Source organism: Pelecanus crispus, chromosome 2 (genome assembly GCF_030463565.1).
Source record: "Pelecanus crispus isolate bPelCri1 chromosome 2, bPelCri1.pri, whole genome shotgun sequence".
In the NCBI taxonomy this organism is placed as follows: domain Eukaryota; kingdom Metazoa; phylum Chordata; class Aves; order Pelecaniformes; family Pelecanidae; genus Pelecanus; species Pelecanus crispus.
This window is the reverse complement of record NC_134644.1, coordinates 155,180,911-155,252,999: the sequence shown is the minus strand read 5'-3', so window position 1 is coordinate 155,252,999 and position 72,089 is coordinate 155,180,911. Positions and strand designations below refer to the sequence as shown.

General features: G+C 39.7%; 1 protein-coding gene across 1 annotated transcript; it reads right to left on the bottom strand.

Annotated features, from left to right (window-relative positions):
• Positions 1–18,672: 18,672 nt before the first annotated feature.
• On the bottom strand, positions 18,673–66,406 carry EMC2 (ER membrane protein complex subunit 2). Its single transcript, XM_075705500.1, has 11 exons — positions 66,351–66,406; positions 59,401–59,514; positions 55,881–55,945; positions 51,462–51,547; positions 43,444–43,501; positions 31,694–31,779; positions 31,471–31,530; positions 28,871–28,952; positions 27,630–27,740; positions 25,115–25,219; positions 18,673–19,034 (listed from the first exon to the last, which is right to left on the bottom strand). Exons 1-11 carry the CDS (start codon positions 66,388–66,390, stop codon positions 18,948–18,950), a joined length of 894 nt encoding a protein of 297 aa, XP_075561615.1. The 5' UTR covers positions 66,391–66,406; the 3' UTR covers positions 18,673–18,947.
• Between the last annotated feature and the right edge of the window lie 5,683 nt (positions 66,407–72,089).

Below are 72,089 nucleotides of genomic sequence, written 5' to 3'. Positions count from 1 at the left end.
TCTAAATCAAAAAGGAGAAAAGTGTGAAGCAAGGGGTCTAATTAACCTAAGTTAAAAGAAATCTATAAAAAAGAATACATCAGCTGGAAATATTTCTTATTACTGATGTTATTCCTATTTAAAAAATCTTAAAGGAAAACAGCTATTCACAGAGTAAGCCAGAAATATCTATTTCCTCCATTAAACAGTTTTATCTGATTTAGGTTTACCCTGCAGTACCACTATTTGAAATGTAATGCATCATTCAGGGAAATTACCGCCAACCCGTAGATTGCTCATAAAAGGAATGCGGTTAATACTTAATATCCAAAATCAAACTTGTTTGTTCATTCTAATTTGATACATGGGTCTTAAACTTGCTCTTGTGTGCTGATCAAATGAATCCATAACAAAGTGGCTTCTGCTTCCATCGATTACACATTTTGAGCATCAGTCATCGCTTCTTACAAATGCTCACTAATTTTTTCCTCAATTTGCTGTTTCCCTGAACACTTTTCTGCTCCAAAACCAAAGGAACAGTTTTGTAATGCAAATAAAAAATTTCATCAAAGACAAGTGAGACAATTTCGTCACAGCCAATATATGCAGAAAACTCATATACCAGTAAAGGGAAATAGTAAGACAATCAGCAATGACTACAAAATAAACAAACTATTAAAATGTTTTTCTGATTTTTTATATTAAAATACAGATGTAATACAAGATAATAATGGACATGCTGAAAGTGCTGTCTAAATAAAGTGGGGATCTCCACATAACTTCAGTGTATTTCTAATCCTTACGTTTTCAGGGTAAGGGCTCACGCCCACAAAGCTATTCAAGGAGGGCTAGAAACCTAAATACCTCTTCAGAGCCAGGTTACAGTCAGAACCAGGTCTCTGACAGAGAGAGAGGCACCAAGTGCACTGATTTAAAACCATCTCTGGGTTACTGACATCTTCAGGGAAGTACCTAAGCATTCACTTGACCATAAGCAAATGCTTAAATGCTGCTGACTGAAAAAACATGTTTTCTTGAGAGGGTACAATCAGAACTACTGGTTGCTTAGCAGCTCTCTAAATCATATTTTTCCTGGAGGTGACCCTATTTAAAATTAAAGGCATGAGATTTTAAAATATCAAGTCCAAGTCACACACACATACCCCACCCATCTGTACATAAAGCTAAATCATATAAATTCATGGAGTGCTTTGCCCAATAAGGCCATATAAACACACTCCATTATTCACAATTTATGAAAAAAAAACGCTCTCTAGATAGTTATATTAATCATTGATTGGAACTTTGCAGACTTCAGAGCTAGTAATCCAAAACCTGCCTCAAATTAGAAAAAAATGGATGCGGTAGTAGTTAACGTTAAGGTGGAATTCTTCTGATTGAACTATTTATCTGGTAGTGTTTCAGATAATTAAACTGAGCTCTGAGTAATATGAAAGGGTATAGTTATGGTCAGTTTTTATCTTCTAGCACTGCAGGGCTGTTGGGACTTGAAAATTATATGCAGGCAGGTTTGGAATGGGTCCAAGGTAGACCACACCAGACTAAGTAACATCTGGTGTATAGGGCTTAGGGTTTTTAAAAGTGTGTCTGGACAGCTGTAAAATAGAAATGACATACATCTCTGACTAAAGGCTGTATGTAAAGTTGGCAGCAAGTTAATTGTATGTTATTTGGAAAGGCACTGTTCTCGTCCCAAAGCTGGGTACAACCTTCCTGGAATATGTGCAAAGACATTCCAGTTACGCTGTAAAGAATTTATTTTACATCAAGTGAATGAGAAATACTTGTAAAACCTTCATCTTTGATTAGCATTTCTCCTGCCTCTCTTTCATGTTTAACAAGTTGAAAAAAAAAACCCAAACCAGTTCTAAGACCTTGGTCCGGCCCCAGGATGTTACCGACACAGACAATATATAGATGTCTTCAGAAACTGTTAACGTGGTATAAAGTGCTGATATATATCAATCTAGTCTTTGCTGAATTGAAACAGTTATATTTTTTATTCTAAGTTTTCAGATAAGAAAGACTCATCTGTAAATTCTAATGTACAAGCAACATCTGCCGTAAGTTGTCTCCATACTTTTCTCCGTACCAGTGTTTAAACACGACAGGGCTTTCTCCTGTGAATCCATAAAATCACCTTCCGGTAGATTACAGCAAAAGCCAGGGGAAAAGAGATGCTCTCCCAACCCCACCCCTGCCCTGGGCACGTATTGTACAGCAGGGATGGCTGTCAATGGTGGAAGGAAGGCAGCGGAGGCTAAAGTTTATCACCATCTCTTTCTGGGCAACTCCAGCACCAAAATGTGTATTTGAGCATTTTCTAAAAACAAAAGCAAAACAGCTCCCAAGTTATTATAACCACTTTTGGAAACAACGCCAATGCCCACTTGTGTGTTTATCACCATCAACCTGCTCTCCTTTCCTCTCTCCAAATGTTTGTTGCATTTCCCTGTTGCATGCTGTCTTAAATAGAAATGCCCCTGGGACAGGTCACATATCACAACATATGGCCACAGAGCACCTTTGCGATCCAGTGCCTCTGATCTTTACTGCAATGATAGTGTGTAGGCAGGAAAAAGCATCTGACCTCGAATAAGGAAAATTCCCTAATAAGGTTTCTCCATTTGGAAAGAGGTGGAAGGAAGAAAAAAGATGGATCTAAAAAATTAAAGAACTAATGTATTTGACCACAAGTCAGAAATTTTTGGGGAAAAAAAAAAAAAACCAAACTAAATTACATTTTCATTATTTCAACAAAAATATCTACAATAATCTTCTATTGTTTCAAATGCAAATTTCTGGTGAGAAAAAAAATGGTGAAAAAAAAGATTTGGGCAGAAAAAAAATGTATCTTGAAAAGACCCTATCTTATCTTTTCCTAAAGAAATAAAATGCAAAAAAGCAATCATGTCTTTAAAAGAAGTTATTTACTTGGGTCACTTCACATGTGCGTATGGTCAGTTTTACCATTCCTCAAGGAGAGTCAGTTGTTCCTGGGAGTGACTACAAAACGAGGGCAGTGGCAAGAGGTAGCCTAGACCTCAGCTTCCCAAGATAGCTTCCACCTCGCAGCTACGTGTGCTGAAACTTCACAGCACATGACCGAGTGGTGGGTTCTGGGGTTTTTTTAATAGAGGCAGTTGAAATGTCTATTAATCAAATGAAAATGAAATTTGCCTTCTCCATACCAAGATGGAGTGGAGTGACAGGAAAATCATCAGTGGTCTCTGACAGAGGAGCTCGCACTCCACTGCATTTCTGTGTTTCAGTCATTTTCAGCGCAGCTCACACCGAGAGCTCTGCCTCTTCATTCGGAGAGAGAGAGAAAGGGAAGGAGGAGAGAGTTTCCTCTTAATTAGAATCACCATGAAAAGGATGCTTTTTCTTTTTAATGAAGCTCATAGCTGACCTAAATGCATGCCTGAGACAGCAACAATAATATATGGTGGTTTATATGTAAAAAATAAAAAATGTCTGAGGCAGTAACAAACTTTTTTTTTTTTTTTAAATCCTACGATATGTAAATCATTCTCTCTTTCTCATCACCTGAGAGGCCAACAGGCTGCTGCTGAGAGCAAACCTCTCCCAGCTAACCACTGGTTTGGGTGCCCAGCTAAGTTCCAGTTGTGGTAATTAAGACCAGTCAATACCTCAGTTAAGATTGGGCTGCATGTGTGCAATGTGCCGAGGATTTATCCTTGAGACCGCAAGACCTGAGTTCTTTTTCTTCTGTTTTGCATGAAATACAACACAATTTTTTCCAAAGGAATTGCTGCATATGCTGTCACCTGCTGCAGCCATGCACCCAGCAAGGCAAAACGCGGGGCTGGGCAGGCTGGTGGCGCCCCGTGAGGGCAGCTGTACACACGGACACCAGCAACCACGGCTGCTCGCTCCCAGCTGGCTGGAAGCCAATTTATGAAGGTTTGTGACCTGCTGCTTTCACAAACAGTCATACTGTAAAACTCCAAGAGACACCCTGAACAAAGCACCTGCAAAATACTCTTACTCCAGAAATATTCTTCTCATTTAACAGCATCTGAAACTATTAAGTCAGCAAATAATAGTGTTCCTGAAAGTGGAAAAAAATAAGCCAAACCATTTTCCTTCCAAAGTCTGAGACATAATTCCTAGGCTGCAAACATCGCCAATTTTTATCCCGCAATTACATTTTTGCGGGTTTTAAATCTAAATCTATTGCAAACTGCGACTGAGATTTTACAGTGTATCAATTCCATATTTAAAACTCAGTCACTAATTCCAATACGGCACATTTCTTACAATAGGCAAAATGGACCTTTAACAGCAATGTTTTATATCAAAAAAGGGTTTAAAAAGGGTTAAGGAACTCTTTAACAAGAGGAATGCTCATTGCAAAGGTAAAGCAGGGGTAAGTTAAAATGCAGGAGCTAGAAACAGTATGATTTTGTCTTCAGAGCAGATTTCCTATGGAAATACGCCAATGTTCAGCAAAACCTTTCAAGCGACCAGGGTAAAGGATGAGCAAAAATGTCGTTATCTAGACTATATGAGACTTGGTAGCAGGCCTGGCAGATGCTGAAATGACAGCCGAGCAGCGCTGCCTTATACCCACTGTCTGTCTCAGAGATGAAGACATGCAGAGAGGCGAAGGACTGAAAAGGTGAAAGACTGGGCACACAAAACTTTCTGTGCAACAGTGTCACTTCAGGTTTTCTCTTCAAAACTCTGTCTCGCTTGCTTGAAGCAATGCTCCTGCTTTATGAAATGTTTGCAGCCATTTCGGTGTAGGAGATACTAACACCACAGCCGTGTAGCAGTGTGTAGTGGCATGCTGAGCTGCAGGTTATTTACTAACATGATGCACTTGTTTCACCATCCTGTACTGTGCGCTTACGCTTGGATACTCTAAATTCAGTCTCAGATCAAAATGTTCCTTAAGCAGACAGCTACATCCACCGTGCCTCAGAGCTGCCCACCTGCCTGTTTCTGCGGTGCCAGCACCATAAGCTGCTTCCCTCCACGCCTCCTCTGCGATGGGATCTTGCCTGGGGGTGAAAATTCATACCCTCCTTTGAGCTCCCCATATGTACCATCTAAAAGACGGTCATGCTTTAAAATACTAACGGCTTATTATTTCACTACTTTTTCACTTTTACATGGAAAATACTATTACTTGCAAAGTATTCACAGCTTTTCTTCTCCATCTGAAAATATTCTTCCTGATTTGAAATATAGGGAGCATGGAAGAGGTCCAGCTACAACCTGAAATTCAGACCAGCTTCTAAGTAACACCACAGCCAGGGGTGGCTTCACACTGACCTGTAATTCAAGAAAAGCTTGATCAATTTTCATAAGGCCCAAATACCTGGAAGGTCAAGAAAAAGGAAAACATACTTTCTATAATACATTTTGGAAGGAGTAAAAATAATGACATAAAACCACATCCCGGGGTGACCTGTAAGTGGATTCACTCAGGAGCTGTAAGCTGCGGCTGTGGGCTACTGGAGGGAAAAATGCAAAGTCTATTTCTACAGGGCTATGTCCGAGGCATGTCCGAATCCATTCACAAACCAGAACTTGCCTCACATCAACGCTGGGTGGACACAAGTAAGCCCTTGCTCAAAGATAGAAGCCAACTCTTTGTTGAGATTGAACGTCAGGAGCGAAAGCTTGGGCTCTCAGTAGCATGGGTCAACGCGTACACCAGCGTGTACCTGCTGCCCGTGGACACTGTTACAGACCAGCAGTCATCCTGTGCTTCCCGGATCCCTTCATTTGTTGTCCGTGGTTAGAGATGTTTTAGAGATAACCAGCTCGCATGGAGTAAATGTTTCCATGTCTTGGTGTCTTTTCTAACTACCTTCCCGACAGTGCTTCTCATCCCAGTGCTGTCCTTGCTCCACCTGGCCACACCTTGGCTCCTCTCACCGTCCTACAGAGGAGAAGGCCAAACCCATCCCTCCTATCTGGTCACCTGGCCACAGCAGTACATCGTTACGAATTCGCCCCTTCCCAAAACACAGGAGTGGCTTTTGCTACTCCCTACAAGAAGGATTATAACTTTCACCTGTAGAAAGCTACACTCACGTGTAACAACTCATAGCTGAACCACAGCTACCGCTCCAGTGCATACCTCCAGCCACACTATACGCTTAACCAAAACCTGTTTCAAGTCAACATAAACTGAACTGAAATCCATGCGGTAGTTTACCCAATGTAATTACAGCAGATTAGGTTTAATTTCCCATTTAGCTTACTGTGGCGAGCGCTCAGAACCACCGCGACAGCCTCCACCCACGAACGAAGCACTTTGCTGTTGATTCTTTTCCCAGTGTAGTTCTCTGTGTGCGCAGCTGTGGTTGGTGATTTCCTTGGCTGACTTGGCTACTATATGAACAATTTGACCAGATTACCAGGGTAATTAATGTCCTAGCTTCATCTCTCTCAACATCCATACGCACAGTGGTTAGTAACTATATTTAAATAGAAGCCTTGCATGTGAGTTTTCAAAAAGCTTTTACTCTCTGCAAACCTGCATACCATGTTTTCAATCTAGTCGCATGGAAAAACCACGCAGCAGGTGACACAATGAGAACCCAGCAACATCTCTGAATGACTTTTGCAGAAAGACTCTCTCCTTAGACCTGAAGCCTGCTATTCAGTTCCTGCTAAAGCAATATTCCCAATAAAAAAAGCATAGGATATGAGGAAGAAGGTAATACAGCACCAGAAATATCGCGCTGTAGAAGTTTATGGTTGCAACCGTAACGGTACAACCCTCGTAAACAGGTGATGAGGCTTAGCCCATTTCTTAGCCGAAAAAGCATTAGGCCTTCGCTACACTCCCACTGAACCCTTCCCGTTCCCAGTGAATCCTCTGGGATACCACGAGCAGGCACAGAGAAACACCTCCAGCCCAGCCGTGCAGCGTATGGGCCACCACGCATTCCACGTTCTCCGCCGGACACCTCTGGGGCACGTTCCTCCTTGGGTTTGCTTCTGAATGTAGCAGAAGGTTGGCATTCAAAAGCATCCGGGGCCTCCGAGCTTCAGGAGCGCATGTGGGATTTGTCCCCCAGACAAAAATCTTCTGTACAGCTTAGCTCTGGGGAGGGCTCTCTCACAATGAACAAGCACAGCCAGTGCGGATATACTATACCTCATCAAGTAGATGGTTTATCAGGACTTAAACCTCACTCTACCTCATAAACATGTCCTTTCAAAGGGCCACTCATAAACTGGAAACAACACATCCTGCAAAGGGGAAAGTGTGGCCTACAGTTAACTTATTTATTCCTATCTAACATACTACAGACGTCCTGATTTTTACAGCATTACATGTTTTGAACTTTTTCAGTAAAGTGGAGGTTTCTCATTTCAGCCTAACTGCTGTTAATCTGTTCCAAATGTTAACATTGCAAATAAGGTCTGGTTACCATCTCTGCCCCAAGTCGATAATAGGAACAGAGCTGATCAGCATCTGGTTTAGTTCAGAGTACAACTTGCTGCCTAATACTGCAGAATTTGGGTTGGAAGATCGTTGCATTTCATGAACACCACAAAAAAAATTAAACTAACAACACTCACATACAGTCATGTGTCATTATTTATTGCTCTATAGGCTTGCTAAAGATGGAATATCGCATTACTAATTTTGGCAAATTCCAGCACACATAAACAGGCCAAAACCTCTTAACATAAATTATACCAGAGCTGCCTAATGATAATTAAAAAAATTCAGTTGCTTACTTTCCAGACTTGTGATGGAAAAATAGTTTAAAAATAAGAGAAAATTTTAAATCAGTTTCTTATTTTGTCTTGCACTTTGAACACTTGAATTGTTATGTGTCTGATTCATTGCAAGGTACTTGGCAATATAGCACTTTCAATATATAGAAAACCATGGTTATAAATGAAAATGGTCTAAAATAGATTTATAAAATACAAATTTGTATTTGAATGGAATATAATCATTGACCTAAAACTCACAACACCAAGTTCACGTTCAGATGAAAATAAAACCTCCTGCTGAGTTAAATCAGAGCTGAATCCAGCTCCCAGTATACAGAATAATCCATCTCAGGATTAGCTGTGACCCTTCTAACATTCAGAAACACTTCTCCTTTTTTCCTTCAAGCACTTTTTATACTTTATTCCAAATTCATTTACTGTGTGATCTATCATTTTGCAGTTGATCATATAAAAATTCTGCATGCAACATATTTCAATTACATTTATTTTCTTTAATCTAGATGGCAGATTATCCTTTATAAACTCAATGAAGACTACACGATCAAAAGCCCTTGACATGTGAAGACAATAAACCATGAATAATTAATGAAAGTTTTCGGTTAGCAAGACATGCTAACTTATATCCATTAACTATTCATAATGTGGAGCATAAAAATTAATAACCTCCTCAAATATTAAAAGACCTTTTTTTCAAACAAATGCATAGAATGCTTACAATGTCTGGAGCCTGTGTAAAATGTACATGAGGTCTGCCAAATTTACCATACACTTTCCTGTCACCTGAAGCACTGACTGGGGTGACCCAGATGACATAAATTTCTTGTTACCTGTGAGAAATGACTGGACACAGAAATTACTTCTTTCCCCAGCCAGATATAGCTTGTTGATCAGCCAACTAGTAATATAATATTTATGAAGTTAAGCAGGATAAAACTGATAAGTGCTGTATTAATTTCACAGTGACACCTATGAGCACTGATTTTTTGGGCACAACAGATTCCATTGATCCTATTCTACATTTGAGAAATCCGAAGCAGAAAAAGCCTAAATTACTGAATTGCATCACGTTGCAGAGCCAAGTCAATAACAAAACTCGTAAAAGCGGCAGGCTGCTTCATGCTAGTCACAAAACTATACCATTGCCCAAGTTTTGGCAAGATTTCTCTCATTGTAACAGACTGAGTAACTTCCACTCCACAAGGGGAAAAATAATTACTCAAAGATAATTTCCAGCAAACTCACCTATTTTCTGCATAGAGATTTCAACAGAGAGATTTTAAACTACTTAAGGGGGGAAGAACAGCAATAACCCCACAGACTGAGTGACTTGGGACGTTACTACTAACATGAGGATCAGCATAATAAGGAGAACTCAACCCAGCTATAATTGTATACAAAACACCAAATCCAGCAACCTCAAGCATGTAAGAAAAATAAACAAATATTTTAAGATCTGTCGTTGCTGAAATCGCATGCATCTTCCCCACCAGCACAAGCTACATGCATTTGTCCTCTGAGCCAAGAGACAATACTAGAAGCAAGGTGCTAAGTTAACTGATTGTAAACAAGCGAATATGCATCCATATGCCTAAAAGAAGGTAACTGAGTTTATTCAAGCTCAGTTACACTTCAGTATTTTGCTGATATATGAAGTTTTCCATGCAAGAAAGGCAAAGTGTCTAAGCAACGTTTCTTCTCCTTTCAAACTGCCAAGAGAAGGAAGACTTACTAGGCTGGCCCATGTCTCCAGCTCCCACTGACTCGTACAGAAGCAAGGACCTTTCTTTTCACCTTTCTTGTCCTTCACACCCCTTGGAAGTAATTTTTCCATATACTGTTTACACAATACAGAACTTAATTTAAATTATCAGAAGCACCAAAATAATTTCTTTTAAGTTTTTTCTCTATGTTCTTCCTTAAAAAGAAATCTCTGCCAGGCCAATGTGTTTCCTGGCTTGTCCCTTTTTTCATGGCTATTACCTGAGCTGCAGCCTGCCCCTGCAAATGTCCCCGTGTGCAGTGACTTTCTTGGGTGACCATCAGCGGATAAAGCTGGGAACCGGGCTCTGCAGAAACAGCAAGGATTTCAGAAGTTTCTTCACCTGGTTTATCTGCACTTGAGGAGACCAGGATGATTTTGGTCCCTGTAGGTAACTCAGTCTGTACTGCCTTCTCTCAGATTTTCACCTGGGGCTCTCTTCACTTGGCCTTTAGGACGGAACCAGTTGTGCATGAGCTTCCTCTCACCAGCCACCACTCACTCCTGCCTCCACCTTGACTCTGCTCTGAAAAAAGAAGTGATGCTTCCCCTCATGCCTCCTCCCAGGAGCAGCCACAACTCAGGAGGTGTCTCTTCCTCCAGAGAGGAAAAGAAGATGGCCAGGAGGAGCAGCTGGGTGCTGCTCTTACAGTGAGCTAGAAAGGAGAAGGGGGAAGGCTACAGGGAACAGAGCTGCCCAAAGCTGCCCAGAGCTGCGAGGGGAACCTCGCTAGATTCTGTTTGAATGGAAAGCTGTGCACAGAGAAGGCAGACAGGCTGCTCAAACAGCCCACCTTTGCCTTTTCAGACACAGGCAAAGCTCCATAAAGTTGCCTGTTCCATGCAGCTGCCGGCATTGCCTGCTGTCCTGAGCTGCCTCGAAGCTCAGAGAAACCATTCACACCCATACAACACAAAGTGCATTAGCAAGCAAGGAAAGGGAGCAAGCACCAAGAGCAGATTCATGTTTTCCTTTCCCTGTAAAGTTTCAGATTTGTTAGCTGAAGAAGATGCAAGTTACTTGATTATTTTTAATGCCTCTGAGCCACTGTATATTAAATAAATGGTAAATTCCATGTCCTGGTTTTGAAAGATCACAATTAATAGTGTAGTCATTAGGACCCATAAAAGCCAGATGCTTTCCACAAAAAAAGCATTTGTTTCACTGGAGCTTTCTTGGAGTTGGGTTATTTTAGGGAATTCTAGTGAGAGAGAAACCCAACCTATCAAAGCTAATTGGCCAATATCTCCTGTTGAGTCCTCTCATTTTCCAACCATCTGTGGGCCAGAGACTGACTCAGCAACATGATGGTTAGGTCACTTGCTGGGAATACAACAAACTCAAGTTCAAAGTCTCTCTCCTAATCAGGTAGACAACTTAACTTAAACCTCCATCTCCTACAGCTCAGGGAAATGACTCAGTCATTAGGTTACTGGTAATACAATGTGTTTTCAACCTTGTGGGCATGGCTGTTTCAGCACTGAAAAGGCTTCTGTTTTTTTCTAACATGGAACAAAACCAGAAGTCAAACCTCAATTTTATTGTAAGACAAAATTCTTGCATTCTGGCCAGTCCTCAGTAATATCGCTTCCCATTTAAAGAGTCGTCTTCATTCAGGGTGTTTGTGCTCCCCTTCCTCCCACCCCCGAGCGGCACTGAAGAGTTCGTTCCACAGCTTTCCTCAGATCACTGGGGACCTGACAGCAGGCGGACATCCTCCTGCCACCTTCTGCTCTTCTGTTTCATTTACCTGAAGTGATTGGAAATAGATGAACATAGCCAATATCTGGCAGCCTTCTGGTATTTTTTGTTCACTGCCAAAGAACATACCCGCAGTTTTCACCCACCACTGAAAAGGAAACAGGACAAAACAACAGAAAAACCACCACCCTGGCGTGACCAGACGTCATCCCTCAGTTCTCATGCATGTCATGGTTGGCCACAGCATACAGACAGAAACTCTGCCCCAAAGAACCACCACAAAAGATGTAACTGGTGGGAGGTAACAGGCGAGAGACTGCAGGAACAGACGGAGCATGAAGAGAAAAGACCACTTGGTCCAGAGCCCAGCAGAACACAGGCTTTCTTACATCTTCTCTATTTCAAGTAGACCTTTTACCTCACTAAGTTCTACCATTTCCAGCCTCTGCAGCCTTTCTTGCATTACTTTTGTTTAAAATGTTGTTCTTAGTGCATTAGTCATCAGTCACTTTTGTTGCTTTCTCCCTATGATTTTACACATAGATGGCCATATATGCACTTTTCAATTGCTTACAAATACACAGCCAGGGTGATTTAGACAACTATCTATTCTGCTTCCACTTAGGAGTCTGGCAAATGAAGGACTTGGGGGGGGGGGAGACAAAAAGTTGGTCCTAAATTTAAGAATCAGATCCACGTCTAAGCACTTAAGCACTTAAATATGCGGTCTGATTTTCAAAAAAATTTGGAATCAAAAAAGTGCCACTAAGGCCAAATGGGAGCCAATGACTTGGAGAATTCCATCCCTTATTTTGTTGCCTAAATAGCAATCCAGGAATAGGGCCCAGGCGTTCATTTTAAACAAAATATTTGTGTGCATGCTGGCTAGAGCTGGAGGGAGTAAATCGGATCATTGATCCCCCCTGAACTGGCAAATCACTGGCATTTTTTTAAAAAGCACTACTCATATTATACTGGCATTCGAAAGATGGAATATGACAGTTGGGCATTGAAAGGACACGAGAAAGGCTGTTCTTGCCCTAAAGAGAGATGTTAGAGCTGAGTAACAGGCCCTACCGCCTTGGTGGAGAAGGCCCAGCTGCTCCCAACCTGCGACCCACGTAAGACACCGCTCCTTGCGCTAACCTCAGCCACCCACCAGCCTGTTCGGCTCCTACCCCTAAAAACTCACTTTCTGTTATGCAGTTAGACAGCTGAAACACAGATATCAGCCAGCCTAAATGAATTTTCTTCACAGAGGGCTTTTTCTTCAGCAAACTTTACATAAAAAAAAAAAGGGCCTAAGGAAAACCAGACATAAATCTCTTGCTAGGCTTCTTCATCCAATTCCCTCCCAAAGCGATGGTATCACGTATCGATTTGCTCTCAAAGTTTGCTCCCAAATGGCTGCCTCTACGTCTCTGCTTTACTGAGAAGATGGTTTGTACGTGGAAAAGCCTTGATGTTTCTTAAAACTACTCTGATAATAGGTGTAGCTGTTTCTTTCATACAGCTAATCAAGGTCAAAATTACCTGAATATGGGAGCTTCCCAAGAGGAGTAAACGATCTTTATTAGCAAAGGCTCCTTTCTCGGTCTGGGTGGTGCCTACACTTAACTAAATCAAAGTTTACTTAAAAGCTTATTAGAGCTTTTGGCTCCATACAGACATCACATTTCTGGGAAGTTTTGATCAAAAAGCTTGGCATGGCTACAATTACAATATTATTACATGGCACTAAATGTTATTGATATGTTTAAAACAGAAATTCTGTGTTCATTTTATATACAGTTTACCTCAATTGCAGTCAGAAAGACCAAGATATTTATGGGTTTTTCAGAATTTTCATCCTCCTTTTGAATCTTTCAAACATATGTCCAGCTTACAATAAAGCCTGCTAATCATGCCCAGGCAGTCCATACAATAATAAGTCAATTACAAACCTAAAGGAATAACAACATTGATTACAAAATTAAAAGGACACAGCAGCTATTGACTTTTAATAGACCTATTAATAATTTTTCATGTTTTTTGTTCTTGATTGTAACTTAAACAGGACAAACTGCAACAGCTGTCAAGGGAAAGAGATACTGGTTTACCAGGCAGTTTTCTTACGCTGCTGCCCACATCGTGATCTATCCACATTTACACGATTTCCAAAGTCTAAACTGAAACAAATATTCTCCAATGGCCAGTGACAGCATTGAGTGTCATATCTGTATTTAATGGAACAAAAACCATAAACCAACTTGTCAGACACACCACTGTGTCAAGCTCAATTACCTAAATAAACAGAAGTAATGGTTAATTTTACTTGCTGCTCACTTTTTTGAAACTGCCTCAGTGTTGATTTTTGCAGTCTCTTCCCAGGAGAATTGCATCTGCCTGGTTTAAAGTTTCACTTCCAAGCCCCATATCCAAAACCTAAAAGCTTGCTACAGAAAAACTGCATAAATTTGGGAACAGATCCTTCACTCTTTAGGGAAAATTAGCCTTGATCCCAAGAGGAATCTTAAGCCAGCACTGTCTGTGGGACAAGTAGTGCTTCTATGGCTGATGCTAACAGGTCATGAAGTGCCACGATGGAAGCCCATCAGGAATTTTTCCCGTGAGCAGTCATTCTAAATGTGTCTTTCTTCGCTAGCAGCCCTGAGGCAGATGTCTACATGCTAGCCAAACAGCATGAGGAACCCTAGCATCAACAAGGTCACACTGAAAACAGTTAAAATACACAGGGATGAGGAGAAAAATATTTTTGCACTGCAATTTCATTTTTTTTTTTTTTTAACACAGCCTCACACCTCTCATTATTTATGCAATGCAAAACACAGCATATTTTATCATCATCCACAGCGAAGAAAACTACTTCTATGCTGACTCAGACAAGCTGAAAAGGTGGCTCTTCCTCCCTCCAGCCATCCCTTTAACCTTGGATAAAGGACCTCCCATCTGGAAGTGTTTTCCCTAAGTTATTCACTCCCTGCTCCTTCACACACACACACACACAGAGAAAGGCCCAGTGACTGGGAGAACTAAATAGCAGTGACACCATGAGCAACAGATCTTTCTATACATTTGCATGCCATTCAGCATGGATAAAATCCACCCTCTTACGTCCTTTGTCAAGCACCCACCCACAAGCGAGCTAAGCAGACTGCAGATGTTTAACAGGACAGGTCTGTGGTCTGATGTCCTTTCAGTCCAAGGCGAAGGCTTATATGCTGACCTTGAGGTGTGCACAAGGAATTGAGTGCCCTGAAGGTAAAAACCTGCAAAACCTTCACACATCCAGGATCAGGCCAGCAAACCGTCCACCTGCACCCTCACCTCCACGCCTAGCCCCATTGAAACTGCTAGGATATGACACTGGCACAAATCTTCTGCAAGATTCCTGCTGCACAGAGGCCAAGGGGAGAACCGTAAAATACAGAGGACAGTCCCCAGGAGGGGCAAAAACCTGCAGGCAGATTCGTGTCGATGTACAGCCCTACCAACAGCTGGGTGGACACTTCATGCGCTGTGTTGGGTCTCTCAGCACACGTACCTGAGCACCTACTCCGGCGGCTCTGAGCTATGCTGGTCTGCTCTTATTTAGCCCTTTTCAGTTGCAATGGTGCCTGCTCACCAGGAATGCTCACCTCTGGGATCCCAAGTGCAGATGAATGCCATTTTCTTTGCAACTTGCCATAGGAATTCCTACTATGGCATATGGGTTGAACAGGCCTTTGTGCTGCTCTCCAGCCTTTCTTCCTTCTAGACAAGCATTAAAAGAATTGCACTGCTTTAGACAGGGGATTTCCTCATCACAGAACAAAATAAATTCACCTATGAAGTGCACTGATAAAGATTTTACATTTCACATCCAGCAACTGAAAAACAACTTTCTCTACCCAGGGGAGGTTTTGGAGCGGGGGGGGTGGGGGGGTGGTTTTGGGTTTGTTTTGGTTTAGGTATTTTTTTTGTGGGGTTGTGCTTCGGGTTTTTTGGGGGTGGGGGTTTTTTGTTGGGTTTTTGTTTGGTTTTGTGTTTTGGGGTTTTTTGGCTGTTTTTTTTTAAGAGGCAGGTAGATTAACAACCATTTAACAAACGATTCTATTCTATTTTAGTCATTTCTGAAAACTAGTCTCTGGGTTGAATCCAACTTCCAGCTGGTGCCTATCAAGAGGACACAGATCTGTAAGGGCGCAGAGTCATTTCAGATAAAACTAATGACTAATTTCAAGTACTTTATTCTCCATGTAGACTCAAGTATCTGTAGTTAAGCAATAGTTGGTCCTAAAATTCTATTCATGCACTGAGCAATGCAAGTAATAACGCTCCTTCACTCTGCACCAGCTTGAGTGAGGGTGGGAAAAATGTCCTTTCCCTGCATACCAGGGTACGTGCACATTGCATAGCACTGTTTCACTGGAATCTGTATGGTTTAGATTTTAATGGAGTGTTGGTCTTAGAGCTGAATATATGGAAGCTCTTGAGTTACAAGAAGAAGAATTGTTATTGCAAACCTGACTACAGCTACAGTTGGTGTTCTTGGAAGATGAGGATGCGAGTAACAAGAAGCTAACAAATTCATGCCAGTTAAGTTTAATTTGCTTTCCTTTTCCCCTCCCTTCTAAAGCTGGCTGAAATACAAGTTCCACTGTAAATGCAGCGACTAGCAGACATGGATGCCATCACAAATACAGCACTGCCAAGAGGAAGTCCTCCGTTGACTAATAACAGAGTTTCCAATAGCAACTGCAAGATATTCTGGGCACTGAACTGAAGAGATTTAGGGATATATTCTAAACAAGATGTGCTTTTTGCAACTACAGAATATGAATTGTATAACATTTGGACAAGAGGTTTTTAAGAAGTCACCAGTAACTTGTATTACAAAGGCAGAACCAGAGGTTTTGCTGGCTCTTCAATGACCTTTACTTCAACAGATAACACTAAGCTCTCCCTATCAAACCTATTATCAAAGTATGGCTGCAAAAAATAAAGACGCAAGTCATCACTAGACAGTTTGGCATTTTAAAGGTCTCAAGTTTTTGCTGTTGACTGAAACAATATGAAAACATAGCCTTTTATTTTGGAAAGAGGAGACTGCATGCTTAATATTATTATTTTTGTGTAACATTTGTCACTGTCAGAGCACAATACAGAACATAATCAAGTTCATTTGTTAACTAAGTAACCCATTCTTTCAAAACCTATTCTTTAATGCAAGACAGGGTCAGTGACATATTACACAATCATTTACTAGAACTGGAAAATTACTTTTATAAAGATCACATTATATCACCGCTTCTCTTCTGTATCCTTTGCTTGCTGAGACTGCAGGGCATTTCATAGAGTTACTTCCCCTGCAGACACAGGATTTTTTAATTTTTTTTTCATTTGAATATGGAAAAAACCTGAATTTCCACTGCTGCAATTCAATATCTGCAATCAAAGACTGCCCATGCATTTTCATAGCAGTAATTTATTTTATCTTTGAAGTAAATACAAATTTGTCAGAAATATTTGCTAGGTCAATTTGTAAGCTCTACTATGTGGGAATTATGCCAAAATACAAGCACAAATCAGAGTGCTAAATAGTGATTTCAAAAATATGCTAAGCAGTAGTGAAAAACAGAAGGTTCTAAGCAGCCAGATGAGATGAAATTTGTTATCAAGTCACTGAAAACAAGGAACAGAACGAACTTCCTTACAGAGAAACTGATGCCCAAGTCTGATGTTGTTATGTTAAAAGTTGCCTCTGAATAAAACATTATATACAACACTTTCCAGCAACATAGATGCCTGCTGCACAAGAATACTGCACTGCTGTTTTTTAATACCTTGGAGGTAAAATGTTATGCACCGCTAAGTAATTTTAGTCTATAGTTCAGCTTCCCACCATTTTTAATTTTAGAATGCAACCAAGTTATTTGAGATGTAGCTAAAGAAACACCAATGAGGATTTAAAACTCTAGATGGCACACTCATACAGTAAAAGACTATAAATCTGAACAGAAATACGTAACTTCACCTACGATATTTTCTTGATTTTCCACCTGAAACATAATCTATCTGCAAATACTGTTCTGAGGCCAGTTTGTGAATGACTATTATAAAAGGATCTGCACTATTTCCACAAGTTAGAATTTGGTGATTAATACAATACTATGCATTTGCAGTTTTATATTTCAACAGTAGTGAATTAAGCTAATTTAAGATTCCACATACAATTAATTCTCATGGCATAGCACCCATCCCGTCGCTCTATCATACTCTAACCTACTTCATGGATATTTGGAATGAGCTCTTACATCTGGAAAGTTTCTTAAAGGCAGTCTCATGCAACAACCAGTTCAGTTATACACATTTTCAAGCTTTGAAATCACAAGGGAAGTTTTTGTTGCTGGTTTGTTTTTAAGCAGGAGCTCAGCTTTGGTTTATTACATTAAGTCTAGGGTCATAAAAAGGATACTTTAATACATAGCCTTTAACCTATCCATCTATATAGTGTAGGCAGTATAAAATCTGAAACTCAAATCAGCGTGGATGGTGGTAACAGTCATGAAAACGACATCACAACATTTTTATTAGAATTTGTCAAGGGTATGTTACTGCTGTTATGCAATCTTCCTGAAGCTGTAATAAATGAAGTGATAGCTGTGCAACTGAATTGCCACAATACACATCTGAACAACATCCAGAATGATCAGAACTGCAAAATTTGTTAATTAGGGTGTTTGACCAATTATCTGAGTAAATGAACAAGTGCCTAAAGACAAATAAATACAGATCTACAGTGTGCTAGATGCTTCATGCTAATGGTGTAAGACCACTTTTATCCTCCAGTAAGTACACGGCAGTCAAACAAGTTATCTCATCCTTACAGTGCCGTAACACTTGCTAACTGTGGAGAAACTAATATACCATAGCTTACACCACAGTGAAGGGGTACCCATAGCATGGGTACAAAATGAGTACAGACCAGCATGCAGCCCTGCATTCAGATGGTTTTGAAATTCATGATGTGGAGCAACACAAAGGACACACAGAAGGAATAGAAAAAGTGCATACGCACATACTGGTTGGAGAACTACATGGACATGGAAGTATTTGCCCACAAAGCCACAGAGAAGAATGACTTTGGCCTTAAGCCAGGACAAAAGCCCAGCCCCTCTGAAGCAAAGTACACACACAAGTAAGTTTTCTCTGTTTCTACAGTACTGGATATCAACTCATTAATAAAACCATTAACATAAACTTTTTTCTCTAATAAAGTGTATTAATAATCACTCCTTGCTGAATGGTAAATATTTATCTGAAAGTGTACATCTGTAGCATGCTTTTACTCTTAAAAATGCAAACAAGATAAAAATTTCTAACATACATTATTCATCTACATATATAAATTCATAATTTCCATTTGCAAGTCAAATAAACCACTGTTTTTTTAATCATTTAACAAGTTTATTTCTACAAATTATGGCTTAAAAGCAGGTACTGTAGATACAAAAATCTAAAGAGACAATGTGCAGCATATCATTTCTTTATGTTGTCCTCGTGGATAAGTTATTCATTTCAGTGGGTATTCATCACATTTCTCATAGCAGCAATAAATAGGCATTTTACTTTTCATAAAACATTATTTTAGATAGCACGTTAATCCATACAAAATTAACTTTTAACAGCACTAGAGTAACATAACCCATAGGACGTTACAGGTTGATCATGGAATTGGAAAATTTAATACTGGATCTCTATGCAAACCTAAGATTGAGTGATTTGCAGGGTCTCCAACATGTCTTCCACTGCCTTCAAAGAGTATTTAGTTTCTTTCTTACTGCGACCTGCAAACTAAACAACAACAAAAAAGGATTGTTACTTGTCATATATCAGAAATTCTGTGCACAGATCCTATACAAATAACAGTTCTAAACATTAAGTACCAAAAATTTACTCTTAATTACTATAAACCTAAAAGCACAGCCTTTGTTTCACTAAAACTCAGCATTTTTACTAAATACAAGCTATAGCACCCTTCCTCTAATAAGTAATGAAAAGTACAGCAGAACTCCTTCATTTCACTCATTTGCTCAGAATTTGAATATTCAGAACTAACAAATATTCCACTTTGAAATTCAACATTTATCTGAATAGAGATCTTCCTGTTGTGTTGTTTGCTCTGTAGTTTAGCATCATTTGTATTTCAGACTTGAATTTTGTATGTGATCCAAATGTGATCTATTTTCTATTTTTTTATAGCGAGACAGAGAAAATCAACTATAAAATAATCCAGACATCATATAATTGTATTTTATGGTTCAAAGTAACTGTGAGTAATGACCTTGTATTTCATTGTAACCTACTATTACAACCACGATTTCAAAGAGCATTTGAAACAAAGTCTGTCTTGATAACAAAGAAATATACAGCTTAATAAATACTCCTTATGGCTTTAGATTCCCTAAGACACGTGCAGCCAAGTTTGGGAAAGGAAGGAGTAGGAGGGTAGGAGACGTTCATCACCCCATGCTGACCTCAGAAGGGTTTTTCTAACTGTACGGACGATTCCCATCACTCATCAGCCATATCTAACACAGTGGATTTATTGACTAGGTTGGTCTTCAGTCAAATGAAACCATTTTTAATATACCTGCATTAAAAAGTTTTGCATTTGAGGTTGGGAGGGGTGGTAAAGAAATTACAGAAGCAGTAACTATAACTTGCTGCTAATAATAGCCTATTTTTACTTGCTGTAAAATAGCCTATTCTCTACCTGAATGTTAACATCTAAACACTCAATAAATTTTCAATTTAGTGGTTTTTATTTCAAATACCACTGGTGTCTCGCATAATCAGTCCTTGATTTATAATGTGTCCCTTCTCTCTTGTAATTAACTTAATTTAGCAAACTCTTCATGACCTGTTAAGAAAGATTAAGTCATCAAACCCAGGTAATATCACACCAGCAACAAGCTGCAGGACCTGTTAACCTGCTTTTGACCCCCAGGCTACAATCTAACATTGGGATTCCCAACCAGTACTGAGATCTTAAAAAAAAATTAGTTTTGGCACAGTAAATGAAACACTATTTCAAATTAAATACTTAGGAGAATGAAATGTTGTTATTGTGACAACATTTTATAGTTAAGAGACATACTGAAAACACCACATATTCGTATTTCATATTTCCAGATGATCAACTGATGTGCCATGTTTTGAGTCTAATAGTATGTATAAACCCATTCTTCAGCTTGTGCAGTTTCCATAGTGACCTGCAACAGTCAACTTCAGAGGAAAATCAAAGATTTCTTAACACCATCCCAGGTGAGAAAAGTTACTTTTGCTTAGATCTGACTTAATACAATACCCTCTTTCTGTACACACTAAACAAGAATAGTCCCAAGCAGATACTTGGGGAGTCCAAATCCTTTCATAAAACCAAGCAAACGAAAAAACAGAACTCAAAATCCTCAACTGAAAAATTATTTAAATTTAAAGCATTCAGAGATTTCAATAAAAAGCACAGAAGCCTGAATGGTGGTCAAAAAGCACACTTGGTGAGACACACAGAAAGCACACAGAGGGAAGTTTCAAAATAAGAATTTTACTTATTTTACTTCTCTTCAGGGACACTGAAAGCAAAACGGACATAAGACATTAGTTTAAAAAAAATGTTACTTGCTAATTTCAAGAGTGGTTGCCTTCATGATACTGACGTGTACTTTAAGCTGAACAAATAAAACCAAACTCTGCGTCATAACAAACAGAAGTATAGTTGGAAATGTAATCACTTCAAATTTGCCCTGACGAACAATTATTTTGTCTATTCTGCCATTACACAGCAATTTGACTGATTGAGCCGGAATCCATTTCTTAAAATCATGATTTAATTTTCTGTTTCCCAAATGGTTTGTAACAAAATCACCTCTCCAACCATAAATAACATGTGGATTGCTAACACAGAAGAATTTAGCAATGTACCCAAGAAGCATGTATCTGGAAAATTACTATGAGTAGGATCACATTAAAGATTTTTGTGAGCATTAATCAAACTTGCCTGGCTCTGTTGAAACGCTTCTACCAGAGGACATGCTAAACCAATTAGCTAATTGAAGAGCACTAGGTAGCCATATTTTGTTTCGATGTTAAAGTAACTGTGACTCTTGTCCTCAGACAGAACAGATACGCGTTCTTCACAGGGTCTGCACAGAGAGAATAATCCAGTTCCTCAGTGATAAGGCAAAACTAAGCTTATAATAGTAATAAAATTGTAATAATTCTTTGAATAATGAGTACTTCTCTAACATCTGGAATAAAAGATTAAAATTAAATTTTATTTCAGTTTTTCTTCACCCAGTCAAATTTAAGTGGCCTAGAGAATAATGACCTTTTTTTTCAGAGCATGTGTTAGCAGCCAGGAGTTCCAGCTCCACGCAGCAGCCCTACCTTTTACAAAACCTTTCTGTCTTCCTTTGAAAGTTTACATTTCTCCTGATTAGGCACAGATGAGAAGTACTAATCAGCACGGAGGGTTACATATTTAACATCAAAATAAGTATATTAACCAGATGGAACATCAAATATCTGTGCTTTTCAGAAAATTATTTAATTCAACTATTCTTTATCACCATATTTTCCTGTAAAGAAACTGCTGTACAGTCTAACCAACATTGGTGAAAGTAAGGTTTTCTCTTTACACCTAAAAATTGTTTTCTTTAAATGACAATAAACTAAAAAGTTCCTCTGATATCATACAGGAATGCACAGGAAAAGCAAAAATCAAGTGCCAAAGCAAACTGCCTGAATGAGAATAAATTGAAAGAAGGGGACCAGTAAGAACATTTCAAGCAAACTGCATATGAAATAAAATGATCTAGTTAAAGCTGTCCCTGCTCACTGCAGGGGGGTTGGGCTAGATGACCTCTAAAGGTCCCTTCCAACACAAAGCATTCTATGATTCTATGAAAAAAATGCAACTATAGCCAGTGCTAAATGTGAAAAAATAAAGACGGTTTTCCAAAATTACTGAGCACACTGCTGATAACTGAAGTTCAAATCCAGACTGAAAATGAGGAAAGATCTCACTGCAAGACAATAGCTCAAAAGTAACTTTTTGAATTAATAACTTCATATATTAGTCACAAATTCATATAATTTGTCTAGGCACCCAAGTCAGGATTCTAAATGCATCTTATTCTCTAGAACATGACTGCAGGAAAAATTGAATTTAACAGTATGAGAAGGTCCAGCTAATAAAACAAGTCAATGCCAAACTCAACAAGCTCTTAAGGCTCTTATTACACTTTACAAAGCGCTTTAGATAATGCAAGGAAAGTGGGGGGGATTTATATAGATAACACAAGTATCTAGCTTAAAACCTCGCTAGACGACCCTCCACTAATGGAGGAACGCTGTAAGGCCTTCCGCTGGCACAAGTGACCAAGGTTTCATCCTTAGGTCCAAAAGATGACAATTTCCAACTGCTCAACACACTAAAGGAGCAACAAATCAATACTGACTCATAGGGGAAACTGCCACCTACTACATCACCAAACACCATTTATTCTAGCAGTTGGATGTTGTAAGTCTCTGACATACACAGTGGAGTAGCCAAACCCTTCTGCAGTCATGTAACATGCTCAATAGGGTTGGGCTGGGGCAGTCCTGTCCAGCTGTAGTCACTAGAGCTTCTCGTGGTACTTCTGTGAAGAGGAAGGGGGTGTTCACACCATTTGCTTGCAAATCCTAGCTTGAGCACTTACATTTTCTGTATAGCTAAATTCTTCCTATGATTCCAGGCAGATATGGTGTTCGTCACTTTATGTCCCAAATGGCCAAAAAGACCAGCTGAAGTATGCAACATATCACAAAAGTATGAAGTCACAAAGAAGTTATGACATGTGTTTTAAATGTTAGTTGTGTTAATGTGATCTGTTCTGGTAAGCATCAACCAGAAATACTTAACGTAGGATCCAAAAGAGCTTCACAGCAACAGTGGAATTACACTTTCCAGTATGTACTGGGCTTGTGCGGCAAGGTAGCAGGGGGGCCTACAGGGGTGGCTTCTGTGAGAAGCTGCTAGAAGCTTCCCCTATGTCCAATAGAGCCAATGCCAGCCAGCTCCAAGATGGACCCGCAACGATGGTGGTAGCACCTCTGTGATAACATGTTTAAGAAGGTGGAAAAAAACTGCACAACTGCAGCCGGAGTGAGGAGTTGAGAATATGTGAGAGGAATGACTCTGCAGACACCAAGGTCAGTGAAGAAGGAGGGGGAGGAGGGGCTCCAGGCACCGGAGCAGAAATTCCCCTTCAGTTGTAATATTCACTTAAAATATGTGTTCAAAACCCCTGTAATCTAAGCAGTTCATTTTATTAAGATGTAAAACATGGAATAATAGTTTTCACTCAAAATTCACACATCTTTTAAAAGCTGTTTTGTTCTCTCAATGGTGAATCCGCTGTGTATTCTGTTCTTCAAGGGTTTTTCTGAGGTTTTTTGTGTTTTTTTTTTTTTTTTTAAATCCTGCAATACTTGGGTTTTCCATCAATACTGTGCTTACAGAAATGTCAGACATAATGAATGTCAGTCAGAAGTCGTCCTGCTTATTTATGGGAAATCAGACAAAGTTGGTAATTCATACACACCTTACTATCATGAGTGCGTAAATGGTTTATTAATGAAAAGCAGAGAGTCATTTAAACAGCAAAACAAAGAAACTTTAGGCACACAAGTATAAAATGCTTAATCTGTCCTCAGGAATACAACATTCTTCACTGTAAAGTACAGTCAGAAGCTACAGGGCCAATCAGGGGAAATGGAAAATACTTCAGAGTTCTAATACATCAAAAACACGTGAGCCATAAGAAGCTGCACTCTGGGCAACAAATTGACATAGACTGTATTAATGAAAACTGCATTGGCCATAAAAGAAAATCCTAACTTAATGTCATAATAGATAGAGCTGGTCAAAAGGCCATTTGGTAGTACTAACTGTGAAACACCAGCAGCAAGAGAAAAATTAAATATTCGATTCTGACACTGAAATATTACAGAGATAAAGGAGTATTACATGTATATAAAGCATTTGCATTTAATACCAACATTTTTGCTCAGAAAAGTCCTGGGGAGAACTGGACAGTATGATGTTCATGTTCAGGATTTCTTATACACAAACTTTGATTGGTAGATCATTAAAAATAGCTATAAGGGAGTCAAACAGACATACTATGTTTGGGATGCATAGACAGCAGAACTTATGACCTAAAACCTGTTTTCATTCATAGTTATAAAAAAAAATATAGAGGCTTATAATACAAAAGCAAATATAGATATTTATGCATAGCTTTTCAAATAGCTGAAAAGACTCCTAATGACTTCAGTAAGCATTGATTGTGGCCTACAAAGTCTACATTTTCACAATTCAACAGGCATTTTACTGTAAAACTACACAAAACCTACTTTAGTTACAATTACTAAGGTAATTATTAGGAACACCATTAAATATGATTTTGAAAGGTCAGAATAAACTGAAGGAAAATAAATTTCTAGAATTTTCATTTGTTTTCTAGCAAAATAGAAGCAGATGACCAAGCCACTCTAAGAATTAAGACATACCAAGTTTTATTAAAATACTTAGCTGTAGAACTGAGTCTTGGAGGTCAATATTATACTAGTGCACGTTCAGTTAATGTTAGTAGAAAAAAATCTGTTTAAAACTAATAAGTAAATAATAGTAATTAATAACTGTAAAATATCAATCTGATATTAATTAAGGCTTCTGGGAAATCAAACAAAAGTAGAACGCAAAAAATCCAAGCAAACTATGCTGATTTACACATCATATTTAACCCTTTGAACAGCAGTTGATGAAAATGCAGAAAAGAACTACAGAACATGTTAAGAGTATCATAAAACAATGATGTACTAACCTGGTATGCTCGGTTTATTTGGTTAGCTGCCCAGCTGGCATATTTCATATTATCTTTTTTCATTTTTGCACTTGCTTTTGGATTGGAAGCAATATGGCTGGCAGACTAGGAATACAAAAATAAAACCAGTGTAACTGTAAAATACATGTGCATGAAATAAACTGAGAGCATTCAGCACCTTTGCATTCAGAGCCCCACACACAGTGATAGCAGAAAAAGAGAAAAAGCAAAAACAGTTATGGGTAAACAGCATCCAAATAAGAATTAGCTGAACTTTTTAAACAATTGTTTGTTCTAACTAAAGCTAAACTAGAGTTCAGTTCAGTTGTGTACCATGTTAGGAACCAAACCTGGACATGATCAGTTAATCCAGTTTGCTTTTCGTTAAGTGAGAGTTATGAATTAGTTTTCCCCATTCAACTTGTTATCAGAGATGATATAAAATACATCACTTGTGTGTCCAAACTGCCATTAAAAACATGGCATTTTTCCCTGTGGCATCAGAAAACACATTTTAAAAGCAGGTAAGACTATACATACACTATGTCCATCTTCACCTGAAAAAATAAAAAAGATTACTTAAGAACTGAATTAATCTCAGAGACTTTTCCACTTACATAAATAAATCCTGTCCACAAGGAATCATTGCTACTCCCTCCCAGAACATCCTTCTGCATGCAAAAGTACTTGCATGCATAGAATCACAGAACCCTACTCTCACCCATCAATGAAGAACCTCCAGAGAAGATTTTAAAAAGGAGCATGGAAGCAAATGTCCACATGAATGCTACATTTCAAACTCAAAGAACGTTCCCTTACAGCTATTTCCCTGAAACTACCTCCAGAAATGGGAGAGGAGTGGGACTGTCAAAGAAGCAGCCTCCACAAACTCAGGAACACATCCTCTGAAGCCATGCCCCCATGAATTTAATTTGTGATCTAGTACAGGGTCAGAGTCCTAAGATGAGGCATCATTCTGTCTGGTTTCCTGAATTTCATGAAGTACTGACCAGTTTACTCAAGAGATACAGCTGAAAGCCTTTGTGGAGAATCTACCAGGGTTACGGACATTCTTTGGGGACTACAAACACTGGGCATGTCTGTCAAGTACAAAAGCAGCAGCCACAGCAAAACTAGATCCTAAATCCTGGAAACACCGTTACAAATAAATTAGGAGCCAAAGGGTAGACACAGAAGCAGCGATGGCAAGCTGTGCTTGCAAAAACTGCCTAGTGAAATATGACAGCAGCCAGCTGAGCAAAACTGAAGGACTGACACAGAACGTATACACGTTTTTTGCAGTAATGAACTTGCATTATGCAAATCAGGGTTTACGTGTATGACTTTCAGGGACTGCCAAAACAAAAGTTCCTCAAATGCCTGGGTAATATTAGCTCAAGGTTGCCATCCAGACCATCACAGATAACAGGCTCTAAATCTACTTCACAGACTGAAAATATCAGGCAGGACGTAAGATCTGCGAGAGGACAAGCCAAGATTGGCCACAATAAACCCCCAGGCCTGTTCTACAATCAATACAGAAATCTGTACGTGTACACACCTTAAAAATCAGTTTAGGCCAATAAACAGACTTGCTACAAAGCTTACTCTTAAAAAGCTAAATGACCTAAGGAACGGCAAGGAGCCAATCTTTTCTCCTTCTTGAACATACAATCACCAACCAAAGAATCTCTCCAGAGGCGCTAAGAAGATTAGGTCCAAGTCTCTTTGAGTCTTAAAGGTGATGCCCTTGGAAGGAAGCTCCTATTGCCTTGTATTTATAGGAAGCCTCAAATTTATCTGCCTGATGCATCTCTGTAAACTGCCCTACTCCTCCCAAGAGACAAAAGGGTGGCCTAGAATTTAAAAAAAAAAAAAAAAAAAAAGGAACCTTTCTGGTTTTGTCCCTAAAAAGATCTTTTGAAAGATCTAGGATCTAAAGGAAGATCTTCAATAGAGGCCTCAGTATCTTTGGAGAAAACGAAGAACTAGTGCCAGTATATGCTACCTGTAGTTACTGTAGTCATGGCCACACTCAAGCCAACAATGCTACGAGCTAAAGACTCGTCTTGAAATTGAAAGTAGAAAGTTGTATTTAGAAATTGGAGTGAGAAAAAACAAAGGAAAAAAGCCAGGCTGGTTAAAAAGAAAAAAAAAAAAAAAAAAAAAAAGAAAAGAAAAGAAAGCAGCCATCATACGGTGCTGGTACTCTTCAGCAGTTCACCATCCTGTAGAGAGGAGTATGACTTTAAATCCTTTTTCAAGAAGTCACCCTCATGTGCCAATAATTATAACACTTTGGAAAACATGCGCAAGACGTAAAGGTTAAGAGCACTTCGAGTAAGGAGTACTTACTGGTATAAAATTGTCCATACTCTATTTAAAAACAGTTAATAATCTGAGTTATTGAGTTCAACCAAGAGAAAAAAAAAGCCCCAGCAAATAGTAAAGGATAATATATATGCATAAAAACATATTCAAAATAATAACATGGAAAATATATAAGTATGCTTACCATGTAAAGTCCAAACAAAGCTCTCATATTTCTGTTGTTAAGCTTCAGTGCTTGTGCAAAATACTTTCTCGATAGCTCAAGGTTTTCAAGCCCCCCTTGAGTGTATTTAACCTGTAAAAATTATAAGCTCCTGAAACTTGCACATGTCACCCATACTTCAGGCATTCACTCTTGAAGCAAAGATATTAAGAAACTTCACTTCAGGTTTGTTTCACATGATATTTCAAATCAGGTGAGTCCTACCAAAAGCCAAATACTGGCTTGGGAGAAATCTGAGCCCTTTTCAATATACAAATTTTAAATATTTAACTATAGGAGAAAAAAAGCCAGCATTAATTTAATTAATTTATTGCTACAAGAATAAAAAGTGTTTATTTTGCACCTATACATACAACCTTGGGATAGTCTCTTATAAAAAGTAACACAAACTTTAAATCTAAAGCTAAATTCTGACTGCTATAAATCCATACTAACTCTGTAGTCCTTCAGCACACATTACACCAGTACACAACACAATGCCTTTCATTATATATTCAACTGCAAAATAGCACATAAAGTTTAGAAGATTACTCCATTGTTTTTCTATTCATTTTGCTTGTTATTAGATCAATAAAAAGAGGCATAAATACTAGACCACATGCTTCACAGTCTTTCTACCAGAAAGCTTTCAAGTTTTAACATTAACCCAATTTTATCCACATTAACAAAACAAATTAAATCTATTCTAAGCAGTTAACAGCATAATTTAGGAAAAAAATAATATACATCTGAAAAAAAGGGTGCAAATGGCTAAAAACCTTGAGCTAAAACTTCTAACGGCCCTCTCTTCCCCCACAGCACTCTTTCAGGCAAAATTTCCTATGTGAATTCCAAGATCTGGCTCCACAATAACGGACAATATATCATAACCTCCTAGGCAGCATTGTTGTGGAAAAGTTTAACTTCTCATGCACTTAATTTGAAAAGTGCATAAACACTTCAACAAGAATAGCTCACTTGTAACAAATTTTTATCCTCAATAATTCCTGCCATTACTCTTATATTTAGTTTAGTAACACTGAGTAAGAAAACACAGTTTTCTTAACATGCTAAATTCTATGCGATGTTAACATTCTCTGTGTACTGTCTTAAATCTCCTAGGGAAAAATTAAAGAAGCCATTTTTATTCCATTTTCACCACTTCAGTAACATAAAAATAGAATATGTATTCAAACATAATTGATTTTTCTGAAAATACTTACTTCAGCATATTGCTGACAGTATAAGTGGTTGTGTGGATTAGTCATCATAAGCTCCTCTAAGCAGAAGGCTGCCTTTGCATAGCTGAGGAATATCAAAAACAGTGACAAAATGAAACAGAGTATACAGTTCTTTGCTTCAGTTTCTTTCCAGCACAATAAAAGAAGTCTTACTCTTCCCCCTATAACTTCACGATTCACAATTAAGAAAAATTTTTTACTTTTAAATGTTTGGAACCTCAAGTTACTATTTTTATATCCTAGATAGTGAAAAACATACAAAATTTAATAGTCTCTATATATGTTGAACAGCTCATGGAAAGCATTTAATATACTCATTTCTTGTTAAGAAGTGCCATTTCTGATCAACAAGAGTGGTGAGCAGAAACAGGCATTAGGTACTATAAGACATTTGAACTCAGACTACAAAATAGTTAATTTTTTTCTAAAAGGAAATTCAGCTACGTGGGGATTCACAAACCAAGCTACAGACCAGAGCACTTACACCGTCAGTTAACTTTACCTGCTCACAGTCAACCACAGAAGATCAAAAAACCATACTAAGAACAGTTCTAAAAATCAAACAGTTCAAATCTATATATGAAAATATCATCATACCAGTCCAAATGGGAAACAACTTATCATTGCAAAAGAAAAGGCTAGTACTTGTTCTTTAAATTAAAGCTTTCAGAAAGAATTAAGAAGTCATGCTTAAAATGTAGGTTTATTTAATTATAAAAATCTTAAGTTTCACAATCGTTCAACTAATAGAGTTTCCTGCAGAATTTACATCTTCTACAGATATGTAATAGCACTGTTGCACAGAGTATACATGGCAGGATTCCAAAATTCAGAGACGCAATGTTTATAATGACAGTGTGGGTAGATATTTAATATCAGATTAAAAGCAATTTAGCAATTATGAGACAATATTAAACCATATAATCTGTAAAATCATGTTTCTTAAAATGAATATATTATCGTTTTCTCCTGTGCACATTATGACAGTCAGGTATGTATTTCAAATATTAATTTGGAGATAAAAGGAGAGCCACCTCATTCTCCAAAAGCAGAAGCCACAGGGCTCATAACGGAACAGAGCACAGAATTGAGAACTATATAAACCTTGTACATCTAAGTGTGCTTTTGAACAATGGTAACAGCATGATGATTTCACAAGCAAGACTAAATTTGTGACACTGATAAAACAAGTAAGCTGATGAATTGCTTCCCTTTTTTCAATATCAACTTTTAGTTGCTTTTTAGCCAACATTCTAATTTTTTCCACATTTAATCATCAAAATAACAACAACAATGATGCTCATAAAATTACAGTGAGGACAGTCAATTTTTTCAATGAACTGGAGAAAGTTCTATATATTATTTTTTATTGGAACTACAGACCAAGACAAATACAAGAAAAAGCAATTTCTTTCTCAGGTTTTATTACACAATTTTGTAATAAAGATTATAGCACACACAAAAAAAAGTAGTGGAATACGTATGTTTGCACCACTGTCATCTACTTTTGTACCAACAGATGTGACAAGCTTAAATAGCTTTCTAACTTTTTTTCCTTTTTTTTTTTTTTTTTTTTTTTTTTTTAAGAAAAAACCCCCTATTTTCTTGGAAAAGTGGCTGGTGAATTTCCCAGAACAAATGGAAATCTGGATATCAAAATTCTAGACTATTCCTTAAGTCAGCATTTGAAAGAGTTTAATAATTATTTTCTTTGAGAATGGGATGGAAGGAGAGGTGATGGGGGAACAATTTTTTCCATCACAGTGATAATGGCTATTTCTTCCTTGAGAATTCAAATCTTTTACTACTCTCTAGAAAGGAAGGAAGGAAACAATGTGATATAATTCAGGCTGGGCTGAAGAACTAAAAAATGGGGCGGGGGGGGTGGGGGAAGATATGCCTTTAGGTGGAGGTTAGAATTAATGCTGTGATATTAGAAAACTTGCACTAAGGCTTCGAGCTAATCCTCTCACACTGGGATTTCCTCCTGTCACTACAGCAATAAAAAAAAGCTAACAAAAACATTAAATATCCAATAAGCAAGTTACTACAACATTCAGCATTCTTGATTGCATTGGGTTTTGTACCCAGGCGACCAGATGCCTCTAACACTGGATCCATGTTTTGTTTTGTTTTTTAAAGGTTACTAAAAGTTCTTGCAGAGGTAGGCTAAAAGAAAATCAGAATATCACTTGCTGTGATCAACTGATTTAGAAGTAAAGAATTTAAAAGCTATAACTAGTAAAAAACATCACTTGAATGAAAAAATTATGGGAAACAAGTGCTGTTGCCTGCTATGCTCAAACCACTTCTTTTAAAACACCATTTTTTAAAAAAAAAATTACCAAACCATACAGGTAATTAAGTAAAATGTTTCTGTTTATAAATCAAATGCCTTCTTAAAGCATTTGGTAGTCAAATAAGGTTGGTACTTATTTCCTATTAATGCTTGTTATATTGGAAATGAGACAGCATACTTTCTAACACTAGTTCTTCAAAGAAAAAAAATCACTGAGGTCTCTGACTTACACAGAGTAGGTTTCAATTTAACAGTTTTTATGTGGACTTAGCAAACAACTTACTCATGTTCATTGATGTAAAGTTCTGCAAGTTCATGCCAAGCTTCTTGGTCTCCAACAAATCTGTATAGAGAAGACAAGAGAGGAAAAAAAAGAAAGAATGTGCAAGGGATTCTGTAAATGACCAGCATGGAAGCAAAAGCGTAAATCAAATGCAAATTCCATTTTAATTAAAAAGATTTATCAGAATAGCAAGACACAATCTGTATTCTTGTAAGACACTCACTGTTCCAGATACTCATTCAGCTCTCGGATGGCCTCAAGATTTTTCCCCTGGGCTTTTCGAATGGCAATCTTACGCTTTCTTGCTGCCTGTGGGTTGACATTAATAAAGGATTAGGGTCTCATAATTCCCTGGGTTTTTGTAAAGAAAGCAATTTGACTGTGCAAATTATTATCTCAATACCAGTGAAATTCCACTGCAGAGCAACTGCTAGGTTGAAGTTTATAAACATACCCTATGACATCCCACTGAGAGACTGAAAACCTCTTCTTACAATCACATTATGTATGCTTTTCTTTGGAGGCACAAACTGTATGCATTATTTCATTCAAATAAATGACTGTCCAGATTCTGATAATTACAAAACAGCAGGGGATGCTAATCTTCAGCCATTCCAAAGACCCCCACCTTGTCATTCACAAGATCCACGACTATAGAGGAGAGACGGTGACTGAGTCTTAGGGAACCTCACAGATGCATCTTGGTTGCCACTGTATAAATATAGCTTTCAGCCATTTTTAAAGATTCTTGTTGGAGTGCTGAATGCCATCTTTTATTAATGTTGAATACACACCAGTATCATAAACAAGTTTCTCATCGTTCTTGGAGCACAAAGCAGGCTCTTCAATGTAAAGGGAACACAAAATAGACATTTCCATGTGGGGGGGAAAATGTATTTCAAGATAAACAATATAAAAACAAGTTATAAGAATTATAATGTATTTAAATTTTGAACCCATAAAAGTTGTTACAGACCACCAGGAGAAAAAGATACACAGAAGTTGATTACTCTGTACTTCAATCCAATATTCCAGTTTCTGAAGTACATTGGTTACAGTTCTCTAAAAGCAGTTTTCAGACCTCCAGAAGTTGTGAATCAAGATACACTTGAGGTGTAATTCAAAACAATGGACATCTACCCAGCAGTCTGACAGTTTGGAGCAAACAGCACTACACCTCAGCAAGTCTGAAAGTCGTCAGATCAGGAATCTCACAGAATGAAAGTAAAACCAAATTCCAGCGTAATATGCCTCAAAGAACAAACACCATCAGCCTCCTGCCTTACCTATAACCCCTATTTCTCCTGGGTGATCGCAACCGCTGTAGTCAGATCCAAGACAGACAGTCTGGTGTGCGTGATGTGTCTGCGTGTACACACACACTCTGATATGTGATTTCTCCATGAGATAATATTAATGAAAAAAACCCCCACACTTTTCCAGTAATGAAGTCCCACTACTTATTCCCCTCACAGCTCTCATCCCATTTCATATCTTATAATGAGGTTATAGAGGTGGGTTTCACCTTACAGAAGCCTTGACAGCACAGGAACAGATAACTCTTCAACAAAACCTTAAATGATTTTAATCTTTGAATTTAAGATTGCTCTGAAATTGTTTCTTTATGATGTACCACCAGTCACATATAGCCCGAAAGAGTTCTTGTATTTTTACAGTATTTTAAACATAACTATTCTCTTAAATAGTTTCTTACCCTTTGATCATCTTTTGAACAAATTTATTGCTGCTGGAAGAAGAAGGAAGTGTAGCATTTAAGTAAACTAGTTCAAGCTACCAAAACAGCATAGCTAGGAAGGCTTTTAACACTAACTGCAGGTTTATTCTTTCCTTTGATTTCATCCCCTTCACCTCCCCCGCAAACATACACAAATATATAATCAATGAAAATTCAGTGAAAATGACTCAAGTGAGGAAAAAATACTTCACTTTTCTGCTTAAACGCAAGGCACAGGCAGAGAGAAAATTCATCAGAACAATCAAGAGACAAATTAGGACACAGGCAGCGTGGTGGGTTTACCCACAGTCATTTTGTTTTCCACTGCTGCTTTGTCAGACTGCAACCTGTGAAGTTACATTCATCATTCTACTTTTACTGGGAGACTTTTGGCTAAAAGCCATAACTGACTCTGGAAATTTCAAGTGCTGACCACATTTATCACTATAACAATCATACACACTGTTTATTTTATTTCTGAGTTTTTAAACTAAAGGTAGCAGCTTAATTAAACTTATTTTTTTAAATATAAAAAGAATAATCCCACATGCTTATCTTATTGCTGCTATTACTAAACAAAAAAACAAACCAAACCAAAAAAACCCGAAACCATTGCTCTCTATGACATTTTATGAAGAGGTCTCAACGCATTTCATAAAGCAGGTCACTACCCTTGCTATGGTGGGAACACCAGGGCAGTGTTAAACTCGCTACCCAAGGCTGATGTTATACACAGCCCAGTGACCTGCCCAGTGAGCCTGAAACATGAAAGAAGGGAAAGTGGGGGCACAGCCATGCGTATCATGCAATTACAGCTTAGGAAGACAGAAGTTTTTTTGCAGGTGACAGACTATCTACTTTAAAATGTAGCTTTTGGATTAAAAATTTAGCTGTTATTTTCAAAATTTAGAGAAAAAACAATGAAGAGAGTGAACTGATCAAAACTAAACTGCTTGAGAACTGAAATAATCTGTTTAATATATAAAATCAAGCAATGCATCTGACAACTTAATTTGCAATGGCAAACAGGAACAGTCCACACAAGTCACCCTCCCTTTTTGTTTCTAATGCAACTCCTTCAATCGCATGCAAGTATGTCCTCCAAAAGAGTCCGGAAACACATTTTCTCCATGATTGCTTTATTTCTTAACCACAGCACTCCCGAATAACGTAAATCACTGTAACCTCAAGACATGGATTTACGAAAAGCTACAACTATTTCTAGTCATAAATAGAAACTGACGTTTAACTATAAGAAGCACATCATGTAATGCAATCAAATAATGAGGATAAAAGGATTAGACATAATTGACATGTTCTGATGATAGCACTTAGGAGTAAAATGAATTACATATACATCTGACAAGATTTATTTGCTTATAAACTGAATCCCACGATACGTCTTCAAAATTATACTTTTTGTTTCTTATTTGAGAAAAGTAGAATTTAAAACTTCATTTTTTATTCACCTTGTCACCAAAAATAAAGCAGCATCTGAGCTTGAAATCTGCACTCTCTTCACCCTCAAACCTTCAAAAAAGTTACTTTATTTACAGAGAACTCTTAGTTTACAAAAGAGGCTCAGACACTCAAAACAGTGCTGACATTCAAAGGATGAACAAAATGTTGTATAGTGGAATAGAATTTTTGAAGGTCTCTTTAAAACTGCTGGAAAGAAGTCAATGAGGATGTAAGGGTTTTAAGTAATTATTAACGTTTTTCAATCACATAAATAAAACTATAAACACACATATTCTGAATGCATTGCCAAGAAACATACACATAGGTGTTCAGCAGATCTGAAGTATGCAGATCTGTGATTCCTAGGAGTAATAAGACAGACTGAAAAACAAAGAAATTAAAACAAACCACTGCTGCCTTTATCTGTATTCACAGACTACTCTCCCATCTGACTTTCTAGCTTTTTTTTGAATCATGAAGACTATCAGTTAGGTTTTTATTAAATAAAAAATGAAATTCAATAGGACTCCAGGAGTGATCGCTTTAAGAAAAAGATATACGAAAAAGCCTACGCTAAAACCAGGACATGGACCATTTTGCATGCTGTAAACTTCTAATTCTTGTTCTGATTTATCCTGTCCCTGAGCCCATATCTAGCTCCCTGTGTGTATCAGCTTCCTCCTCAGCGAGTTGGTACTCACGCTCAGTATGCTTACTGAGCATCCTGAGAAAGTGGAAGAACTAATGACAATTTATACACGCAGCATCAATTTTTCTTTATTTCCATCAAATTAAACAAAACATTTGACTGCACAGAACCACTGCCAACACTAACAACCACTTAACCAGACAAAACCTAGCTATTTTATAAGGAAAGGCAGACTCCCACCAATTCTACAGAAGCTTTACCTAGCATTTATTTCATACATCCGATTTATTACCTGCCTTAGTATCAGATGATATAAGAAAACCAGGCCACTTAATATGTTTTATGTTTCAGGGCTTTGTTTAGTAAAAATCTCACATTTCAAAATATAAGCTCATTTTTAAGGGACCTCTTGCAAGATACTAAAAAACTGTGGAATGCAGAGTACCTATCTGTTCAACCATTAATTTTAAGTCCACTAAGAATAGTAATGAGAAACCTATTTTTAACTACAAGATTTGAGATTATTTTGAAATCTATGAAGCATACTAAAATAGTTGTGATAATTTTGTTAACAAAGCTAGAAAAAATAATGTTCAAGAATTACATTTTGGTTCTTTGCATAACAAGAGTAAGATTTTTAAGAACAAGCCTGATACAGAAATGAACTCAATCTCCTTTCACCTTCCACCTTAAATCAAAAGGAAAAGACAAAAATTTCAGTGCTGCAACAAGAGTGCAGTGTTTGACCATGCAGCACCTATGACATGGAATTCCCCCTATCAGTTCTCCAGTGTTTAAAACAAGACACTGGAATGGTTATTGGCAGATTCTGTAAATCCAGCATTCTTAATGGAAAGATAGATGCCATCTTAAAGAACACTTATACTGTAATCAGTGTCATATGGACTGAGGTACTTCAGTATGTCACATACTTATTAAACAGTGAACCTTTCCAAGCTATTTCTTTTAAAGTGTAATAATCCCCAATCTGGCACAAGAACTAATTCTCCATTTGTCATGATTCTTTTTAGTAGGCATTAAGTAGACTCAAAGTGAAGTGAGGATTTGAAGCATAAGTAGCAATGGTGAACACAACTTTTTACAATATTCTATGGGGGAATCCAATAAAAATAGCCCATACAGTCTAACACCAGCACACAGCAAATTGGTAGAAGCTATAAAAGCTAAAAAGCTAAAGCCTGGAATAGGAAAACATGAAAAATGCTATATACCAAAGAATGGTAAGAACAGTTTACGCAGAGGCAAGTAAGGCTTCCCAGATTTACTGGAGTTCTTCGAAGGAGTCACTAAGACTGTGAATGAATAAAGATCCATTTAAAAGTCAGCTTCAACTTCAAAAATGAAATTTCAACAAACTCTCTCACTCTGAAGCTGAAACCTGTGAAGAAAACTATGCTACCACAGGGTAAGAGGGGAAGGTCTTCACATGGATAAATAAATTAGCCAGAAGATATAAAACAGAGGAGAAAATAGTTCTTGTCTACCAGTGAGTTCTCTGCACTGAGAATCCCAGAGTCGCCTGTACGAAAGATTACTGCTCACCATCTTCATAAGTGATCTACCAAGGGAATTAACAGGGACCTGCTAAAGTTAATTGATAATAAAACCAAGTTATTTAAGTATAAAGAACAGAAGTCAACTGCAAACAACAGCATTCACAACCATGAATGTCAGCATGATAAAACAGCCCCTGACATTTAATCTAGATAAAGGCTTGCATATAGGGTAAAACAATACTAATTTAATGTACACACCAAAGCTCTCTGAATTTGCCCAGTTAGGAAGGAGAAGCTGGAGTTGCAATAAACACTTCTATAAAATGTCAGTTCAGTGTTCAGAAGTGGTCTTAAAACAAACTAAAACCCACAACACCGTGATGCTGGAATTATCAGAAAAGAATACAGAACAGAACACATCAGTGGCATCACTTTACCATTGTGTAATTCCATAATGGTCTTGCATTTTTAATACTGACTGCAGTTCTGTCCTCTCCTTGCTCATGCAAGTGTAAAAAAAAAAAACGCCCAGAGAGGACACTCAGAACAGCAGCAGGGTTTCAGGGCACAGTATGGCAACAAGAACCGCTGGACAGGTAGTGGTCAATGGCTCAATGTCCACATGGAGACCGGTGACAAGTGGTGTCCCTCAGGGGTCCATACTGGTACCCGTACTGTTTAATATATTTATTAATGACATAGACAGTGGCATCGAGTGCACCCTCAGCAAGTTTGCAAATGACACCAAGCTGTGTCGTGCGGACTGGACATGCCAGAAGGATGGGATGCCATCCAGAGGGACCTGGACAAGCTCAAGGAGTGGGGCCCATGTGAACCTCCTGAGGTCAACAAGGCCAAGTGCAGGATCTTGCACCTGGGTCAGGGCAACCCCCAGTGTCAATCCAGGCTGGGGGATGAATGGATTGAGAGCAGCCCTGCAGAGAAGGACTTGGAGGGTACTGGTGAACGAAAAGCTGGACATGAGCTGACAATGTGTGCTTGCAGGCCAGAAGGCCAACCGTATCCTGGACTGCAATCAAAAGCAGTGTGGCCAGCAGGTCAAGGGAGGTGATTCTCCACCTCTGCTCTGCTCTGGTGAGACCCCACCTGGAGTACTGCATCCAGCTCCGGGACCCACAACGTAAGGACGTGAACCTGTTGGAGCAAGTCTAGAGGAGGGCCACAGAGATGATCAGAGGGCTGGAGCACCTCTCCTATGAAGACAGGGTGAGGGAGTTTCTGAAGATGTTGTAGACACTTGCCACCAAATTTATACAAGTTCAAAAAGCAGTTTAAAAAAAAAAGCAGAAATTTCATTAAGAGCTATTAAAAACAGTTACCAGTTCTGGCATAAGAAAACCCAATAACATGAAGATAACAGAAACCAGCAGAAGAGACCAGGGCATACTGTATGACTGCCCTGTTCTTATACACTTCTCCCAGTATCTGCTATTGGTCACTGTCAGAAACAGGCCCACCTCCTGTGCCTCTTCTGAAACACATCCAGGCCTTAGGCTAGAAAAAGAATCTCAAAATAATATGGGAAAGTGTAACTTTATATGACCATGGTTGTTGACCATACACCTGTTCCTGCCCGTTCCCATAAACAAGAGCTGTTAGTAAAGTATTTTACAAACCTGAAAGACAACAGCTTCACCCAGAACACTATCTTATTCTGAAAATTCTATTTTTAATTCTTTGTTCACACAATTATATTACTAGACCCATGAAGTTAATGAGATTATCCACATGCCCTAAGCTAAGCAAGCATATACAGTGTCTTGTTGTATTAAAAAGCTTAGTTGAAAAAGCGTTAAGAAAAACAGCAGAATTATCCCAGTAAAGACATCAGATTTTCTGTGGATTAGAACTAAGGCAGAACTTCGTGCCTTATCTTATTTTCCCTCTGGTGTTGACCAAATGCTCTGCAATCTTCTTTATGGTGGAGTTGAAGAATCAGGAGCAACTGCAGATGCGCTGTGATGACAGTGGAGCGGGTTAGACACCAACCTAAGTCTTGAACACATGAACAAAATTTCCTTTCTCAACAATCTTCTTTGCACTCCTGGGCAGGCCACCTTGAGAAGGGCCCAACTGACAAAAATATTTAGCTATCTAATTAAAATAGATGGGGCTACATTCAAATTGCTCCCCAAAAGCGGAATCTTTGCCAGGGTAAAACAATGCAAAAAGGCACTCAACTTAATCTGATACAAACACATACACATAGTTTAAAAATTCCTCATTTAATATTCAGTACAGACTTGAAATCAATAGCAAGATCAGAAAGCTAACTGCCTGCTTAGGAACAGTGTCCTACATAATTTTGCAGAGCTGGGCTTTCATCTACTCTCCATATGTAAAATCTCAGTACTGTTTCATCTCACATGGCTGCTGTGGGACAAGTGAGAGAAAAAAATGTTCAAGATACCACTTGCATTTGTAAGGTTCTTACATAAGAACCCCACTCCCAGAAATGAGGACTTACGTATCAAATAGAAAATACAGATATATCAATTCCATGCAAATTTCCTACTGAATTTTACACAAGCAATCCATCCAAAACATAATCCTTAATGTAGCATCCAGAACACTAATAAAGATACTAAGAACACTATGAAGATCAATTTACAGTTCAAAAATGCCTAGACTTTCAGTGTGGCATGACACCTCATACTACAAAATTATATCAAAGTTTAGCCATTGTATTATCTGAATTTACAAAGGATACCACTAAACAATAACTACTCACTTCAAAAGATTACCAGTCATTTTAAGGGTGTGCAGATTCTGGCACTTTTTAAGTAGCATGGTTGAGCACTCAGCCTTATCTCCAGAAGGTATGAAGTGTACCTGGGTTTTCTTTAGTGAAAGAACAGAAATTCCATCTTGTAAAACCACAGGTTTGGTTACTTGCAGCATTCAAATGGTATATGTCTTCACTATTAGAGCTAAAACAGTTACTGACAGAACTAATACACACCAGGTACTACAGGGAATAAGAAACATTTCACCAGTAGGTCTCAAAGCTATTTACTGACAGCAGAAAATACAGTGCCTCAAGGCAAAATGTGATTTACTTTTTCAGGGGGGGAAAAAACATCCCAAGACTTCAATGTTAATACAAATCCCTCTGTTCTGATCTCCTACTGACCCTTCAAGCCCTCTGTTGCATGGCTACATCAGACCTGACCTCATCTGTTAACTAACCACCTAACCTTCCATACCTGTACCTCTCTCTTTTGGTCCTCACAGTTCTCCTTCCTTCTCTTTTTACTCAGTTCCTTCTGGATGTTTTTTTATTTTTTCCTTCTCCTGCTCATCACTTGGGTGCAACTCAGAAAAGAAAGGAGTCTCCCTACTTTCTGCCCTTTTCCCACAGCCATACAGCCATGAGGAGCAACTGCAAGGAAGTCCTGCTTAGTCTCTGTAGCCTGGAATAGATCATGCTCAATACAAATGGGATTTGAAGAAGATGTATTTAATAAAAATTCCAGTAGTCTCTACTGAGAACATGAAGTAAAGATTTTCAAATGCCTGTAACTTAGCCAGTTTGAGTGTTTTTCTCATAGTATAATAAAAGCTGCATTCTACCAAGAGCCCTTTTCCTGTTGGTATCCAAGGCTTTCCTCCAAAGCAGAGCAGGATGAGGATTTCTCAATGAAACACATTAACAGCAAAACCAAACAAAAGAGTCCTTTTTACCAACCCTACTAAAAAAAAAAAAAACCAAAACCAAAAAACCAACCAATGTCCCCCTTACTTTGTTCTGAGAAACAGACTAAGCATTTTATCTGAAGATCTACAAACAACTCAGCCACTGTTCGGCACCAGTATGAAGATTTTCAACTGGATACTACATTAAATTTCAATTAATAAAAGAGTCCCTACAATGGAAAATGTTATGCAATCTTAATAACGGAGTAATCTGCCAGCTACAGGTCTAATAAGCCTTCATTTCAACCAAAATGGACAAGAATGGAAACGGTTCTTATTCTATTCAAATGCACACAAGTTGTGCTTTTCACAAGAGTCACATTTCATACGTTACTCTTTAGAGAAGGGACAGACTCTTACTCAACGCCTACATGCTTTGAAAAATGAAACACAATCTCTGAAGTGACATTAACATTGCTCCATTGTCAAATGAGTCACCTTTTTCAGCAAGTAAGCTCATAGCGAGAGAAAACATTGAGAGATGATCACCTTTTAAAAACAAAGAGTACTTTGAATGCTATCCTAACAAACAAAAATAATTACTGTTATATTGATTTCAGGGGTTTGCATGCAACAAAACCTCATCCAAAAGTGTAAATGCCCATTACATAATTTGAGTTCTAAGTTCACATTTCATAATGGAAAAGTCTGCTAGGTGTCTAAAATAAGTAATTTTTTGAACAAGCTTTTCCATGCTTCTATTTGAAACTGTCAGTCAATGCAAAGTACGATTTTTACATGATTCATGTGAACAAATGTCTGTTTCACTTGCAGCAGTTGCCAAAACGTTTAATGTATATAAGCAACTCCATGTGTTAGCAAACCAGAAGAAATTGTTATAAGGTAAAGTGAGTGCCAAGACAAACTCAGCGACAGTTTCTTTTTTAAAATCTTGAAATATTTATTTTCTTACAGCAGCCACGTGTGCATGGAAATAATTAACAGGTAAAAGACACAAAGAAACCTGCACATGACAATTTATCAAAACTTTCTATTTAACTTTCACTCTTCACATGCAAGGCTTAGCCAACCTATCTATCGTTATATAGCAAGGAACCTTTGCTTTGCATTTAACACTCCACTTCTGTTCTCAGATCTTAAGAAATCCAATAGGTCATGCGGCTGTTCTAATATTTATATCTTATGCTTCTAAATATTACCATTTTATGGATCTTTATGATTTTGTTAAGGAGGAAATCCAAATTAGGCAATACTCATGCATATTACTTATTTAAATATATAATTTTGTTTTATAGAACTATCCAACAAACCATTTGGATGACGTTAGCCATGTTGAGACAGCTGAAGAGTAGAACTGCCAGAAATGCACACTTCAAAGATCTGCGGTCCACAGAAGTCACTGTAATATGGTGCTCCATCTTCCACTGGCTTCAGCAAAAAGTCATAAAACGTGCACCTAGGTGGCCTATTCTTGTGGCTTCACTGCAGATGGGTTCCATCTTGTTTTAATGTGACTCAAGACTTAGTGTCTCTGAAACTCTTCGGGCCATACACTGATAAAATCCACCAACATCTACTGCAGACAGCTATGCACCTTGTGCTCAAATGTCTACTCAAAAACATTATAGAGTTTCAAAGGACAACTGCACATCACCTACATTTGTCTCGCAGAACACAGTTCAAGTAGTACTGCTCCAGGGAGAGCAAAAACTAAGAGTGAAGTATTGAAATAGTTGTTCTTATCCTTGCACAAAAATATAAGTGCTATCACTGCTAAAAGACACAGACTTTAATCTACCACTGCTGTCCGAGTGCTTAACTTAGTATTAACATTTTCAGATGAGTTTCCTTGAAAAGACTTTTCTGGTTTGGTGTTTTTGTTGTTGGTGGTTTGGTTTTTTGTTTTTTAATTTGCTTTGTGGGTTTTTTTTAATGATTTACTTAGTTTAAGTGATGGCACTTCATCTATATCCAGCTCTGGCATACCCTAGTTAACCCCAGTTATCTGTGTTTCTGTGGGTTTTCCCCTCCTGAATAGCAGACCACATCAAATGAGCTGACTGAAGAAAGGCAGAGGTTCAAAACGCACCAAGGAAGGTTTACATGAGACTGCCAAAACACCTGCAATAGCCCAGGTATTACATTTACACAGAAGTTTACTCAGTAAAGAGAACCAGTTCCTGGAAACCAAGTAACACAGACAAACACATACCCTCAAACAGACAATGATTAATAATAATTAACTGACTTTGCAACACGTGATATAAAAATTTGAAACTCAGTAGTTCCTGCGTATTTCTAGTTTTATCCTTGTGGAAAAAAAATGCTTGAAAATATATTGCTACAAGTTTCCCTAGACTTTCACTTTGGCATCTAATAGCTCAAGGTGGCTTACACAACCAGTATTCAAAAAAATGTTTCAAAAGTAAAGTACAGTCTGTCTCAGATTTTGTTTCATACGATTGGCAAGCTGTAGAGTATTTTGATTCACAAGCTAGTAAGATGTCCCAGACAATAAACCAAAATAACTGCTATTCAAGCACTACCTGAGTGTATTCATATTTAACTAAGATTAAGCATCAGGAAGACAGAAGACACATATTGGACTCTACTGGTCCTTTAAATACTGAATATTCAGGGGAAACAGAAAAGCTAAAAGGCCCAATCTAAACCCTACTAAAACTGCTGGAAAGGTTGCTAGTTATAATCCTGTCTTCTAAATTCAGTGTTTAGGCAGGTATTACATCACGCCTTCTCATCATGAAATGAATCTCGTTTGTTCTAATGAAGGTAACATAGGTTATTATACTAGGAAACTAAAGGAAACAAATACAGTAATAGAGACACATGTTTTTCCACAGTGAAACCCACAAAATGAAATCACAATTTCAAACAACAAACCACTGCAGTTCAGAAAAATCTTTTAAACTTACTGTGTTAGTTGAATCTTCTTGTAAAATTCTATCGTATAACTGGATAGCATCATCATACCTGTTCAAAGAAATAATTCGTATTTATTTCTGCTAAGACAGATCTCCTGACTTTTTGACTGTCCTTGCAATAGTTAATAACCCTACTGCACTTTTTATACTGAGTATATTTCAGCAAACAATATTCATACAAAATTCTCTTTGAGTGCTAAATATGAACAGCAGTATTTTATGTCACCAATTAAAAAAAAAACCAACACGGTAATCACTTCATGGAATACTGTTTCAGGAGCAACTTATATATTTTACACTCAATTTGTTACTTTCTGGTCTGTTCTCTTTTTCTGTACCCAGTAGCTCCAATCATCACACCCAACTATCTCTTTCACCTCTCCCAAGAAATAGAAACCCCCAAATTTGAAAGGCCATCCAAAATAATGACTTTTCATTTCATTGTTGTAATTTAAAACTTCATGTAAGTTTCTTCTGTTACAATTTTATAAAGTATAAGCAGCTGCATACAGTAAACTGAGGGGATTCGCACAAGAGTCCATCGCTAGACTATACCACGTATCTTGAAAGAAAACGTTTTCCACCATCACTACATAGGTGTCGTGGTTTAGCCCCAGCCAGCAACTAAGCACCATGCAGCTGCTCGCTCACTCCCCCTACCCCGATGGGATGGGGGAGAGAATTGGAGGAGTAAGAGTGAAAACACTCCTGGGTTGAGATAAGTACAGTTTAATCATTGAAATAAAGTAAAATAGTAATGCTAATAGTAACAGTATAATAATGATAATAATAATGATATACGAAGCAAGTGATGCACAATGCAATTGCTCACCACCCACTGACCGATACCCAGACAGTTCCCAAGCAGCGATCGCTGCTCCCTGGCCAACCCCCTCCAGTTTATATACTAAGCATGATGTCATATGGTATGGAATAGCCCTTTGGGCAGTTTGGATCAACTCTTCTGGCTGTGCCCCCTCCCAGTTTCTTGTGCACCTGGCAGAGCATGGGAAGCTGAAAAGTCCTTGACTAGCATAAGCAGTACTTAGCAACAACTAAACCATCAGTGTGTTATCAGCATTATTCTCCTACTAAATCCAAAACACAGCACTATGCCTGCTACTAGGAAGAAAATTAACTGTATCCCAGCCGAAACCAGGACAATAGGTTTTATTAATTAATTCTGCTATTTGAAGTATGCTCAAAACAGGTTACTCCAGCTGCTATAAATGCTTTGAACCTTCTGGGAAACAGATCTGTGTGTTCAGCCAGCTCTGTACATGACCCAAACTGGACAAATGAAATAATTCAATTCAGAACACTTTTGACCATACAGCTGTTGTGCTATCACCATATACCTAGAGCATACTTTGTGTGTTCATGTATAGTTTGACAAGTAGTTTTTCAGAGGTACTGCTGACTGATTTTGATGCTGCACATCCCCTTCTCACCTTGGACACCCATTTACGTACTCTCACTGCTCCCTAAGCACCGCTGACATTAGCATAGCTCAGCTGTCCAGTCCAGTTATCATAACATTATGAAAACAAATGTGAAAGGAAGCACAAAAGCAGAAATGAGTAGAAGGTGACTGCTACAGACATGCTGTAAAATGCTGTATTCATGTTCCCTGTTAGTCGCTACTTTATCAAAAGACTGAACATAATGGCCATAATCCCAGCTTTACAGGGTGAAGTTCCAGAATACTATTCTTTTGATTAGCAAGTGTCTACAGGGATGCCTCTGTCTACAGGGATGTTTTTCACCATTTCCTCTTCCTGCTGGGGAAGGCAGGATCTTTCCTAGATCCTAAAAGTCACTTAGAATTTACCAAGAAGTTCACTGCTTCAACTGAAAATGTGCTCCCTCCGGCCTAAGTCTCCCTAGGTTTCATTTATAGTCAGTGGAGAGAGACAGGCTTCTCCAGGGCATGGTTTAGAGCACCTGTAGGTGGGTTCCTGTTCAAGACAACCAAGAGCTGAAGCCTCTTTCTCCTCTGACTTCTGCAGAAAATATATGAAGATCACAGATGAAACCTCAGCTTTCATTAGTGCCTCTGCTCCCCTGACATTCCAATCTCAAGCATCTAACCTGACAGACATTTTGTCACGAATTTTTATGAGCACTTTCAGAAAACTGTGGCTCAATAGCACTTCGTTGCTGAAACAACACATAATGTTTATGCAGCAGTCATCTCCCACAAAGATCTGTTCCCATGCAATAACTTCAATGCAGTCACATAAGCCTGAACAGCATTATGATCTCATGTACTTTGCATAGGTTTTAGGAAGGGGGGAAATCTGCTGCCATTCTCTCACTGTCTTCCTACCCTATATCAAATAAAGACAGAAAGAAAGCTAAGTTTAATGGAAATTCCTCATGAATGTGTATTTGATATAAAGTGAGTGTGCAATGTGGAAAATCTAGTTGCCCTGAGACTGCTTCTGTGGTTGTGGAGTCCAGTTATCCACTCTTTTTGAATGAAGCAATGGACATTCATTGGTGGTTCATATCAAATAACATTTTCAAAGTTAGTTTTGCAAGAATGTAATGGATGAAGAACATCTGCTAAATAAATATTTTTTTAAAAAAGCATTTAAGGTTTACTTCTAAGTTCTAATTCCTTTGTATCAAGATGGCCCAAAGGCTCCAAATCTCACCAACTCTGTACGCAAAATGTGGCATGGAACAGATTTCCTAGCATTCAAAGGCACTGGAAGCTGGAAGTCCTTCTCAAGACCCCAGACAAGGGCTTTAGAACAGAATGTTGATCACAGAATCATAGAACGGTTTGGGTTGGAAGGGACGTTAAAGATCATCTAGTTCCAACTCCCCTGCCATGGGCAGCAACACCTTCCACTAGACTCAAAAGCCCCATCCAACCTGGCCTTGAACACTTCCAGGGATGGGGCATCCACAACTTCTCTGGGCAACCTGGTCCAGTGCCTCACCACACTCATAGTGAAGAATTTCTTTCTTATATCTAATCTAAATCTACCCTCTTTCACTTTAAAGCCATTACCCCTTGTCCTGTCACTACATGCTCTTGTAAAAAGTCCCTCTCCAGCTTTCTTGCAGGCCTCCTTCGGGTACTGGAACGCTGCTATAAGGTCTCCTCGCAGCCTTCTCTTCTCCAGGCTGAACACCCCAACTCTCTCAGCCTGGCCTCATAGGAGAGGTGCTCCAGCCCTCTGATCATCTCTGTGGCCCTCCTCTGGACTCATTCCAACAGGTCCATGCCCTTCTTATGTTGGGGGCCCCAGAGCTGGACGCAGTACTCCAGGTGGGGTCTCACCAGAGCAGAGCAGAGGTGGAGAATCACCTCCCTCAACCTGCTGGCCACACTGCTTTTGATGCAGCCCAGGATACAGTTGGCCTTCCGACCTGCGAGCACACATTGTCAGCTCATGTCCAGCTTTTCATCCACCAGTAACCCCAAGTCCTTCTGCGCTGCTCTCAATCCCTTCATCCTCCAGCCTGTATTTGTGCTTCGGATTGCCACAACCTGTGTGCAGGACCTTGTACTTGGCCTTGCTGAACTTGATGAGGTTCACATGGGCCCACCTCTCAAGCCTGTCAAGGTCCCTCTGGATGGCATCCCTTCCCTCCAGTGTGTCAACCGCACAACACAGCTTGGTGTCGTTGGCAAACTTGCTGAGGGTGCGCTCAATCCCACTGTCCATGTCGCTGACAAAGATGTTAAACAGTGCCGGTCCCAATACCGAGCCCCGAGGAACGCCACTCGTCGCTGGTCTCCATTTGGACATCGAGCCGTTGAATGCAACTGAGTGCAACCATCCAGCCAATTCTTTATCCACCGAGGGGCCAATCCGTCAAATCCATGTCTATCCAATTTAGAGACAAGGACGCTGTGCAGGACAGCGTCAAATGCTTTGCATAAGTCCAGGTAAACGACGTCAGTTGCTCTTCCCATATCACTGTAAGCCCATCATAGAAGGCCACCAACTCTGTCAGGCATGATTTGCCCTTACTGAAGCCATGTTGGCTGTCACCAATCTGCTCCTTATCTTCCAAGTGCCTTAGCACAGCTTCCAGGAGGATCTGCTCCATCATCTTGCCAGGCACAGAGTTGAGGCTGACTGGCCTGTAGTTCCCCAGGTCTTCCTTTTTTCCCTTTTTAAAAATGGGGGTTACGTTTCCCCTCTCCCCAGTATGGGAGCTTCTCAAATCTGAAAGATAGCAGCTTAGCAACTTCATCCACCAGTTCCCTCAGGACCTGTGGATGCATCTCATCAGGTCCCATGGACTTGTGCACCTTCATGTTCCTTAGATGGTCTCGAACCTGATCTTCTCCAGCAGTGGGCAGTTCTTCATTCTCCCAGTCCCTGCCTTTGCCTTCTGCGACTTCGGCAGTGTGGCTTGACCACTTGCCGGTGAAGACTGAGGCAAAAAAGTCATTGAGTACCCCAGCCTTCTCCATATCCCAGGTAACCAGGTCTCCCATTTCCTTCCAGAGAGGGCCCATGTTTTTCATGTCTTCCTTTTATCACCGACATACCTACAGAAGCTTTTCTTCTTGCCCTTGATGTCCCTGGCCAGATCTAATTCTATCAGGGCTTTAGCTTTCCTAACCTGATCCCTGGCTGCCTAGACAATTTCTCTGTATTCCTCTCAGACTACCCGTACTTGATTCCACCCTCCGTAGGCTTCCTTTTTGTGTTTCAGTTTGTCCAGGAGCTCCTTGTTCATCCATGCAGGCCTCCTGGCGTGTTTGCCTGACTTCTTCTTTGTTGGGATGCACTGCTCCTGAGCTTGGAGAAGGTGATCCTTGAATATTAACCAGCTTTCTTGGACCCCTCTTCCCTCCAGGGCTTTATCCTATGGTACTCTACCAAGCAGATCCCTAAGAGGCCAAAGCCTGCCCTCCTGAAGTCCAGGGTAGTGAGCTTGCTGTGCGCCCTCCTCGCTACCCTAAGGATCTTGAACCCCACCATTTCATAGTCACTGCAGCCAAGGCTGCCCTTGAGCTTCACATTCCCCACCAGCCCGTCCTTGGTGAGAACAAGGTCCAGCATAGCACCTCTCCTTGTTGGCTCCTCTATCACTTGGAGAAGGAAGTTGCCATCAATGCATTCCAGGAACCTCCCAGATTGCTTATGCCCTGCTGTGTTGTCCCTCCAACAGATTCCAGGGTGGTTGGAATCCCCCATGAGGACCAGGGCTTGTGAACGTGAGGCTGTTCCTATCTGTCCACAGAGGGCCTCACCTGCTCAGTCTTTCTGGTCAGGTGGCCTAGCAGCCCCTCACTATAATGTCAGTCAGCCATCCCTGCCCTCCCTTCAATCATGACCCATAAGCTCTCAGTCAGCTCCTCATCCGTCCCCAGGCAAAGCTCCTGCACTCCAGCTGGTCACTGACATAAGAGAGTGATCCGCCCCCCGACGCCCGGTCTCCCCTGCCTGTCCTTCCTAAAGAGCCTGTATCCCTCCATTCCAACACTCCAGTCATAGATGTATATCATGATAGATGTATAGATACCATCATAGGTATCAAAGATGTATCCAAGGAGAAAGTTAGACAATAAAGGTCAACCTCAAGCTCTGAGGTCATTCATCATCACATCAGCAATTAAAGGAGAGCCAAGGAGGATCACCATCCTTTGCTGGATGTGGGGGGGAACATTGTCACCGAGGATGAGGAAAAGGCTGAGGTACTTAACGCCTTCTTTGCCTCTGTGTTTAACAGCCAGACCAGTCATCCCCAGGGTACTCAGGCCCCTGAGCTAGAGGATAGGGATAGGGACCAGAATGGAGCCCTCACAGTCCAGGAGGAAGCAGTTAATGACCTGCTATGCCACCTGGATGCTCACAAGTCTATGGGGCCAGATGGGATCCACCCAAGAGTACTGAGGGAGCTGGCAGAGGAGCTTGCCAAACCACTTTCCATCATCTATCAGCAGTCCTGGTTAACAGGGGAGGTCCCTGATGACTGCAGGCTTGCCAATGTGACGCCCATCTACAAGAAGGGCCGGAAGGAGGACCCGGGGAACTACAGGCTTGTCAGCCTGACCTCAGTGCCGGGAAAGATTATGGAGAGGTTCATCTTGAGTGAACTCAACAGGCAAGTGCAGGTCAACCAGGGGATCAGGCCCAGCCAACATGGGTTCATGAAAGGCAGGTCCTGCTTGACCAACCTGATCTCCTTTTATGACCTGGTGACCCGCCCGGTAGATGATGGAAAGGCTGTGGATGTCATTTACCTGGACTTCAGCAAAGCTTTTGACACAGTCTCCCACAATATTCTCCTTGGGAAGCTGGCAGCTCATGGCTTGGACGGGTGTAGTCTTCGCTGGGTAAAAAACTGGTTGGGTGGCCAAGCCCAGAGAGTAGTGGTGAATGGAGTTAAGTCCAGTCGGCAGCCGGTCACGAGCGGTGTTCCCCAGGGCTCTGTTCTGGGGCCAGCCTTGTTTAATATCTTTATCGATGATCTGGATGAGGGGATTGAGTGCACCCTCAGTAAGTTTGCAGATGACACCAAGCTGGGTGGGAGTGTTGATCTGCTGGAGGGTAGGATGGCCCTGCAGAGGGACCTGGACAGGGTGGATCGATGGGCCGAGGCCAACTGTATGAGGTTTAACAAGGCCAAGTGTCAGGTCCTGCACTTCAGTCACAACAACCCCATGCAACGCTACAGGCTTGGGAAAGAGTGGCTGGAAAGCTGCCTGGCCAAAAAGGACCCAGGGGTGTTGGTAGACAGTCGGCTGAACATGAGCCAGCAGTGTGCCCAGGTCGCCAAGAAGGCCAACAGCATCCTGGCTTGTATCAGGAACAGTGTGGCCAGCAGGAGCAGGGAGGTGATTGTCCCACTGTACTCGGCGCTGGTGAGGCCGCACCTGGAACACTGTGTCCAGTTTTGGGCCCCTCACTACAAGAAAGACATTGAGGTGCTGGAGCGTGTTCAGAGAAGGGCAACAAGGCAGGTTAAGGGTCTAGAGCACAAGCCTTATGAGGAGCAGCTGAGGGAACTGGGATTGTTTAGCTTAGAGAAGAGGAGGCTGAGGGGAGACCTTATCACTCTCTACAACTACCTGAAAGGAGGTTGTAGTGAGGTGGGTGTTGATCTCTTCTCCCGTGTAGTTAGTGATAGGATGAGAGGAAATGGGCTCAAGCTGCGCCAGGGGAGGTTTAGGTTGGATATTAGGAAAAATTTATTTACAGAGAGGGTGGTCAAGGATTGGAACAGGCTGCCCAGAGAGGTGGTGGAGTCACCATCCCTGAAAGTGTTCAAAAAACAGGTAGATGTGGCACTTCGGGACATGGTTTAGTCTAGTCTACCCTTGATTGGCTTAGAGTAGACTTTGTAGTGTAGGTTAATGGTTGGACTGGATGATCTTAAAGGTCTTTTCCAACCTAAACAATTCTATGATTCTATCTTTGAAAACTGTAAAGTTTTAGGCTGTTCATTATTTTTAATAATTCCTATTAAACTTAGTATGTTATAACCCTTCTATCGGATATTTCAAAAAGGTCAGAGTTTTAGATTCTGCCATTCTATTCCATATGGGTTTTGAGTTGTTTCTATAACAAACTCTATAGGTTTAATCCTTATTAAGTTCTACTGGATTTATCCACACTCAGAAAATACATCCTGCAGTAATTAGGAGCATAGGCAAACAATGAAGGCAAAAAAATGCTGGCACTGATTTTCATATGCTACTCTAGCTCTGTGAGATGAAACGTATACCTCACAGACTTTGCCAAAAAAAGTGCCTAGTGTTTTGCTGTATAATGACTTATGCTGTCGAGTAAGAGATCTTTTTAATCTACGAAGTTTGATGGGAAGACTGCAAAGATGTAACACTGCATAGTACAGGCAAAAATGCAATAAAAATGTCTAAACATTATAATATGATCATGCACACCATTATTTTCTATAAAGAAACTGCCCAGCATTGCTTTGCCATGTTTTTATAGTGCCTGAATGCCTTTTTAAGAAATAGCAAGCACCTTTCCAGACAGAAAGTAAATTTCTTTGAATTCGGGTTTTACCTTTCCATAGCTTCAAATCGCATTCCAGTTAATCGTTTAACTCTGTGACTCCCAGGAAACTGCCGCCTTAGCTCCTGAAGACAAAACTATACAAATAAAACCAAAAATACTATTGTGAATATAATATCTACACAGAAACTGGAAGGGGGGTGGGGGGGAAGGGAGTCCTTGGCTGATGAAATTCAACAACTGAAATGGCATGTCTGAGTAAAAGCAAATACCAATTTTTGAAATAAGCAATAAAATGTATTGATAAAGAGAAGCTCAGAAACTGAAACTTTGTCTGTTAGAAGACTAATTCTAAGAAATATCTTCCATAAAGGTCATTAGATCATCAGGCCTTCTTGGAAATAGCTGTTTGTCTAGAAAATTAAACTCACCTACTAAAACAGTTCTGATACTGTTAAAACTTGAAGTCTACTTAGTTTCCTCATAGTAACACAAGACAGTAAAAAACAAAATAAAGACAGTAAGAGCTTATATGATACTTCTTTAATAAATGGATATCTCACAATGGAACAAACTATGTTAATAATATGTTCTGTGTTTATTTTTAAAATAAACTTTGAAATCCAAAGAAAATGTTTGTCACTGGCTTGGGTTGAGCCTGCTGGCAGAACAGGCATAGCTTCTAACTCCTGAAATCAGTGAGACACCTGGGCTGGATAAAAGGAATTCATCATAGGCAGATTTCTCTGGATTAGCCAAAAAGGATGTCTGGGAGAGGGACTGAGTCACAACTTCCCCAGAGCAAACTAACTCTAACCATATCATCAATGTGGCTATATAGCATTGCAAAGTTTGTAGCTGACTCATTAAAGTGGGAGGCAGGACAGCCCCCAGGCTCTCAAAAAGACCAGTGGTTTGAATCACATTAAAAGCTTCACACAGAACCCTCCTTTTCCAGGCATTTATTTATACAACTCAGCTTATAAACCTGTTCTTCAGATCTAAGGTTCTAGCAGAGGCCTATCTACATAATCCGTTCCATCTCACCACATCCACTGGTCAAAGGAAAAATACAGAAGCAAATCAGTAAAAATTAGTAGGTTCCCTCTCTGTTTCTGCAGATAAACAGGTTGCTAGAGCACAGCAAAGAGAAATACTGACACCTCTACCAGATGCAAAAAAATAGAGACAGAAGAGTGATAGGAAACACTAATCAAAGTAGTAATGCTTAGCCTCAAGTAAGCACAGAGTATTTTCACCATGATCATCTTGGTTTCCAATGAACCAAGATCTCAACAATGCAATTTTACATAGGAAGACTCAGGTCTAGTACAGAAACAGTTTACTGGTACTTTGAGTGATATCTAGGTGAACCGTTGCTGCTCTGGACAACAAATTATCATGAAAAACTACCTGTACTTAGCAGCACCTTACATGAGGTTTGGACTAACCTGTGAACATTCTTAAGAGACAGGAAAACTTACATAAAACTCCAGAAAAGCAGTGTCAGTCCAGCATTTGTACAAACAACCTAGACTTTAAAGAGAACTTTTGCAGACAATAAATTCACCCTGTGGCCCAGTGATCTGGGAATCCCGAAGGACAGTGATTTTCAGTACAAAAACATACACTGCTTTTCTCCAATAAAATTTTTAAATGTCAAAAATTGTAACACTTGCAATAACACTAAACTCCACAATCTGCAGATGGACTTTTACATCTAGAAAAATGCCATCAACAACATAAAAAAAAGCTGATGAAGCAGCACTCAAGTGCAGGAGTAATACAAGACCAGAATTGTTCACATTAGATCTGACTACATGATCATTATTCAACCGAATACAGCAGCCACAAGGCCAAAATAAACTCCTGCAGATTAAGACATGACACAATAAAGTGACATGAAAAGCTGTGAGAGAGTCCCAAACAATTTGCTGCAACACTTTCGAAAACAAAAGTGCATGAATAAACTACACTAGCTATATCTTCAAAATGTTCTGCATTCAGCAGCACTGAATGTCCTCTTTTTAAATTTAACCTGTAATCCCCATAATCATTATGTTATTGAGGTCTGGTTCTGCACTATGTCAATAACCTACTTTTGAGATTCTCCCAGAAACTCAGCAGTTACCATGACAAATCTCACTTGTATGTGCAACTAATTTGCAGTTAATTTGCTTTCTGATTTTTTTAATCACGTAGGTTTTTAATTTTAAAGGTCTGACAAAGGCAAAGAAATCCAAACCTGGACTTCAGCATGTAAAACACCGGTAGTACAAGTGCCTGCCCACAGCAGGTGATTTCACTGAAACATGCGTGTGAAAGAACTGGCTAATTGCAGTAGGAACATGCATTACGCATAGCCATTTTGTGCAGGACAGAGAGGACAACAGTAATAAAAAGAGGAAAGGAAAAGAAAAAAACCAACACAGTCATTTATCTGACTCTGAAAACCACCTCAGCCTCCTCATTTGGAGCAGATGAGACCTATCCCCCTAAGCAAAATGCACCACAGCTGTCAAAAGCTCTCTGCGAAAAAACAGAAGTTCCAAAGCTGTTTGTCTACTTTGGGGCTACAGTTGTAGCAAAAAGCCACATATGATGTTGACTTGTTTGAATTAACTACTTCTTTCTTATAAATCAATCAAATTTAAAAAAAAAATTAAAAACCAACTAAGTTTCCCTCTAAGCTTTTAACTGCCTTTCTGAGCTGCATATAAAATGTTTTACTCCCTCATCTCAAGCAATATTCCTTAGAGAGCACAGAAACTGAAATTTAAAATCCCTGCCAGGGTTAGTAAAAATAAATAGCGTTTCACAACTGATCTTTCAACACTGACTCCCTCAACAATTTTGTGAGTGTCTTCCTAAAAAGACCCTGAAAATAAAGACCAAAACTGTTTTAGATATACATCAGAAAACAGAAATATATTTATTTAAACAGTAAGTCTATTTGTTTTTGTTTAAATTGACAGCTATACTACAACAGTATTTTCTTCTGAGGAACAAAAAAAAGGGAAGTTCAGTGGGTTCACGACAAGTTCAGTGCGTTGTGCTGTATTTTCTAGTGTACTCCATTTTACCACATACATATGGGATGCAAGATAAACTTGTCTAGTTCTGCCTACTTTCAAATTGCCCTTCTCTGAACTACATCCTCTAGTCTGACCCCCTGTATATCACAGACCATTAAGTTTCGTCACGTAAAGCTCAAAGACTTTATGGGGTATTTTGCCATCTGACAGAACAAGGCACCAGACAAGTAATCCCCATGAAAGACCTGTACTCCTGAAAATATCTTTCTTTTTACTTAGGATAAGCTCAAGCTTGCTGGCTTTCAGGGCACAAGACTTTTTTTTTTTCTCCAGTGTTTTGTGAAGGAGGGATGAAAAGCTTATTAAAATTCGCCTGCAAAACACACTTTTGCCTTTTTCAGTTGCTGCCTTTAAAGGATTAGCTAAGCCTGGTTGGTTTTTTTTGTTTCAGTGTTTTTTCATTTTTAATCTAGTGAACAGGTGTCATGGTTCTAAATAAACTCATTTTATCTACATTGTTATTTGTATAATTCAAATAAAGTTGCATACAAATTGACTAAACCCAAATATCCATTAACAGTATTTCTATCAAGAACCACTGAATAATTTGGATTGCAAGGGACCTTTGGAGGTCACCTCCTTCAATTCCCCACTCAAAACAGAGCCAGCTTCCAAGTGAGTGCAGGGCCATATCCCAATCGATTTCTGAGCATCTCCAAAGAGATTTCATAGCTTCTCTGTGCCATGTGTCCCAAAGCGTTCACTAACCCCATTGTTAAAAACTTTTTCCTAATATCTAATTGGAAATTCCTTTGTTGCAGCTTATGCCTCTCACACCTGTCTTTTGCTGCATGTCTACAAAAATCCGTCTCCACTTTCTTTATATCTTCCCATTAGTACATATTCAAAGATAGCAATAAAACTTCTTAGCTTTCTCAAGACTTAACAAACCCAGGTGTCTCAGTCTTCCCTTACACATGATGCAGTCCACCTCTTTATTCATCTTGAAGACTTGCTCCAATATGTCAATGACTTTCTTTGATGATAGCCAACACGGCATATAATATGATATGCATGATAGGACATTTTACCTCAAAACATTCAAAAACCCGATATAATTTGAGTTTTTCAATAAACAAACATTCTCTGTACAATTTGGCAACTTCAGTATTATTCTTGAACATTTAGCCCATACCAGAGTAGCTGTAAATATTTTCATGGCTATTGGAAGAGACCTGATCTATCTAAACAAAAGTTACACATTAGAGAAGGTGGGTGGAGGCGGTTTCTTCCCAGCAGTGTATTTCTTGATAGATATTCTAGAACTCCAAGCTATGGAGTACAGAATATCCTATAACTGTCCAAAGAACTATCTGGAAGAGATACCCAGGAGGAAAATTTAAGGTTTGAGGGAAAAGTCAACTTGAAAACTTACCAATGCCAAATCATCTCGACTGCAGTCCAGGGCAGCAATCATCACCTGTTCATATATTATCCAAACTGGACACAAAAGAGACATTAAATTCAGATAATTGATTTTTTTAAGATAATGGGAAACACCTACAATGTAAATAAGATTAATGAATTCTGTCTGTATATTTTTCCCCCTTCTACTCCCATGGATCACTACTGAAACAGGGGCATTTTAAGAAACTGCTGGAATTAATTAAAAATGCATTTAAGCAATTTTATTGCTTTTAGTAACAAAGTACCTTTTGACATCTTGAAAGGCAAAAAAGCTCTAATTCTCTGGTTTTCCTAACATTATAGCTGCAGTCTTCTAAACAGATCCCCATTAGGACTTGCTCTGTGATCAGACCAGGAGAACAGCCATTTGGGCTAGAAAGAAAACAAATTTCCCTTAACTGTTTCACTGCTGAAAATCCTACAAATGTTGTCTTCTTCCTGGATTTGAACAATGTCTCTAAATCAGTAACAGATTACATTATTTCTGTTCTAGGCCTACTGAGGTCTCGAACATAAAGAACTTAACAGTGTAGCTACACAAGTTGCAGAAAAGAGTGGTTATAGTAGAGGGAAACATGTAATGCGAGTATTAGAAGTACTATGTGTTTTGAACTCATGTAAATCCAACCAGGTGCACCCAATATTTCATAGAACTGAAACAGAAGCAAATGTCTTCCAAAAAAAAAAATTACAAAATAAAAATAAATTGTAAGATAAAAATAACAAAGGCCCTCTAATTTTTAAAAATAGTTTCTATGATATCAATTTCCAGTATTTTTTAAAGAAATTACTATTACTTGCTAAGCATACAAAAGAAGAGAAACAGGCATTAATTTGCCTGTAACCCCTCTTCCTCATTTGAACTATTTTTAAGACATATATTCTGGTTTTATTATAAAATGTATACATTTTTCCATGAATGTAAAAATACATACACAGATACAGAAAAAATACAGATAACATATATCCATGATACAAATTATATATTATGCTTTCTGAAAAAATTCTAAACACAAGAATAAGATACTTTTATAGTTTATGAAATTGCTCTCCTCATTCAATCAAAACTCTACTTTGATACTCTAGCACAGGTTAGTGGTCAGATATTAGGTAACAGAACACTTGTAAGAGAATCAAGTATCCAGTCCGGAGGGATGTGTTTTTCTAATCTGTACTAGGGCTTTTTTGTTCAAGCTTATAAAAAACCCACAAAATCACCAAAGGTCTTATTCCTCTCCTTTTAAGTCCAACTCCGTAGCTTTGGACTACTGACTGTCCATAAGAAAATCCCAACTTTTCATTAAAATTATGATGTGGATTATAGTATCCCTATCCCTTAAAGTGAATATTCAGTAAGGTTTTTGTTAATTTTAAAAACACTAATAATGATAAAATCTTCCCCCCCACACCCCCCCCAATTACACTGGATGTCTTCTGCCTGAGGAGGCAAGTTACAGAGATACCCAAATAATCGATGTCTTCTGCCTGAGGAGGCAAGTTACAGAGATACCCAAATAATCTACCCTGTTGCATTCATCATTTTCCCTTCTATGTGCATTCTGAAATTAGCCATTGTAATATGCAGGTGTTTTCAGAAAACACATGAAGCAAAAAGAGTAACATACATTACATCATCATATACAACTCATTCGCCTTCCATGGCTACCCAAGAAAGAATTCTAGGTCTACTATATGTGCTTGGGGTTTTTTCTTGGTGGTTGGGTTTTTTTAAAGCTGTATACAGTTGCCATTCTGATACTACTTTAAAAAAAAAAAAAATCAAACAGAATGAAAATATGTAAATAAATTTCAGATACTTCTATGCATTTGCTAAGAACCTCAGGAACACCGCAGCTCATTTATCTAATGAATCCTGAATTCCAAGTTTATGAAAGAATAAAATAGATGTATCTTGAAAAGAAGGACAAACTCAACACTGACAAGAAAGGAATGACTCAGCCTGTATTACTGAGAACAGCGTTTCATAAAGGCATCAGTAAGATCTGAAAGGAGTATCAAGCTCCTTGACAATTTCTTACTAAAATACAGTTCTCATAAATTACTAGCAACATGGTAAGAAGAAATGAAAATCAAGGTTAGTTCTCAAAGTTCTAAAGCAGAGGGAACCTATGACAACTCTCTTGCAGGTGGGTGTATTAAGCCTACCCTTACAGTCTAAAAACAAGCATGTTCCTCAGTTACAGTGCAAGACCCCCTCAGAGTGCAGTATCTTCTTCAGGCACTGAATCTCCAAACGCACTTCATGACTCACTGCTATGCATAGAGGTGGCTTCAATACGTGATACTCTAGGTAGATTATCCATGTGTTTACATCCGAAAAACTACAACATTTGCAGTGGCCAAGGTCCTTACAATGGAAAGAACTCCAGAACAGAATTAGAGCTCGGAGGGTGCAAGACAGAACCAGAGCAAATAAAACAAATCCTGCCTGCAGAACCTCAAACCCAATACCAAAACATTCCTCACCTGACAAAAAAGGGAGGCAAAGTGTCTTTCTGAAATGACTATGTGGATTTTAATTCCTGCAACGCTGTATGAAGTTAGGTACTTGAAATTAAAGTTAACTTACTAAACTAACTGAACAAGTTAAATATCTGAACAAAGTTAATCATATGGAATACTGTAACTTTTATTAGTAAATACAATGCATTACTGTGGCTCCTAAAATCCACTTGTGACTATAAAACAGCAGTTAATAAAATGAAAGAACTTCAAGAGACATGTATTAAAGAATGTCTATATTAAATTACCTGAATTATAAAAAAAGGGAAAAAGAAGAAAGAATGAGCTTTAAAATAAAAACCTCTGTGAGATTAATATGCAAACCTATACAATCTTGATAGCATTTTGTTATACTTTGTTTTATTTTATGCTTATAGTAAAGAGTGCTATTGCATTGTGACATGTTTCTAAACAATTCTCTTTCAGTATGACAGTTTATATCCAAGCTTCTGTCTACTGAAATTAGTTAAAATCACCTGCAAATAATAATTTCATGAATAGTGGAAACTTAGACTTACATTCAACTATAATACCACAAACATAATGTTCTAATAAAAACAGCCTTAATATTAATTCCTGCAGTATGTATGACTTGATTAAGGAATAGCTTTCTCTGTTACAAAAAGATACTTTCCATTTTTGCCGCCATGTTGAAGAACAGAAAAATCAGTCAAATGACAGCTTGATAACAGTTGCACGCCAAGTTTTCCCATAGTGGTCTCACTACTAATCTAGCAAACTAACAGCTCTAGCAGGTAATTTTTTCCATGTGTTTTCACTGCAGCCCATATTTGGGAAAGAAATAAAATCTAGGAATTCCGGCAGCCCATTAGACTAAGAAAGTAATATATATTTCATCAATATCAGCAGATACAGAAAGGCAACATAGAAGTACAAAATAGAGGCTGAAAAGAGAAAACAAAGTCAGATAACGGAAGTTTTAAAAATAACGTTTGTTTACTTACTGTCATCTCCAAGCTTAGATGCATATTCATTAATTAACTCTTCTCCAACATCCACTATCTGTTCACTGTTTCGGTAGTTTTCTTCCCTCCATTTCCTCATTTTATCACGCATATCTGGGGGCAAAGGGGAGGAAAAAAAAAATTAAAAAATTTGACATTTCCAGATAATAATGGAATTTGAATTTTATTTTTGGAAAATATGCATATGAAGAATAGGTTTAGAGAATAGATCTAAAAAAGTGACTTCTACTAATATTAGAAAACTACTAAAGAACAGATAGGTGTATCAGACCTCTGAAACCATATCACACAAACCATGCTCTAATATAATCGATTCAATTTCTACGTTTGCAGTCTCTCAGGTTAGTAACATATGCAGTAAAAAAACCTTATACGTAGTTATCCAATATATAATAAAATTGAACAGACATTACCCATGGTTTGGAAAAATAGGCTACAAGAGACGCCTCCTAATTTCACACATTTACCACCAGTACTAAAATTGCATTTCTGCTCCAAGTGAATAAATTTGCACTTAAAGTATTAGAAACACTGCGAGAACTCAATCACTGCTCACGTTTATCAGTGTAAGCAAAATGCTGTGAACTTCCACTCTAAAAGGAATCTACACATGCCTACAGAAAGGAGCCTCAAGAAAAGCAGACATGGAGGTGAAGGCTTTCTACACCAGGGAAGTGCCCAAAAGTATAAAAATTATCACTGCTTATCTAGGTAAGAGAGAAAAGACAGTTTATTTTAACATTAGGATTTTTGTTTCAAGAGCACATTTACTATGAACCAGATCTCCAAGACAGCAGGCATATTCATGAAGTCAGCTAGAGCGCACTACCTAGCCTAGGTTTTATTTATCCTCCGAATTGGGAAATTGCTAAGAATGTGATTTTATATGCACACACACATTTGTATACATGTAGATGTTGCATATACAAGAGCAAATTTTGACGAAACGTACGGAAAACAGTTTTCATTAATAGATAGTGGCTTTACTAATAGGAAGGTACCATGACAACTGTTGCTAATTTTTTTTTTTTTAACTTTACAACAGCTGGAAAAACAAACACAATGACAGATCTAAACACCATCAGTTTTTCTTGCACTTCAAAATGCATAGTTAATAAAACTAACAGTAAAAATTAAGCACTGAACTTTCTTCCATCTACCTGAAGTGATCTCAGATCACTCATAAGACTGGTATTGTGCTACATTTTGTACTTTGAAATTCAACCAAAAACCACCACAGGATTACATTTCATATGCATGGGTAAAGTTAAATGGTTCTAGACACATGATGGTCCCTGGAAAGTCAAAGTTAGACAGCAAGAATGTGAGAGAACACAAACATTCTCAAAAGCTGACAAGCTAAACCCGTAAAAATAAGCAAGCTGTCTGATTTCTACCTACTCATGTACTTGGAAATTACCAATGCCTCCATTCCAGTGTGATTCCAAATGGAATAGTGTCTAAGTTATGTACAACAGAACACACATCTACCATTCATCACCCAAGTACAGCATTTACAGCGATGAAAAAAACCTGCAGGACAGAGAGCAGTATATCAGCTGATGACCGAAAACCAAAGTAAAAATAAACGTTCCCATTCATGTGAATCTATTGAGAGGCTCATTAATTTTAGAAATACTGAATTTTAAGTAAAAGGTAGAAGAAAGAAAATGCAGCAAAAGGCTTTTTGCAATGCTGTCAAGAAATTTTTTTTTTTTTACTATGAAAGCTATCAAAAGAGTTAGCCAATAATAATTTAAGTCTTGAAGGCAAATCTACATACAGCATGTAATACAAGGTTGGGCAGGAGCAAGTGGGGATTTTAGAAAAAGAATTTGTTAATGAAATGTCTAGTTTTAATTACAATTACCCCTGTCATGTATATAGGCTGGTCCTGAGCAATCGATGCATTTGTTTTAGTCTTAGGTTCTCTTAAATTAGCAAGGTTTGCACTTATAAATCAAAACATTACAAGTTCAAAGGAGCAGATGCACTTGCCACAATGTTTGTTGTTCCCTAAAAACATGCAAGCAGTCTACAGGAAGCCAAAACCCGTGTTTTATTTTTGTGTCTGTTAAGGCATCTGAGCAACCAGATATGAAGTAATCCGCTTATCATTACTTATACTTCAATTGTTTAGTTGGATCATAGTTTTCAAGTCCTTGACATCTAAAAGCACCTGATGCAAAGAGGGAAGTTACCTTCCATACTCCAAATACACTGCACACTCCAAAATGTTACCTTGACATATAACAACTGCTACCACCAGCAGTCACTCAGGGACCCCATAACCATTATATTTCTAGAGCTCATTTATATATTGTTCTTCTGCTACAGACACCATATCTTCTACCACCCCTCAGCTCCACCAACTCTCACCTTAGAAAAAAATGAATCAAACCAAAAAAACCCCACAAATCCATCAATTCAACAAGCTTACCTAAACACACAGGGAGCGTAACAGCCTGGCAACTGCTCTCTGTGGGTCTCCAGACCCCTATCCTTACCTGGAGACCTGACCAGTACTTTGAGGTGCAGGCAGAGGCAAAGGCAGCTCAGCTGGGCACTGCGGATACTGCCTTTAACTGTAACAACTCAGCTTTCAAAGGGGCCTCAACTAAAATCCCAGCATCTCACCTTTGCCTGTTGTAGTCCCATAAATTCATATACAAAATCTAGAGTAAACTGTTCTGTCCCTCTGATTACAACTAACTAAAAATTAGGAATACCTAAAAGCAAGCAAACACAGCACGGAACACAACAAAAACATCACACCAACATTTAATTGCACACAGATTATGACAAAGACAAAATGTTAAACTTTTTTGTATCTCCTAGAGTCTTTCCATACAGAGTAAATGTGAACTCAGTTTCTAAGTCATAGGAAGGAACCAATTTTGTCATCTAAAGTGGACTCTGACGACTAGAGTCACTAAAAATTGAAGTGGTCACTTTTAAAATTCATTTGGGATTTTCTTTGTTATGTACAATGTTCCCTGATACATACATTTGCAAGAAAATGGCCTCGCATATACAGACTGTTAAATTTCATCTTATAACGCATTTTACAATATTTTCAAAAACCACAAAGAATTCCTTGAATAAAGTCTCACATGAACATGTAACAAAAACTTGTAGTATGCCACTACTTAAGCAGCACAATTTTTAATATAGGAAACAGCAATACTAATTTAATGATCCAGAAAACTTAAGTAATTTAAGCAACAGTCATCATGACCTATTCAAAATCTTCCAAAATATTCTTTTCACTTGTTTTCAATTGATATTAAAAGAAATCTAGTTTAGATAATAAAATCTTTTTGGTTTTGATATCCAGTGAAGAAGAATTATTGACTGAAACAAGAACTGCCATGACAGCATTCAAAGATCTCCAGAAAGCCCATTGATCACTCGCCAAAAGTCACTGCTTCGTTCTAGCTGGGTTTGGGATGTTACCGCTATTATGCTTCTGTGCAAGGTAGAGAAAGAAAATAAAACCTGGTTTATTTTGTCCAATTCTGACAATATGTCAGATGAGTTTTCTCTGAAAGTCAATTGTCATTTTATTAGATCTTGACCATCATGACTGCTTCTTATTTGCAGATCACTCTAATTCTTCACACGCAAGCTAACTTGTGTGCTATGAAACATGCTCCTAAAAAGAAGTTATACAGGTGTATTTTTTTTCCTTAAATATTTCCACTCATGGGCCAAATTAATCTTAAATGTACCACTGAAACCATATTAAATATTTATGAACAGTCTCCATAAAGTTCTACATGGCTTAAGAGGCTCCAGATCACCAGTTACGACTGATGTGCTAACCTACTACATCATGCTTCTTTGCCAGACTTGCAATTCTTGGCTCCCTGTCACTCCACGTAGTTTCTAATTCCTGTAAATATGAAGGAAGCAGGAAACAGAATGCCATTTTCTACAGGATAATTAGCAACAGTGGCAAAAAAAAAAAAAGGAGCAATATATCACCTTAGTCTCAAATAAGCAAGCTGTAAAATATATGATGCATGTCCACATCTAAGCATTTATTTTACTACAATAGCACCCTGAAGCCACGTTTGGCTCATCTAAGTCCACTGATCAAGATCCTGAAGTTAAATGAGAGGTTTTCCTGCTCCACAGTTTTAATACACTTTAAAGCTCCAGACACAGCTGCAGACAAAGTAAAGAAAGAAAAAAAAGTAAAGACATAATCTCCAACAGTGGGAATCAGAGTTATTTTCAGTTATCTTTCCTAATCACCTGTGCAATGCATTTACCTAACGTACAATTTAATCACTGCTAAACTCCCACCTTTGTCCCAAAGAACCTGAGTGAAAAGCGAAGCAAGGTAAAAACTGTATGTCATCTGCCTCATGTTATTCTTCTTTCCTAACCTCCAATTACAGTTTCATCTTTGAGCAATACATAGGTAAAAAGCATCTTGTTTAGAAAGGACTGAGTACATAAAGGACATTTTTCAGATTAACACCAACCATACACCTGGTTTCACAGAAATTAAGCATTTTATAAAAATTCAAGACGAGCTACATTCAATCCCTAGAGCTGTGTTCAAGTTCTTTGCTAGGGACTAGGTCACAATGCTGGTCACTGCTGCGATCACCCCACTAATGAAAAGCCTCATTGCACCAGCGATCTGTTAAAGTAAACATGGAGTACAAAGAAGAGCTGCCTTCTCTGAAAAGAGCCTTTGCATGGTCTGTTCCAGGAATCTGTTCATTTTTACTTTACTTTGCATCTCAAAATAGAGGAAAAAATGGATAATTTTTTCAAATGCATGCTTCTAAAGCACAGACAGCTGCTTGTACCAACGCAGATCTTCAAGGTTTTCCCCTGCACTCCAAGTCTTTCATTTAGATGTAAGCTGGAAGATATCACCTTGGAAGTTCATATGACAAAACTCCCCAGCTAGTCCCCAAAAATCTCCTATTCAGCATACCCATATGCAAAACCATGCACCTAGCACAGTGTCACAAATGTCAATCAAAACTCTTTGGAAACAGAATATGGAGGTTATTCCCAAGTGTAGGATGCTCACCTCAGTACAAATTAGCCAAGTCCAAAAGCAGTAAGCTTAAGCATCCTATACCTGGCCTTTACATTAGAGCATAAAGACACCAACTCTGCAACACTCTCAGCCAAAACAGTCTAGGGCTAAATGTACAGAAACATATCCACAGTGCACGTTACCTCTCCTGTGAAAAATCTCATTTGTCTTTCCAATCACTGACACCTGAGAACAACAGGAGGGGAAAAAAACCCTAAATCTCTGGTCTGCGTAACATTTTCTGTTCAAATAAACACCAGAAAAATTCTTTACACAAGCTGTTTTTAGAGCAACTTTTGGGAAAGCCTAACAATAACACTAGTAATGTTCCATACAACTTCCCTTGCCATATAGTGGCCTGCCTGCTCTCCATCCAAGCTGAGCTTCACAACCGCTATACCTTCTCACAAGAGATGTAAAAGAACACGCAACCAATCTTTTCCTGAAGTGCTAAATTAGTCTAATGACATCACGGTGATGCAACCAAATATCAAAGCAAAACTACCTATAAACTGACCACCTGACACGCTCGCAAGAAAGCTCTCTTCTTCATCCTTAATCATCCAGTTACAGCACTATTTTCTTCAATACCAGCTAAAATATTTTCTGAGATTAATGCAATTTGGCCTGAAAACAGAATATTTCAAATTCCATTTTGTTTTCGAGTCCTCTAGAAAAAGGTGCAGGAAAGACAGCATGGGCAAGTTATCTCATGGGCAAGTTACTAGCATCTGCTAAAATACATCCCATGCCATGTTCCTCCTCTTATCCCCATACTACAAAACCAAACTAACCAATAATCTATGCTCAGGGAATTATTCTATTGCTCAACTATTTCTTTACAGATTAGCAGTAAATAAATAGAACACCAAAGACCACACAGCTTCTCTCTGCGTTATCTTCTCTACTGTATAATGTTTGCAATGTACTGGACCACCTAGCTAACGATTCCCCTTTTATGGCCAAAATTATGGAGAAGCATTAGTTTATTCCTGATAGGATACTGTAATGGGCTTGAGTACTGTATGAACTCAGACTTGAACACGTACTGCTTATGAGAGAACCATTCAGAATGTCAGGTAAACCTCAAAAAAGTATTGCTATTAAAAAAAAAAAACAAACCACTATGATCAAACAGATATGAAAGCTACAAAGATGTGGGGAGGAGGATTTTCAAAAACTTTTACGCCGCTTCAAAGCTTCTGGGAGTTCCTCCACAAACGCTTATCACCAAGCTTTAGGAAAGCATCAGGTAAGTTTTAGGCATTCCAAAAGGTGAACTGACACACAAACCGCTGACCCAACCGAGAGGCCATTTTCTCCTGTATTAGCATTCTGGGGGAGCTGGGAAGCAGTGGGAAGAACGCCAAGCGCTGTCCTCTCGGGAAACGGGGGTCTGCCCCCACCAAGGGGAGGGTGCGGCAGGAGGGCCCCCCCCGTACCGACGCTTGGGCAGAGCACCCCGCAGGGACGCTCCCCCCGCCGCGCAGGGCGGACAGGCCCGGGCCCTCTCTGCTCGCCGGGCGGGGACAAGCCGGCGGGAGGGCTGCCTGAGCGCCGCCGCCCACCCAGGGGGTGACCACAGGCCGCCAACTCCGCTCCTCAGGCAACGCCGCCCCGCTTGCGTCGGCCACCCGCAGCCCGAGGAGGCCGGCAGCTGCCAGAGCCGCCGGCCCCGCCTGGGTACCGCTACCGCCACCGGCCGCCGGGGCACAGGCGCCGGCCTGCCCCGAGCCCGCCGCGCAGCGGGGCTCTGGGGGCACGGCGCAGGTGCGGGCATCGCCGCCGCCGCCACCCCCGCCCTGCGCTCGGTGGGCCCGGGGGTGGCCCTGTCCGGCAGCCCGCCGGCTGGCCGCGGCGTTACCTTCCCAAGTCACGTCGTACATCTCCGACACCTTCGCCATCTTGGCGGCCGCCCGCGTGACGCGCCGCCGTGACGGCCCCGGCCCTCATTGGCTGGGAGGGCGGGCGCGCGGGCGTCCCGCGGCGCGGGCCCGCCTGAGGCAGCGCCCGCCTGCGCCACCGCCCCGGGCGGCCGCAGGGCCCCTGCGCCCCCTGCCCCGCCGGCCGGGGGGGCCCGAAGGCGCTGGGCGCCAGCCGCCGGGGAGCCGCGCTGGCAGGGGCGGGGAGTTAACAGGCCGGCACTCGTCCTCTGCTGGGTTTGGGGGGTTTTAATCTGTGTGTGCTGCGAGCGTGCGGGGTGGGGGGGGGAGACGGCGATCGCCTTTTCGGTGGCACCCCCTGCCTGCCCTGCCCGCGGCCGGGGAGGCCTGGCCTAGCTGCATTCAAACGCGGAGCCGCTGCCGGCTTCGCCTGAACTGGGGATGGCACGAAGGGCTGCACGTTAATTTCTCTTCTTTTATAATCCACATAAACTTCCCACGTCCAGTTCGCGTGGCGCGAAGTTTGGCACCTTGAGGAGGCACCGCGTGAGGAGGCGCCCGCTTTCGTTTGTCTTCAGCTTGTGAACCGCCGGCGTGTTTCATAGAATCATAAAACGCTTTGGGTTGGAAGGGGCCTCGAGAGATCATCGAGCCCAACCCCCCTGCAGTGAGCAGGGATTGGACCTGTGAACTTGGCGTTATTAGCACCGTGCTCTGACCCACTGAGCTAACCCGGCTTTCATGCCCCCCGGCTCCTTCTGGAGACCATCAAAGACGAACCATCCGCTTCTCTGCGCTCGCTCCAGCCACCCCATGTGCAGCAAACCACCACGGCGACAAATTCTCTGCGCTCGCTCCAGCCACCCCATGTGCAGCAAACCACCACGGCGACAAATTTCTGGCAGTGAGTGGGAGAAGCCCTGAGGAGGCATAGAGCTGGGCGTGGGGCCAGGGGCCTGCTGCCCTGCCATGCCCAGCTCTGTCACCTCTCCGGCATTTATTTTCCAACACTGTGGCCTCTGCTGACCACCAGTCATGGAGATGAAGGTTTTCTTAGTAAAGAAGGCTCCCAATTTCAGTACTGTGTAGTTGTTAAGAAATAAATGTAACTCCACTGAAGATGTTAAAAAAACAGATGGATTTTTAACTTCATGTATGCTAAAGGAACTGGTTTTTAGAAAATACCATCAGAATCTTAGTTGTCTGATGTTCAGCTCTGACAAGATCTCTTCTGGGAAATTCCTCAGACACCATACTCAACATTAATCCCTTAGCTCCATCAACAAATGTACCCTAGTATCAAGAAGACTGTTTCTGTATTTATTGTGTTGCTTCCTCTGAACTAGAATAAACTACTAATGCTTAATACAATCTACAGTGTAATTACATGTAATGACTTCGACAGCAAAAAGGCCTCAACTGGAATTCAAATGGTGGTCTAGAAAGACTGTGTATGCCTAATTTTTTTTTCCTCAGAAGTGGTTTTTGGTCTTCTAAGTCACTGAATTGTTTAGACCTCGTATAGCACAGCTGTACTTCCAGCTAATTTTACAATGCCAGTGCCTGTGTTATCTGAACGCTTCCAAAAACATGTATGTATTTATTCTCATGGTATTCCTGTGGGTAGGGAACTATTACTCCTTGTTTACAGGGAAAGGAACGAACGCAGAATGGTTACATGCCACATCCATAAAGGATTTAGCACATAGCTGCTCTGCACATTACAGGGTAACACTGAAATAGCTGAGGTAAAATGAGAAATTACCTTGTGGAGTTCAGTGCTTCTGGATTGCTGAGCTAGCTGTAATGTGGGATACAGACAGAACTTTTAAGCATATAAATCCAAAATTTGGTCCTTTTAAAAGCCCTGTCAGCTGCCACCTGATGCTGAAGGAACTGAAATTTGAGAAATGTGTGTTTGAAATGTTTGGGAGGGTTTTGGACTTTTGGTTCCCCGGACGTCTAGCTCTGTGTCTGCACCTGCCCGCAACTTTCTGTCTCAGCAGGAGGCAGGAGATGGTACCTCACAGGCGCTCCAGGTTACAGTTATTGTTCTCAGCGATAACTCTGATCTCTCCGCTAGCTAGGTTTAGACAGCTCCCCGGCTATCCTGGATTGCTTCCTAAGACATGCAGCCCTCCACCTGCATTGTAAGAGGAAACTGGATCCTGAAGTTATGCACTGTAAGTGTTGCCTGCTGCCTTTTTTGGACGTAGTCTTGAATGACTTGCCTAAAATCACGTATGTTGCTTTCTGCCGAGCTCAAAACTGACCCTTCCACTGCATTCCTCCACTCTTACCATGGAAGAGAAAACCATGTGCACTCACCAAGAGCCGGGAATTATTGTTACAATATCCCATTATGCCAGATACTGTTATAGTTGGAAACAGAAATGGGTTTGGTATTAAGCTTTTTCTTCTTGGAAACTAAACCAGTGGTTTTGAAAGCTGTTTTCTAATGCCAAGGAGCTCCATCACTTAATTCAAAGTTGAAAGTGTCTTGCTAATACAGCTTAAAATGCTCTAAAAAGCACATGAAATCTCTTTTCTGGATCTGTCATGTTCTGCTTTTGTGCCACTTCTGCAGGAATCAACTAGAAAGGTGGTGATCCAAATCTCGTATAATAATGGTAAATGAAAGGTGTTTCGAGGGGACTATTTAAAAATGCAGAAAACTTTTATGATAAGCTTTTTGTAGGTATCACAGCTAGTTCTACATATTACCAAATGGAAATTAAAATCAAAAGTAAAAAATAACAAATATTCTTTTTCACTCAGTTTCCTATTAAAAGACCTTTCTCTTTTATTATGAAACCCATCAGTCTGTTCAATAATTCATTCAGAATTGTGGTTCAGGGAAGTGACACCTACCAAGGAAGAACAACATAGTAATTTTATTTACAGCTTACCAATATAGCAAAGCATGGAAGTCTGTGTCCTGTGTATGAGATATGGAGCATATAGAGATATTTGGGCTCATCACCCAATAGGGTCTACAACCTATTTTAGTTCAGTAATGTTGGGGTTAGTTTAGTAATGTAACAATGGTGGCATCCTTCAAGTAGGTAGGAGATAGGAGAAAACAACTCTGGGACAGTTGTGGTGCAAGGAGGAATGTACACATGTAGGATCCATGTATGCTGTGAATGAATAAAGTGCTAATTTGTGTTTTGTGTGAACCAAATGGTTCATTTGCTTGTTAAGATGCACTTGCCCACCATTGAAGAGCACAGACAAACTTCATTTTATGTGTGAAGCATTTACAGATACTATTAACTTGTGTAGTGATGGTAAAGATCAGTCCCAGAAGATAAATTAGTGGATGAAAAATACAGGAAATTAAAGAAATCTGAATCATGTGACTTAAGGACTCTGTGCATTAACATAGCTGCTTTTGAGCCTGATCCTACTGGGTGTCACTTACTAACATTGGAACTTCAGATATTTTCTTACCAAGTTTAAAATTTCCCAACATGAAAGAAAAACAGGTAAGAAAATAATAAATTTGCTTCAGGGGATTACTGTGAGGAGTAATAGAGAGGAGAACATTTTAACATGTTTTTAAGTTTTATCGCAGCATCACCACAAATAAGAAACACCAAGTAAAAATTTTGTAACTCATCTTGAAAAACATGGAGGTTTTTTCCTTATTATTTTGACTAGCACAAACTATCATATATTGGAACATACGTAGCAAAGCAGTAACATTTTGAATTTGTAATTCAGCATTAGTACTTACAGTCAATTTTAAATCAATTCCCTTTTTCTGACTACCAGACTAAAGGACAAGAGGAGACCATAGCTGGAGGAGTTTTTTATCCCTGAGCTATAAATCTTCCTGGCTATTGACACTCACAGATGGAGAACACACCAGAATTACATCATTCAGCGTGCCATGAAAAAAGGCAAAGAGGATACTCTTTCGGAAAGCTGGGGGAAACAAAAAATATAGATCAACTTGGTGAATTGACAACATTAACAATCCTTAGGCAAGTCAAACAGCACTTCCTCTACAGCTTGATACTCTAAACCGTATCCGAGATTGATTTTAAAATGGCAGTGAACAAACACCACAGATCCAAGTTTCTGAATTCATATGCGAGGTAATACGGGCTTCACTTTTAGCATTTACTAGCTGAGTATACACAAGCTTGAAACTGCTGTCCCAAAGACAGCTCTCTGCACGTTTTAAGAATTTTTGTAGAGTCTTAACTAGATCCTGTGGGCATTAATTAAATGCAAGAATGCATTAATAGTAATACATTGCAGAAGCTTAGATTTGGTGTTGGAAGCTGTTATTTCCTGTAGCCGAAGTGAACAGATTTGCAGTAAGGAGCAGCCTTTGGTGGGGGCAGGTGGGGAGCTGAGGAGGGGGCGTCAGGCGGGGGCACGGCCCGGGGCGCGGGCACCCTGCGCGCCCGCTGGCCTCCTTTACCTCCCCAGGGACTCCGGGAGCGGGGCCAGCCCGGCTGCGAGGTGGGCAGAGTCAGGCCCTGCCGCCCCAGTCCTCCTTCCCAGCCGTGCCGGGCGCGGGAGGGAGCAATGTGTGCAAACTACCAGCTGACCTAATGCCACAGTTTTCATCCCATTTCCCTTCTGCTCCCCAGGCAGCGTGAACACGCCGCTCTCCTCAAGCAGGCCTGCAGGGCTCGGCGGGCTCGGCCTTCACGGGCAGAGCGGAAGACATAAATGTCTTGCCCATGTGCCCGCTGGGACGAGTACTTCTCTCTTGCACAAGAAACGAGGAGGAGAAGCAGCGGGACTGGAGAGAGCCGCTCTCCCGGGGCAGCGGACGTGCCAGTGCTCCCGAGCCAGCGGCTGTCGGGGAAGCGGATGGGGAAGAGCCAGGCGGAGGGCTCGGGGCCGGGGTCTGCAGCTGAGCAGGCCCCACGTTCTTCCTTGCAGGGTGGTGGGGGCCCCCGCAGGCAGCTGCCTGCCTGTAGGCCTGCGGCCGAGCGGGCTGGGGTGTTCCCCCCTGCGGTCACCTCCCCAGCCCCCAGCCCCGTTACTCATCTCCTCATAGCTGCAGCACTGTCTCAGATACATTTGGGGTCTTTTTTGACTGACTTGAAGTAAATTGTACTGAAGTTAAGGGAATTACAGCACTCTCCCCAAGCTGAAGTCTGCTCTCAGAATGTTTTTTTAACACCCTCCTGACATCCTGACCATTTAAAAATCTTCCCGTTTCTGAACCTCATGTCTGTGTCACAAAGAATTCTCCTGTGCTTTCCCCCAATCCTTACTTTGTTTCAAATTTGTTTCAAGTTCTGTCCTTGTGTTCAGCTACATCTCATTATTTTTGCGATGTTTCTGAGATGATTTCATCAGGACAATCGCTGGACTTGGAGGGGAAATGATCTCTTTGTAGGGAAGCATATTTTATTCATGGATGTATCCATGGTTTGTGGTTTTACCCTTACAAAGAAAGGTAAATCCTAGTGGAAATAGGGACTGGTTATCATACCTGCCAAGGCAAAATGATGGTGACAGCTTGGTGGTGGTACCTAATCCATTCTCGCTTCAGCAGAGGCAGAAATGACTTCCGTGCTGTTCCTTGAGCTAGGTGTCTCCTCATACTGAGGAAAGTAAGAAGTCTCTGTATAAATGTTACTCCTCTCAGTATTGAGAAAATCCAAATACAGGGACCTGATGTAATTTACCTAAACTCCTAAAGCAAAACTTTTTTTTTTTTTGGTTTTTTTTGGTTTTGCTTTAGGACT

What these genes read in the sequence shown, in the direction of transcription:
- EMC2 (XM_075705500.1), bottom strand. Translation starts at nt 66,390, where the DNA reads ATGGCGAAGGTGTCGGAGATGTACGACGTGACTTGGGAAG. An exon ending in AAGAAGATTCAACTAACACA is followed by an intron (nt 31,780 to 43,443) that starts GTAAGTTTAAAA and finishes GTCAACCCACAG; the next exon opens with GCAGCAAGAAAGCGTAAGAT. An exon ending in CTTTGTTTGGACTTTACATG is followed by an intron (nt 25,220 to 27,629) that starts GTAAGCATACTT and finishes TTGTATTCCTAG; the next exon opens with TCTGCCAGCCATATTGCTTC.